Here is a 68149-nt window from a genome sequence, read left to right as displayed (position 1 = left end):
CTACTCCCCTCATCTTGGCATCATTACTTCTCGACATCATCCCATGTCCGCAGATTTGCTATGTGACTCTCAATAGCCGAGGATTCATGAATCCTTCCCCCCCCCCACTCCCTCTTTCCGTCCCCGCCTTTTTCCGGCTTTTAGCCTATTTGGACATGCATGGGACTATCGGACATCCGTATACCTCCTCTCACTTTACCTAACCCATGTCCTCTCACTTTACCTAACCCATGTACATGTTTTAGTTGTTACTTGTATTGTGCCTTACTCTTGCAGTTATTGTTATTTTTGATATTTTTGTTTTTCTCTTATAACAAAAATAAAAATCATATACATTTCATAACCTGTGATATATATCTTAACATATAAAGTTCATAGCTATAATGCAGTCCATTTCAGAAAGTGCAAATATAGATATCTCAAAATGTGTAAAAGTTGATTCTTCAGCAGTCATGTAACTGAAATAATCACTTATTTCCAAACAAAGCTTATGGTATGAACATATATAAACAAAATGGTGTATTTTTACCTCCTTGTGACACCTCTGTGCTCGAAGAACTTTCACCTTAGTACGTAATCAAATACGCTTTTTGATTACACAAAATCTCAGGGTGATATTCCACCTATCCTAGCAGTGCTCAGGGAGATATTTCACTGATCCTAGCCTGGTTCCAGGTCTATCAGATGTGTTTGAATATATTAGGATACTCCTTGGTAATGATCCCTTTAGGGCCTCATCCACCACGCACCATTCATATGTTAGGTGTGACAGGAAGTCAGGTAAATCTGGGAATGTAGTCACTGAGAGGAGACACATTCCCACCTGCTTTGAAAAGTTCACTAATTATTATAGGGTGTCGGCTGCCAAAGGCAGCAGGAAGGTGTAAGGAGGTTGAAAGGCCTTCAGCTGTTCGGAATGAGGAAATTAAGGCCTCTATAATTTGTCCAAAGAAAGTCTATGCATTGCTGCCTCCTGTCGCCGTGTGGGCTGGGAGAGGAAGGCAGACATACGTGTACCTCCCGACGCCGTGTGGGCATGGGAGAAGGACTGCTGCCGCCTGTCGCCGTGTGGGCTGGGAGAGGGGGACAGTCGGATGTGTGCCTCCCGACAAGCTGGTGAGCATGGGAGAAGACCCCCTAAAGCGATGTGAAGCTAAGGAGGGTAACCAAGAGTGAAGACGTCTCAAAGGTGAGAAGACGAAGTGTTTCTGTGTGAAAGAAAACAAAGGGACATGTTCAATGGACAATGTTTGTGCTGTGTGAAAAGCAAACAAATGGACATTTGAGTGTCTGCTGTAGGATCAGCAGTGTCGGCCCAACAGTAGGTTGGGAAGACTTCTTAGGTAGGTTCCAGCGTGAGAAGGTAGCCGCCCACAGAGGCAAGGATTTATTTTGTCTTTTATTTTATTTTGGCTGTTTTGACGCTTGCAATTGTGTGAAGTAAATTGCATGAATAAATCAGTCTTGTTTTCAACCTCTGCTCGGCTATCTCTCTGTGAAAACGCACCCCCAAAGGGGTCACCCATACGCCTACCACCGAGCTAATCCCTTACATATGGTGGAGGTATGCAGTGGGCAGAAGCGAAGATCCCTGCAAGGAAGTGCAAATGTTTGATGAACTTTGTCTGGTGCATGAGATTGCACAATCTATGTGTGCAGGAGAGAAGATCCTGACAGAAAAAAAAAAAAAAAACGTGTTTTAAAGAGACAGGGGTCTCAAAATTTTTTGATGAACTTTGTTGTGTCTGGTGCAAGGGACTGCACAAACTGTGTGTGCAGGAAAAGAGATCTTGCAAGAGAGAGAAAAACTACATGTGTTAAAGAGACAGTGGTCTGAAAATTTTTTGCTGGACTGTGAAAAATTTGTTTGTGGAGTTATTGAAGATGGGGCGATCCAAACGCCTGAAAAATGCAAAGATAGATGAAATGAGAGACCGGATTCTATGGATGGAGGGGATGCTACCGTCTGAACCAGCCCCATCCATGCCTAAAGAGAGTCTACTAAAGAGGAAGGGTGTTGTCCCTAGCAACACTGATGAAACTGCTATGGAGACGCAGTGTGCTCAGATGAAAAGTAAACCCAAAATGGGGGAGATGCTGAAACAACGGAGCTTTGCAGCTCAACAAAAGGATCACCAAGAGAGCATGGCAGGCTGGAAACAGAGACGCCAGCAGCCAATGGAGGCCATCGGTTTGGAGAAAACTGAGTATGTGTGCAGGGCTGAGTTGGATGCCTTGCAACGGAAAATGGAAGAAAAGGAACAAGCCTTGGAATTGCTTAAAATGGAGCATAGAAACTTGCAGGAAACGAATGAACTACTCAAGTCTCATGTGTCACAGTGGGAAGAATCCACTGCTCTTCTTTTGGTCGAGTTGCAAAAACGCAGAGAGACTATAATGGAGAAAGATACCATCCTCATGGAAAAGGAAAGTGAAATTCAGACTTTGCAGAAGCAAAGTATGGCTGATATGTTGGAGTTGCGTAATCAGCTGGAAAAAAGTCTTCAGTCTTTGGGAGCTACAAAAATAGACCTGCAGGAGTCGCAGGAACAGAATGTTGCTCTGAAAGCGACATTGTCTCTCAGCGACAAAGAGAAAAGTGAAAGAGAGGCTAAATTACTGAGTACTGTGTATGAGCTCACCACTTTGAGCAATGTGGTAGATGAATTACGTGCAGACTGTGAAAGTTGGAAAGGTGAAGCCCAACGTTTCCAGCAGCAGTTAAAGGAGAAAGAAGCCTGTGTGGCAGAATTACAGTCTCATTCCCAGAAGCTAGCCAATGAGGTGAAAGCTCTTATGCAGGGAAAAGGAGATTGTGAACATAAGAGGGAAAAAGTAGAGGCACAGCTTCTGGAATCGCAAGTCAAGGTGTCAGAAGGTGACCGATTGTGTGCTAAGCTGTCAGAGAAGGCAAACCGACTGCAGGTTGAGCTGGACAATGTTACAAATCAGCTTTCTCAAGCAGACAGCAAATCTAGAGAAATTGCGGAAGATTTTTCTATCTTGGAATCGCAGCTGCAAGACACGCAGGAACTCTTACAGGAAGAGAGGTGTCAAAGGCTGAGTTTTAGCACAAAGCTCAAACAAATGGAAGATGAGAAAAATGGCTTCCTGGAACAATTAAAAGAGGAGGCGGAAGCAAAGAAAAACCTATCAGAGCAAGTCGCAACATTGCAAGCTCAGATAGCGGATATGAAAAAACGCATGGAAGAAAGCGTTGGTTCATTACAGTGTGTTGAAGATGTGAAAAAGAAGTTTGATCAGATGCTTGGTGAAGAGAAGACTGTGTCTGCAAAATATGCAGAAGAACGCGCCCGTGCAGAAACGGAGGTGCGTGATAACGAGAGCAAAGTCCTGTTCTTGGCTCGCTCCTTGGAGGAAGCTCTAGAGTGTAAAGTTGAACTAGAAAGTGTTAACAAACAGCTGCGTACAGAAATGGAAGAATTGGTCAGCTCCAAGGATGATGTTGTGAAAAGAGTTCAGGAGCTAGAAAAGTCTAAGCGAGCCTTAGAACAGCAAGTAGAAGAGATGAAGATTCCGTTGCAGGAACTGGAAGAGGAATTCCAGGCAACAGAGGATCTGTCCCAAAGAGGGGATAGTGTGCCTGATGCAGTTTTTAAAAGGATCAGTGTTTTGGGGTCTGTCCTGAGTGAGCCTCAGAAATGTGATGACATGTGGCTTGAATCACCCCTTTGGAATAAACCGTTCCTTCAAAAACTTCAAGCATTGGAAAATGTATCATTAGAACTTCAGCAAACAAAGGAGCTGTGTAAGAAATGTGATGATTTCTCAGTTCAGGCTGAAAACCTAGTAGAGAAAACTAAAGCGGAGAAAACTAAAGCAAGTGATATAAATCTGGGAGAAAAAAGCAAACGCCACCTAGTGGAGAAAACTAAGTCTGTTGGTGAAAACGTGAAGCAAATGAATAAGTGCCTTTCAGGGAGTGTTTCCAAAATGGAACTGGTGAAAGACGGGTGGCAGAAGTTTGATCGTGATCTTGAGATGCATTCCATGTGGAATTTAGATAGAGAAAAGGAACTAGGTGACTTTGAGCGGTCAAATAGTTCAGCAGAAAGTACATTGAAGAAACCTGTAAAAGAATGTGTTGCAGTTCCATGCTTCTTCACTGATGCAGAGAGGAGGTCTATAATGGATACCACCCAGATCGCTGGGTTCAACTGTGTTGTTGCCTTTGACCTATATGATGATGGAAGGAAAGTTGATAAAGTACAGACAGTTCTTGGAACAAAGCTAAGTGAAGCAGAGGTTCTCAAAGTGTTGTGGAAATCATTTGTTGATTGCAGAGAGAGGCGTCTTAAGAATGTTGAAGACTTTAAGACTAGCAAAATTGAGTTACCTATGGATCACGGTCCTCCATGGTGGATTGGACAGACGGTTATGAGGGACAAGCTGTCTGACATTTATGAGAAAGCTGTCAATGAAGATGACAGAAACGAGAAGGAGCAAAATTATGCCAAAAATGCAGTTGAAGAATGTGTATATGAGATGAGAGACAAACTGTGTGGCATTTATGAGAAATCTGTCAGTGAAGATGACAGAAACAGTTTCATCCGGAAGCTTGAGGATAATAGGAGGCTTATCAGTGAGTCAGCAGTGCCTGACACATGCGTGCCTGGAAATATGTGTCCCAACCCTAGGGTTGAAACAAGAGGGGGGGGTATGTGACAGGAAGTCAGGTAAATCTGGGAATGTAGTCACTGAGAGGAGACACATTCCCACCTGCTTTGAAAAGTTCACTAATTATTATAGGGTGTCGGCTGCCAAAGGCAGCAGGAAGGTGTAAGGAGGTTGAAAGGCCTTCAGCTGTTCGGAATGAGGAAATTAAGGCCTCTATAATTTGTCCAAAGAAAGTCTATGCATTGCTGCCTCCTGTCGCCGTGTGGGCTGGGAGAGGAAGGCAGACATACGTGTACCTCCCGACGCCGTGTGGGCATGGGAGAAGGACTGCTGCCGCCTGTCGCCGTGTGGGCTGGGAGAGGGGGACAGTCGGATGTGTGCCTCCCGACAAGCTGGTGAGCATGGGAGAAGACCCCCTAAAGCGATGTGAAGCTAAGGAGGGTAACCAAGAGTGAAGACGTCTCAAAGGTGAGAAGACGAAGTGTTTCTGTGTGAAAGAAAACAAAGGGACATGTTCAATGGACAATGTTTGTGCTGTGTGAAAAGCAAACAAATGGACATTTGAGTGTCTGCTGTAGGATCAGCAGTGTCGGCCCAACAGTAGGTTGGGAAGACTTCTTAGGTAGGTTCCAGCGTGAGAAGGTAGCCGCCCACAGAGGCAAGGATTTATTTTGTCTTTTATTTTATTTTGGCTGTTTTGACGCTTGCAATTGTGTGAAGTAAATTGCATGAATAAATCAGTCTTGTTTTCAACCTCTGCTCGGCTATCTCTCTGTGAAAACGCACCCCCAAAGGGGTCACCCATACGCCTACCACCGAGCTAATCCCTTACATAGGGTAAGGCAAAGTGATTTTCTATATTGTAGTAGTTAAAATCAAAGTGTTTATTAACCAGTTCTGGACCGGAAGGATTTGCTCCCTTAATGACCAGGCCAATTTTTGCAATTCGGCACTGCGTTACTTTAATGGAAAATTGCGCGGTCGCGCGACACTGTACCGAAATGAAATTGATGTCCTTTTTTCCCACTAATAGAGCTTTCTTTTGGTGGTATTTGATCACCTGTGCATTTTTTTATTTTTTGCGCTATAAACAAAAAAAGAGTTCCAATTAAAAAAAAATATATATATATATATTTTTCACATTCTGCTATATAACATCCCCCCCCCCCTCAAAAAAAATCAAAATTTTTCATCCTTCAAGGCCAATTTGTATTCTGCTACATATTTTTGTTGAAAAAAAATTGCAATAAGCGTATTTTAATTGGTTTACGCAAAAATTATTGCGTCTACAAACTAGGGGAAAGATTTATGTCATCTTTATTTGTTTATTTTTTTACTAGTAATGGTGGCAATCTGTGATTTTTAGCGAGACTGCGACATTGCGGCGTACAGATCGGACCCCTAATTGACATTTTTTACACTTTGGGGGGGGGGGTGGGAAACCAGTGACATTACTACAGTAATCAGTGCTAAAAATATGCACTGATAATGACATTTGCAGGGAAGGGGTTAACCTAGGGGTGATCAACGGGTTAAGTGTGAGCCTAGGGGAGTGTTTTCTAACTCTATGGGGGAGGGACTTGTGAAATGATCACAGAGACCTGTCATCCTATATAGAAGGATCACAGGCGCTCTGTGAACATTCCAGAGAAAAGAACGGTCAGCTCTGTTTACAACAGTCATTGTGGTATTACTTTTTGGGCAAACAGTTCTGATAAATTACAGACCATTCTCCACTTATATGAATGACTCAGAAGGAATAAAAAAGGGTCACAATGTTGTTTCTGGCTTTGCAAGAATTTCAATTTTGTATCTAACACAGGCTAGGGATCCATCAAGGGAATTCTGATGGACTGTCACCCATTCAATGCATGTTGGCAAAATGTGATCCCTCCCACAGATCTGAGCAGAAGGGGAAAGTATATGGGATACTGGCTTGCTGGATTTGGAGCAGTTTACGTGTCACCTAGGTTTCTCACCTACACATGGTTAGGGATTCCAGGATGTGTATCTCTTACGGAGAATACAACCGCTTTGCTTTCTCAGAACAAAATAAGTTCTTGTCTGGAACCTGGAGCCAAGGGACTTTATAGAGCTTTGGGTGGGATAAAATCTTTATCCCTAGGTCCATACCTTACCTGTTGGCCAGAGCTGTGCACAGTACTTTTAATATGTGATTTGACTGAGGCTCAAGGCTCTTTTACTCTCTGCTTCAAGAGCCTTGATGCTGGATGAAAAAGGGGACACCTGATAGAACACCAAAAAGGTACATACAGCATGCTGCCTATTTGTTTTGGTTAACCCAAAAAAAGGCATCCAGGTAATCTATAATGAATATTAATGTAATTATTGCCTGGGGAAAGAAAATATGGCTTGTTTGTTTAAGTCTACAAACTTGCTGTAGAAAGTCCTGCTGCACTGAAAAACTTACAAAATAAAAATACAGGTAAAACCTGCTTAGACTGTTCCTGGGTGTTCCTATCTTATGCATGGTTACCTCTGCCAATACCAGTTAAGCCCATCCCCTTAATTCTATTTACTAGGAAAACAGAGAGAGCAGAAGAAGATACCCAACACCATCCTGAAGAAAAATGAAAAAGCATTAAGGTAAAAAGAATTCAGCACAGCCATTTGATTCTTTCCCCAAGATAAGGCAGCTAGAGGTTATCTAAGTCATTGATTGCCCACCAAAATCTACTCTGTCTCCTACCTGAAATTCTTGTGCAGAGGCTTTTGCTTTTCTAGGCTGTTAGTCATTCTTCATATTGGATTCTCGCTCCTGTGGCATTGATGTAAACTTCCCAGGGTGGTTGTTTTTCCACTATTGGTGTTACCATTCTATATATCTCTACCTTTGTTTGCCAGCAAATTATTTCTCTATCTGTCTTTAAGGAAAGCCTTATCTTTTGTATGGGTAGCAGCCTAATAATGCAATCAAATCAAGTTTTATTGTAGGTGCAAACACATGTTTTTATATTATTTAAATTGTGATTTTGGTGCACTCTGTATTTTCTGATTTTTTAGGATTATTATCTGACTCTACCCAATGATAAAAAATATATAGGATGTGCTGCGCTAACCCAAAAAAGTGCAAAGCAGCTGACACACTCAACCAACATAAGTTGCATCAAACTGATAAATACAAACAAATGTGCAGCGCTAAACAGGTGATAAGTAAAAAATCATAAAATCAACAAAGGTGATGAAATGCATAAAAAGTCCATAAAGAAAAAAGTCCCCAGTGAAAAACGTGAAAGTTTCCAAGGTGATGTGAATGATCCAAATGGACAGCAGATCCCAACACCGATAGAGGAGACAATTAATATGCACTCACCAGAAAAGATGGACCCAAATTATCGTACGATAAATGGGTAAGATAGGCTCATAGAATAACAGATGAATCTTCCGCTGGTGGCTAAAATTCCAGATGCTTGAGTTTGCAATCACCGGATGAGCGTGGTGAGGTAGTAATAAACTCATTCCCCAAGTGACATGTAAGGAAATATCCAAAACAAAGCAAACATAGTGTAATACCGCTTAAAATGTATTTAGAAACAAAAAAGGGGTACACTTACAAACGACCAGGAACTTTAGGGAGCATGTAAAAGACACACAATGCAGGCAGCCTTTGGCATGGTCCTAGCTGTCTGAGGCAAAATACTGACGCGTTTAATCAAATGTGGTTTTCTCAAAGGCAAATGCCACATTTACCTTTGAGAAAATTACATTTTATGAAACGCGTCAGTATTTTGCCTCAGACAGCTAGGACCATGCCAAAGACTGCCTGCATTGTAAAAAATAAATATAAAACAAATATAAATACATGCAGTACATCCAAATAAATAATCATTATCATGATTAGGGTTAGGTAAAACCCTAACTCTTGAAAACAGTTCTTAATCATTTGGTTTACTTTTTTCGTAAGCATATTAAACATTAAGCTTTATGTTTTTACTGAATTACTTTTTCTTTTATTTAAAAATTTTATTTAAGGATTTTAATGATATGTTCTAACACAAAATGTCTTTTTGATGCTTCCTTTGATATCCTTGTTTCTTATGCTGTAGATCATAGGATTCAGTAATGGAATTATTACTGTATATAGTATGGACACAATTCTGTCTTGTTCTGCAGAGTAACTGGATCTTGATCTTAAGTGCATAAACATGACAGTGCCGTAATAAAGAGAGACTACCGATATGTGAGAGGCACAAGTTGAAAAGGCCTTCTGCCTTTCCTTGATTGACTGGGTCTTTAGAACAGTCAAGGTAATGCAGAAATAAGATACAAATATCAACAAGCAAGAGCCAAGAGCAATTAAGACACCAGAGATATATTCTGCTACTACATTAAGCCAAATATCACTACAAGAGAGTCGTAGAAGTGGTGGCATTTCGCAGAAAAAATGGCTAATGTGGTTGGACTTGCAGTATGGCAACTGGAAGGTGAGAAAAGTCAAGATGAATGAGTTTACAAAACTGATGATCCAACAAGTAGCAGAGAGCCGTAGGCAGAGCTTTCTGTCCATAATAGTAGTGTATTGTAAAGGCTTGCAAATAGCAGTATACCTATCATAGGCCATAACAGCCAATATTAAGCACTCTGTGGCTCCTAATGCTAAATGAAAATACATCTGGGAAGCACATCCCAACAAGCTAATACTTCGGTTCCTTGATATTGTGTTAGCCAACATTTTTGGCACCACAGTTGAGCAAAAGCAAACGTCAATGAAAGCAAGGTTACATAGAAAAAAGTACATGGGTGTCTGAAGTTGGTAATAAAGCCTTACCATGAGGATCAGTAGAAGGTTTCCAGACAATATAAGCATGTACATCAGAGAAAAGAAGAGAAAAAAGAAGATTTTTAGACCAAGGGTGTTAGATAATCCAAGTAGGATGAAGTTTCTTACAAAGGTTTGATTAGTATTCTCTAAAGCATTCATCAACATGGCTTTAAGTTGCAGATATGTGTAATGATGATATTGAAGACCTAGAAAAAAATGTATGTATAATTTTTCTCCAATTGGAGAATTTTATTCATGATTTTAATATGCATAATATTTTACCATATCTTCTCTGTATATCCTTATTCCTCCCACTCCTCAGCCACCACTTATACTTACCTGAGCGCGATCAGGTAGGCCATTGGCTCCTGTTGCTGTCAATCACAGTCAGAGCGGAGAGACCAATGGCGGGGCCAAGTTGTGTTGTTTGTGTCAATAGAAAAAAAGCAGGTCTTGCATAATGAGTGCAAGGTAAGCTTTAAATTCCCTTGCAGAATAGTGCAATCAAATATTTGAGTGACACTACAATCTGGTTTTAAAAAAAAAAAGTCTATTCAAGTATGTATGCTTAATATAAAAAGGTACTTTCTTTTGCTTTCAGCCTTCTTCAAGTCTCCGCATTCCTTTGTTTTTGCTGTTGTGATCAGACTTCCTGTTAGAGGGTGGCTATGTTTGTTCTCCATAGGCCCACTGTATGTAGGAAAGTAACCATCCATGAAAATGACCACTATGGAAGAGGTCCATAAAGACATGGATGAGCGAGCTTGGGGTGGAGGAACTTGACTGGCCTGCACAGAGTCCTGAACTCAACGGGATATTACATAGTTACATAGTTACATATATAGTAGGTGAGGTTGAATAAAGACAAGTCCATCCAGTTCAACCTGTGTAGGTGTGTGTGGCTGTAATCATCTCACATAGCCCTGAATGTTCTGATCCTTGAGATGTACATCTAAGAGTCTTTTGAAAGCCACCATACTTCCCGCAGAAACCACCTCTTGTGGTAGAGAATTCCACAATCTTGTAGCCCTAGAACTCCTTTGGGATGAATTTGAGCAGAGACTGCGAGTCAAGCCTTTTGGTCCAACATCAGTGCCTGACCTCAAAAATGGCCTCCTGGAAGAATGAAAAAAGTGGTCACCGCCTCCACCTATAACTGGTCTTAGTGGTAAGGAGCACTGGGAGGGCGGACACAGATCAAAAAAACGAAGAGATTTCCATTCACAACTTACCAACCAGCCAGCGACCAACCAAATTGACCTGTCTAACAGTATGCGTTAAAAACAGGGGTTTGGTTGCACACATTTGCAAATACATGCATAAACTGCAGGCCCCAACAAGGCACCCTGTGATCTGCAGTCCCTAACTCTACAATTTAAAGAGTCTCTACAATGAGAGCACATGCATTTAATGGGATAGATGGAGGACAGGTGACTAGAGGGAGCCCACCCCTCCTTAAAGGCACAGGGTCACACTGAACACCCAGCACATCGCACAATGGCGGCAAAGGTGTCAGTGCGTTGCCTGGCTCAATATAGATATCAATAATGCAAAAAGTGGTCACTGCCTCCACCTATAACTGGTCTTAGTGGTAAGGAGCTGCAGATACAGGGTGCCTTGTCGGGGCCTGCAGCTTACGCATGTATTTACAACCAAACCCCTGTTTTTAACGCATACTGTTAGACAGGTCAATTCGGTTGGTCGCTGACTGGTTGGTAAGTTGTGACTGGAAATATCTTCAATTTTTTGATCTCCTGGAAGAATGGATGGTAAAACATTCCCATAGACACCCTCTTAAAATGTGTGGACAGCCTTCCCTGAAGAGTTAAAACTGTTATAGCTGCAAAGGGTGGGCCAACTCAATATTGAACACTACAGACTAAGACTGGGATGCCATTAAAGATCTGTGCTTGTAAAGGCAGGTGTCCCAATATTTTTGACAATATAGTGTATGTGTCAATAATATGACACATACACTATATTGTATGTGTATGTATATGTGTATATATTTGATGTTTTGGAGTGCCATTAAGGCAATAACATAGTATATGGAACATGTATGTCAACTTATTGATAAGACTTAGGCTAGAAGTGTCTTAATGTTCTATACATTTGAGCATTTAATTTGAGATATGCTTTAAAATATCAGAAGTATTTTGATATATGTGATCTAAGATCTATATAAATTGGGTGTTGTTTGTTCAAACATGTAAATAAAAGGGCTATATGTACTTTCTGATTTCTGTCAGGACACTTGTATTGCTATACTGCTGGCTACAGACAATAAAATTAGCTGAGGACACTTCTCTCTTTCCCTTTTGAATATCTTCAACACAGAGAAATATATTCTGTAGGAAAACAAAATAAAAAAATGTCAAAAAGTTTTGCAAGGGGTTTATATGCAATATAAAATAAAATATTAATATTTTATTATTAATATGATAATAATATTATATATATATATATATATATATATATATATATATATATATATATATATATATATATTTACAAAGTATATTAATATTAATATATAATAATATTTTGGACCAGATTTTTACTCTACAAAAACAAAGTCATTTTTTTTACCTTAGTACAAGGAAGACTAATAATCTTTTTTACAATACTCAAGTGTACCTTTGATAAAATAATTTTATAATAATTAAAAATTCCAGGCGTCAGTGATCCTTAGATCATTACATTTTTTTTTATCAAATCATTTCTCTAAAATGTGACTTGAACAAGCAAGTGAGTTTAGTATTTATCATGAGTCCAATTTGAAAAAACAAATGGTGTGAAAAAACAATGTGTAGAACAAAAAAGCCTAAAGCAAAAATATAAAGAAAATATTACAATTAATCCTACAGATTACACAGAAGATATGAAGTTAAATGATGTTTTTTTTTTTTTTTTTTTTTTTTTTTCACAAAACCACTGCTTCACATATAAAAAAAATGTTGGCACCCAAAAGCCCTAAAAATGCAATTTTGTTTTGATCACAAATACTGAGTGTATTAATATAATAAGGGACACAGATAAAAAAAATATATCAATACTGTGAGAGTAGTACAATTATTTTTATATATGCTTATGATCATGCATATTGGGCAAGCTACAATATAAAACAGCTTGTAATTTAAGATTAAAAAGAGTCAATGGATATAAATCATGTGTTTTCTTCTTTGGTTCTTTTTTGTTTGGTTAAAATATGTTGAAATTATATTTGTGGAATATCCACAAAGCTTTGTACACTATGAATGCTACTTAAGTAGATGAGAATATATGTATGCTGAAGTGAATTCAGCAATAACAACTGAGGCTTTAAATAGGTTTTATGATAAGCATAATCTTTCAAGATCCATGGAGTGTAAAAACATAAAAAAAAGAGAATGGGTTGGAGAGTTTAAATTCCCAACCCAATTACAATTGTGTTGTGTGTTACATAGTTACAAAGTTAGTGAGGTTGAAAAAAAACATCAGTCCATCCAGTTCAACCTATGATGTGTGTGTGTGTTTGCTGTTAACTGTTCATTGTATACCCCTGTATGTTGCGGTCTTTAAGGTGCCCATCTAAAAGTTTTTTGAAACTATAGATACTCCCTGCTGATACTACTGTTTGTGGAAGAGAATTCCACATCCTTACTGCTCTGACAGTAAAGAACCCCTTACGCAGTTTTAGGGTAAACCGTTTTTCTTCTAGTTTTAGTGAGTTCCCCCTGTGTTCTATTGAATAAGTTCAAAGTGTTCAAAGTATTATTTATAGGATTCAGCTTTAAAGATAGATTTTATTATTACTTTAATTCATAAAGGATTCTTAAATACATTTTAGTTATTTTTTACAAAATGCATGAACATATTTTATTGCAGACAGAAACCCTTTAACCACTTCCTGACCAGCCGTCATCGATATATGGCGGCAGGTTCCCATTCTCTCAGAGATTGATACAGAGCTCCTGTGTTCCTCCTATTTAGGATCACAGGTCTCTTTGTTGATTCCATAAGCCCATCCCCCTCACAGTTAGAAAACACCCCCTAGGCTTACATTCAACCCTTTGATCACCCTTGGGTTAACCCCTTCCCTGCCAGTATCAGTATTGCAGTAACAGTGCATATTTTTAGCACTGATTACTAGAGATGGCCTTGCGGTTCGCGGCAAACTTTGCTCGTTCACGGTCCGCCGATATTGCAAACATATGGCGTTGTTCACGGCAGCCATATTAGTTTACATTGGGTAGAACTTTGACTCATGACACATCCATCAGGTGGAACAAGACAGCCAATTGAGACATTTCAGCACATGGACATACCCCCTACCTTATAAATAGACCTGACCTGGCTGCCATGTTACATTCTGTTTTTTGTCAGTGTTGGGAGAGGTTTGCTGTGGGGAGCAGGGACAGATTTTCAGGGACAGATTTTCAGTGACACAGATTGCTCTGTTATAGGTCCACAAAAGTCCTTTTAAGGGCTGGTATTAGGGTATAGGTGTACTATCTATATTGTCTCTTTTGTCAGCGTAGGGAGAGGTTTGCTGTGCGGAACAGGGACAGATTATCAGTGACACATATTGCTCTGTTATAGGACCACAAAAGTCTGTTCAAGGACTGGTATTTGGTATAGGGGTACTATTCCTTGGTGTGCACTATATAGGGGTGTAATACACTTATAATATACTTTGTAATATAGAAAGCATATTATAGTGGATTTGTATTGTGCATTGTGCAGCATTGTGACTGGTGTGGTGAGCGTTTCTGCAGTGATACTACAACTACAAACAGTGACAAAAGCACTTTTAAAAAAGTATTATAACTGGTGTAATAGACCAGTGGACCCCCTAAATGACAGATTGAAGCAGGGTTTTATCTAACAATATACTTTTATAACAGTGTATTTGGGTACTGCAAAAATGTTGCCTCTTTAGCTGCGTTAACTGTACTACACACAGTGACAACAGTTACTGGTCAATTTTTTTGTAGAACTGGTGTGATAGACCAGTGGCCCCCCAATACCACAGATTGAAGCGGGGTGTTATCTAACAGTATGCTTTTATAACAGCATATTTTTGTCCTACAAAATTGTACTCTTTTGCTGCGTTAACTCTGCTACACACAGTGCCAAACTTACTGGCCAATTTTTTTGTATAACTGGTGTGATAAACCAGTGCCCCCTGAATACCACAGATTGAAGTGGGGTGTTATCTAACAGTATACTTTTCATAACAGTGTATTTGTGTCCTGCAAAAATATTGCCTCTTTTGCTGCGTTGACTCTGCTACACACAGTGCCAAACTTACTGGCCAATTTTTTGCATAACTAGTGTGATAAACCAGTGCCCTTCCCCCAATACCACAGATTGAAGTGGGGTGTTATCTAAGAGTATACTTTTATAAGTGTATTTGTGTCCTGCAAAAATATTGCCTCTTTTGCTGGGTTAACTCTGCTAAACACAGTGCCAAACTTACTGGCCACATTTTTGTATAACTGGTGTGATAGACCAGTGGCCCCCCAATACCACAGTATACTTTTATAAGTGTATTTGTGTCCTGCAAAAATTTTGCCTCTTTTGCTGCGTTAACTGTGCTATACACAGTGGCAACAGTTACTGGCCAATTTTTTGTAGAACTGGTGTAATAGACCAGTGGCCCCCCAAAACCACAGATTGAAGCAGGGTGTTATATACCTTCTTCCACATATACTGCGCTTCTCTAGAGACTTTTGTCACAGGGTCATCTAAAAATGACAGGCAGAGGAAGAGACAGGCCCTTACACAGGGGTGGTAGGGGTAGGGCAGGAGCAGTATGTCGGGGCCAAAGTGTGACATTTCAGAAGGTGTGTTTGATTACATCAAAGGATGCACCAGACTTGGTTGAGTGGCTCACTCAGCCTTCCTCTTCTGCACCCTCCTCATCCTCTCTATCTGCACCCTCTTCACTCTCTGCTGTGTGCACCCCCAAAGACACCACCACCAACACCACCACCACCACCACCATATACCCTCCGCTTGAGTCACTGGAATTATTTTCCGATCCATCACAAGACATTTGCGATGCGCAGCCATTGTTGGCATCGGATCAGGAAGAGGAGGTAGCAACAGCCGCCACTCAGCAGTATGACGACAGTACCCAGATCAGCCCAAGGAGGTTGGTCCCCGCTGTTGCTGCCTACTCCGAGATCTCAAATGATTGTGGTGGGGAAGGTGACGTCGATGATGACGTGTCTACGGATGCCACGTGGGTGCCCACAAGAGAGGAAGAGGAGGGGAGTTCAGAGGGAGAGATGGACCAGCAGATAGGGAGGAGAAGCAGGCGGAACTTACATTGCACAGGAGGGACAAAGCAGACTGCTAATGTATCAGGAGTGAGCTATCAATCAAGTACAGTCACATCTGGTGCTCCCAGGATGCCGGCACATGGCTCTGCAGTGTGAGCTTTTTTTAATGTGTCCGTTGCTGACAATACTGTTGCCATCTGCAGCCTTTGCAGTCAACGCATAAGTCGCGGTAAGCCAAACACTCACCTAGAGACGACCGTCTTAAGATGGCACCTGGACTCCCATCACCGAGCCCAGTGGGAGCAATGCCATCAGAACCCACAAAGCCCCACTCCAGGCTTTCACTGTCCAGCCTCTTCTCCTTCTCCTCTCTCCTCACAATTGCCCTCCACTCCACCTTCCATCATGCCGTCCTCACGTTGTTCTGGAAAAAGGCAGGCTTCCGTGGCCCAAATGTTGGAGCATAAAAAAATGATGACGCCGGAAAACCCTCTTGCCCAACGGTTGACTGCTGGCTTGTCGGAACTGATAGCCTGCCAACTACTGGCATATCAACTGGTGGACTCGGAGGCCTTTCGGAAATTTGTGGCCATTGGAACACCACAATGGAATATCCCAGGAAGGAAATATTTCTCACAGAAGGGCATTCCAAAACTTTATGGCCATGTTCAGCGGCAAGTGAATGTATCTCTGGCACACAGTGTCGGTGCCAAGATACATCTGACCACAGACACATGGTCTAGCAAATACTGGCAGGGAAGGTATATAACTTTTACTGCCCACTGGGTGAACCTTCTGACGGCTGTCAAGCATGTAACCTGTGGCACCCGTGTAGATTTGGTTTTACCGCCATGGATTGCATGCAGGCCTGCCTCTTCTTCTCCTCCTCCTACTCCATCCTCCCTCTCCTCCTCAGCTGACTTCTCCTTTTCTGCTACTACCGTCTCTTCCGCTGTGCCGCCCAAGATCCCCAGAACCTATTCCACATGCCAGGTAAGATATTGCCATGCTGTGCTGCGTCTGTTGTGCCTTGAAGCCAAGAGCCACGCTGGTCCTGCACTCCTTTCAGCTTTGCGTTCACAGGCAGATCAGTGGCTGACACTGCTCAATTTGACAGTTGGTAAAGTGGTGTGCGACAACGGTGCCAATCTACTGTGCGTGCTGAAACAGGGCAACATTACACACGTGCCATGCATGACACACGTCCTGAACTTGGTCGTGCAGTGATTAGTTTCCAAATACCCAGGGGTCCAGGACGTCTTGCGGCAGGCCAGGAAAATCTCGGGCCATTTCAGAAGATCTTACACAGCCATGGCTCACCTTGCTGACATTCAGCGGCAACACAATCTGCCCGTCAAACGTCTTATTTGTGACTGCCCGACGCAATGGAACTCAACCTTGTATATGCTTGATAGGCTGCTCCAGCAGAAACGTGCAATTAATGACTACCTGTATGAACTCTGCGGCGGGACAGGTTCTGGGGAGCTTGGGTTTTTTTCACAATGCCAGTGGCTGCTCATGCGCGACGCATGCATACTTCTGCGGCCATTTGATGAGATCACCAAACAGGTCAGTCACGACCAGGGCGTCATCAGTGACATCGTACATTACACCTTCTTTCTGGAGCGTGCATTGCGTCGTGTCATTGATCAAGCCATCGAGGAGCAGGAGCAGGAAAATGAGGAAGTCGCAATGTTGGATGAATTCCCAGGGGGTGCTACTCCATCTGAGACAAGTCAACAACAGGAGTCTGAAGAGAAGTCAGAGGAGAATGGTGCCGGGGCGGATGAGGAGGAGCAAGAAGATCATGCTTTAAACCTTTCTGGGATCCCTGGTGTTGTCCGTGGATGGGGGGAGGAGAACGAGGACGACATTATCCTGGATGATGAGCAGGAGCCAGGCCACTACACTGCTTCCAGTTTAGTGCAAATTAGGGCCTTCATGCTCCAGTGTTTTAAGAGGGACCCCTGTATAAAAAGCATGAAGGGCAAGGACCAGTACTGGGTGGCAACGTACTTAGACCCCCGGTACAAACAAAAAATGGCAGAAATGTTACCACCACCACCATCACAGAGGGCGGTCAGAATGCAGCACTTCCAGGCCTTGCTTCGAGAAATGCTGCATTCTGCTTTTGCGTTTGCTGGCAGAGGAATTTCCACTCACAGAGAAACAGTTGCGGGTACCAATGCAACAGCGCCTGCAAGAAGAGGGTGTTTTGAATGTGTTGGTCACTTCAGATATGAGATCATTCTTGGAGCCGACCCATCGACAGCTGTACTCCGGATCCAGCATCAGGGAACGCCTAGACTGAGAAGTGTCCAACTACATCGGGTTAATGGCCGATGTGGATGCTCTGATGTGGATGCGGATGTGGATGCTCTGAGGAGTGATGAACCCCTGGACAACTGGGTGGGCAGGCTTGACCTCTGGCCAGAGCTGGCACAATTTACAATGGAACTTTTGGCTTGCCCCCATCCAGTGTCCTGTCCTAAAGGACGTTTAGCGCAGCAGGCGGGATAAACGCACTCGCCTAGCTCATGAGAGTGTTGACTACCTCACATTTATAAAAATGAATGAGGCATGGATCTCAGAGGAATTCAACACATGTGACCAGTAGACCATGTTTGATTAAAATTCCTCATGACAGGCCACAAATATCCGCCAGACCACCATCCACCCACAACAATTCATGGTCCTTGTCTTTGGTAAATACAGCGGCATAAAAGGCATTTTATGTCCATGGAATGCCTAATTTTTGGGGCCTTTCATGGCCAACAATTATTTATCCTGTCAATGCCTAATGTACCTCCAGCCACAGAATACAACATTCTTTGCTGTCAGGTAAACGCATGTGGGCTAATTTTTGGGGCCTGTACTGCCCGACACTTACTTTATCCTGTGAATGCCTAATTATTCAGACTGGAATTGAAAAGCAATGGGTCTGTAAACGTTCCTCTAAATTGTGGAACGGATGCGGACCCATTTTACAGACCTGTAAATGGACCCTATATGTATTTGACATGTATTTACCAGCTGCTGCCAGTTCTGGCTGATTTAGAAAAAAAATAATAATTTTTTATGGCAACTTTTCCAATAGCAATACTTTTGGTATGTCAGTGTCCATGTTGTGGGACTATGTGTGCACAGCTAGTAAATATTTTGTGGCTGCAGATATGACCTGGAGGTTTTTAATGTTCGCCTGCCATTAAAGTGAATGGGGTCCGCCGAAAACTTGTAGTTCGCGAACATTTGAAAGTTTGCAGATGGCGTTCGCGAACCGCCCCGTCCAATGTTCGTCCATCACTATTCACCTGACAGCAAGAACTTGGTTTTCTGTGGCTGGAGGTAGATTAGGCATTCACAGGATACAAAAGTAAGTGTCGGCCAGTTCAGGCCCCAAAAATTAGCCCACAGGCATTCACCTGACAGCAAAGACCTTGGTTTTCTGTGGCTTGAGGTACATTAGGCCTTCACAAGATTCAGAAGTAAGTGTTGGCCAGTACAGGCCCAAAAAATTCGCCAACAGACGTTCACCTGACAGCAAAGAACTTTGTATCCTGTGGCTGGAGGTACATTAGGCATTTACAGGATACAGAAGTAAGTGTCGGCCAGTACAGGCCCCAAAAATTAGCCCACATGGGTTTACCTGACAGCTAAGAACGTTGTATTCTGTGGCTGAAGGTACATTAGGCATTTACAGGATACAGAAGTAAGTGTCGGCCAGTACAGGCCCCAAAAATTAGCCCACAGGCATCCACCTGACAGCAAAGAACTTGGTTTTCTTTGTCTGGAGGTACATTAGGCATTCACAGGATACAGATGTAAGTGTCGGCCAGTACAGGCCCCAGGTACATCAGGCATTCACAGGATAAATAAGTGTCGGCCATTACAGGCCCCAAATATTAGGCATTCAACTTATATAAAAGACCTTTTATGCCGCTGTATTTACCTAAGACAGGGACCATGAATTGTTATGGGTGGTGGTGGATATTTGTGGGCTGTCATGAGGAATTTGAATGAAACATGGTCTACTGGTCAGTGGTCACATGTGCTGAATTCCTCCGAGATCCATGCCTCATTCAGGCAAGTGCGCTTATAGGTCACGATCACCCCTGCTGCACTGAATGTCCATTCGGACAGGACACTGGGCGAGGGGCAAGCCAATAGTTCCATTGCAAATTGTGCAAGCTCTGGCCAGAGGTCAAGCCTGCCCACCCAGTAGTCCAGGGGTTCATCACTTCTCAGAGCGTCCATATCGGCCGTTAACCCGATCTAGTCGGACACCTGTCAGTCTAGGCATTCCCTGATGCTGGATCCGGAGTACAGCTGTCGATGGGTCGGCTCAAAGAAGGATCTCATATCAGAAGTGACCAACAAACCGCCCTCTGCTTGTAGGCGCTGTTGGATTGCTACCGGCAACTGTTTCTCTGTGAGTAGAAATTCCTCTGCCAGCGCACGCAAAAGCAGAATGCAGCATTTCCTGAAGCAAGGCCTGGAAGTGCTGCATTCTGGCAGCCCTCTGTGATGGTGGTAACATTTCCACCATCTTTTGTTTGTACCGGGGGTCTAAGTACGTTGCCACCCAGTACAGGTCCTTACCCTTTATGCTTTTTATACGGGGGTCCCTCTTAAAACACTGGAGCATGAAGGTCCCCATTTGCACTAAACTGGAAGTGGTGTAGTGGCCTGGCTCCTGCTCATCATCCAGGATAATGTTGTCCTCGTTCTCCTCCCCCCATCCACGGACAACACCAGGGATCCCAGAAAGGTTTAAAGCATGCTCTTCTTGCTCCTCCTCATCCGCCATGGCACCATTCTCCTCTGACTCCTCTTCAGACTCCTGTTGTTGTGTATAAAATTAAATAAGTGCGCAGGATCAATAGTGTGAATAGCTGCAACCTTCGAACCAAATGGTGATAAAATTGTGTAGAAAAGAAATCAGGTGCGCTAAAATTCACTAGTGTCACAAATCAGGAAAAGGTGTGACACTATAATGAGTGTCCCCCATATACCTGTGATGTGTTTCCAAAATTGATGTGCACTTGAACGGGTGTACAGTAAATACTATGCACCCTGGTGCATATACTTGGGTGTGTTATGGTGAATAGGTGATGATAAATGGATAATGTGATACCAACATAAGCCAACAAAGTGCACAAGTAATTCAAAGAAAAAGTGTCCAATATTTCAATGGTTGCCACCTCAGTGTATAGTCCATATACATATAAAAGTGCGTAAAGTCCCAATCGTCCCCTCACAGGCTAAAGTAAAATCCACTCTGTGGGTTCCTCTAGATCCGTGGGGTGCAGATGGGTGGATTAGCCCCTTACCATAGAGAAAAGAGGTTAAGGACGGATAATCAGCCCAGTAGTGTCTTGGGAATTCAGGGAGGTCACCGTGAAATAATCAGATAGTAAGTGTGGCCTCTTACCGGATCGCTCAAACCAAAAGGCGACTGTCTCACTGATCTTTCGGTATCTCAACCCAATCCCGGTCCACTCTTGTTCTGGGTGTTACTCTCCGCACAGGTGAGGGCTTCCACGTGTATCTCACAGAAACAGAATCAGACCATAGCGCAGTACCTTTGACAATTTATTAAAACAAAAGTATCCAGTGCACTTACAGTTAGATGTTAACTAATGGACACAGGAAACCGATACCAATATTGGAGAGGCCGTGGCCGCCTGCAGTGCGGTCCTCGGCAACTTGCAATGACGATGCGGCGCTCCTCTGTGACGCGTTTCCACTAAACAGTCGTCTACGGAAATAGGAGTCAACTCCTGTTGTTGACTTGTCTCAGATTGAGTAGCCCCCCCTGGGAATTCATCCAGCATTGTGACTTCCTCATCTTCCTGCTCCAGCTCCTCGATGGCTTGATCAATGGCACTACGCAATGCATGCTCCAGAAAGAAGGCGTAAGTAACAATGTCACTGATGGCGCCCTGGCTGTGACTGACCAGTTTGGTGATCACATCAAATGGCTGCAGAAGTCTGCATGCCTCGCGCATGAGCAGCCACTGGCGCGGTGAAAAATACCCAAGCTCCCCAGAACCTGTCCTGCCGCAGAGTTCATACAGGTAGTCATTAACTGCACGTTTTTGCTGGAGCAGCCTATCAAGCATATACAAAGTTGAGTTTCATCGCGTCGGGAAGTCACAAATAAGACGTCTGACGGTCAGGTTGTGTCGCCACTGAATGTCAGCAAAGCGAGCCATGGCTGTGTAAGATTTTCTGAAATGGCCCGAGATTTTCCTGGCCTGCCGCAAGACGTCCTGGACCCCTGGGTATTTGACAACGAATCGCTGCACGACCAAGTTCAGGATGTGTGCCATGCATGGCACGTGTGTAATTTTGCCCTGTTTCAGCACGCTCAGCAGATTGGCACCGTTGTCGCACACCACTTTACCAAATGTCAAATTGAGTGGTGTCAGCCACTGATCTGCCTGTGAATGCAAAGCTGAAATGAGTGCAGGACCAGTGTGGCTCTTGGCTTCCAGGCACAACATACGCAGCACAGCATGGCAACGTCTCACCTGGCATGTCAAATAGGTTCTGGGGATCTTTGGCGGTGCAGTGGAAGAGACGGTTGCAGCGGAAAAGTAGGAGTCAGCCGAGGAGGAGAGGGAGGATGGAGGAGTAGGAGAAGAGGCAGGCCTGCATGAAATCCGTAGCGGTAAAACCAAATCTACACGGGTGCCATGAGTTACATGCTTGATGGCCGTCAGAAGGTTCACCCAGGGGGCAGTAAAAGTCATATATCTTCCCTGCCCGTGTTTGCTAGACCACGTGTCTGTGGTCAGATGTATCTTGGCACCGACACTTTGTGCCAGAGATACATTCACTTGCCGCTGAACATGGCCATATAGTTCTGGGATGCCCTTCTGCGAGAAATATTTCCTTCCTGGGACCTTCCATTGTGGTGTTCCAATGGCCACAATTTTTCTAAAAGCCTCCGAGTCCACCAGTTTATATGGCAGTAGTTGGCGGGCTATCAGTTTCGACAAGCCAGTGGTCAACTGTTGGGCAAGAGGGTTATCCGGCGTCATCATTTTTTTACGCTCCAACATTTGGGCCACGGAAACCTGCCCTTTTCCAGAAAAACTTGAGAATGGCATGATGGAAGGTGGAGTGGAGGACAATTGTGAGGAGAGAGGAGAAGGAGAAAAAGAGGCTGGACGGTGAGAGCCTGGAGTGGGGCTTTGTGGGTTCTGACGGCGTTGATCCCACTGGGTTTGGTGATCCACTTGCCTTCTTAAGGCGGTCGTCCCTAGGTGAGTGTTGGGCTTACCGTGACTTATGCGTTGACTGCAAAGGCTGCAGATGGCAACACTATTGTCAACAGCGGACAGGTTAAAAAAAGCCCACACTGCGGAGCCATGTGCTGGTGTCCTGGGAGCGCCAGATGTGACCAAACATGGTTTATGTCTCGCTCTTGATACATTACCAGTCTGTTTTGTCCCTCCTGTGCAATGTAAGTTCGGCCTGCTTCTCCTCCCTATCTGCTGGTCCATCTCTCCCTCTGAATTCCCCTCCTCTTACTCTCTTGTGGGCACCCATGTGACATTCATAGACACGTCATCGTCGACGTCACCTTCCCCACCACTAACATTCAAGATCTCGGAGTAGGCAGCAACAGCGGGGACTAACCTCCTTGGGCTGATCTGGGTACTGTCGTCAGACTGCTGAGTGTCAGCTGTTGCTACCTACTCTTCCTGATCCAATGCCAACAATGGCTGCACATCGCAAAGGTCTTGTGATGGATCGGAAAATAATTCCTGTGACTCAAGCGGAGGGTATATGGTGGTGGTGGTGTTGGGGGTGGTGTCTTTGCGGGTGCACACAGCAGAGAGTGAAGAGGGTGCAGATAGAGAGGATGAGGAGGGTGCAGAAGAGGAAGGTCTCAGTAGTTAAAGAAAGTCAGATTCATATAGGTCTCCAGTGGATCCATTGAGATAACTCTCAACATAAACATGCTGCTTAAACAGAATTATGGCTAGAGTTCTTTTAGTCATAATTATCCTGTGGGTCACAGGAGGGCACCTAATTCTGCATTCCTGTGACCCAGGTGTCAGCTGATTTCACAAAGCCAGTCCTGTCAGGATCCACCCAGATGCGGTTAACTCTGTTGAGAATCTGAGCCAGCCGCTTCACTGGAGCACAGACAAGTGCTCCAGTGAGCTCAGGAGGGGCAGAGCACAGAGCGGTGACTGGCAGTACTACTTTGTGCTCAAAGCAGACCTGAAAACTGAGTGATCAGAGGTCTTTGATTGCTCATTTCTCCGTGTAGGGTCACAGAGGGACAGTTGCAGCATCGGATCAATGCTGTAGTCAACTAGATGACTGTATTTGTTTTTTATTTTTTTTATTTCTGCACTTCTCTTTTAGGAGTCAAAGTTTAGGATCCACATGTAAAAACTGTCTAATGAGAGCACAAGAATAAATACTGAGGAGTCCAAAATCTTTTAGCCACTTCCCAACCTCTGAGGTCCTGGGGTGTAAGTGATTATCCTGGGATGATGTCTGCAGCTACAGGCATCATCTCCGTATCAACATTTTCAGCCAGTGATTGCCTTTCATTTAGAAGTGATTTAAGTAGCTATACAGCCACTTGATCATTTCTACAGGCAACGGAAAAAGGTGGCCCCCTTTCACCACCGCCGCCACCTTTCCTGGACTCTACCATGATCTAGGGGCCCGGGACTGCTCCGACTGGTGGCATCCTGTGGACTGAGTAGAAAGAGAGGAACTGATGTTGTTTCTCCCTCTTTGTGAGATCAGAAACCGGAAGTGATGAGTCTGACGGGAGGGCCGTGGAACCCAGCTTACTTTAGAGAGGTCAGGAAACTCCTTGTTCAGCTCCCCAGGCCCCTCCTATGTGTAAACCACCCTGTGTCTATTAGAGGCGCAGGGTGACAGAGAAGCCCAGTCCGGTCTACCCTAACCAGACTCCCAGTACAACCACACCAGACTCAGCATTTTTTTTTACCCATGTTATCCTGGGTGTTATATGTGTGGTTTGATTTGAAAGTTGGAAAGGCTCCTTCACTTTGGACAGTAATATTTATGAACAATATCCCTCAAGAAATATGAAGATAAATAATTCCACCTTTCAGACTGCTAGAATATTGTAGGAGTGTCTCATAGACCATTTCTGTATAGTTTGAGGTGGAGGGGGGAAATTTTTCCTCAAGTGTCTTTCCCAGTGACAAAGTTGGTTGCGTGTCCAAATTTTTGTTTATAGGATTTGTTGAAATGTTTGAATGTACCTGTGCCTTATGTTATTGGGCGTACAATTTATCCTATGCCAACAAGAAGGAAGGATTGTCCCCAGAGATATACACTTGTTTCTGTTCTACAATAAAAGTCTTATGCTTTTTACCACCCTACACTGAGTTAGGGCTAGTGACTGGGTGGGCTAAGGGATCTTGGATTGTGCTGGTACTGGGCAAGGGAAGCTTATACGGCAATTATACTCCTCTTGAGTAGGGGGTCCATCACAATGAGAATTTTGTCACTCCCAGATTCGGTTCTTAGTTTACTGGCCTGTTACTGGTCAGTGAAGCAGCCAATCAGATCAATCTGCATTGAATGCCAGAGGAGAGATTTGAGGTCTAATAGTCGCCAGATCTCTCCATAAAGAGGACCTATCAAGGCTCATGCTATCACAAGGGATGCTGTTCACCCCTTCTGATAGCAATAAAGTTGAAAACAAAAATGAAAGGGACAGTGTTAAAAAGTTTTAAATATTTGAAAAAAAAGAGTTTTAAATAAAATAAATAATAAAATAAATATTTAAAGCGCCCCCCACCCCATCATGCTCACACGCAAATACGAACTCATACGTATGTCCCGCATGCATATGTAAGTGGTGATTTACCACATATGTGAGGTGTTGTCCCAAACATCAGAGCTGGGCTGCTGTTAAATAGTTTGAAGCCCTGAGGAGATTGACTCTCTCCCCCTTCCTCAGTCTGGATGGATCTGTGAGCTTAGAGGGAACTGATCTGCAAACTTCAGGGGGCTATCTGTCCCTGGAGCACCTCTGGATTGGCTGCTGGACTACTCTTCTATGGACAGAGCCCATGAACTTGTTCTCTACCTCCCGGATCTGTGAGTAGAGTCTAATTCCTGTGCTGCATTTATCCTTGATCTCCAGCTATGAATGCTTGAACTTTTTCTTTCTGCCTATTTTTCCTATTAATTGACTTTGTGGTCCTTAGCAGCAAGAACCTAGACTGCTTTAGTCTATCTCTACTAAATGTGCTCAACAATTTTCCTGGTCCTTAGTTGGGAGTAAAATACTGTATTGTTACTAAATAGTGGGGAGGTGCCCTCTGCTAAATATGTGCTTAATGTTTTCCTGGTCCGCAGATGGAAGTGAAAAATACTGTGTTGCTACTACCTATAAGAGTATCATCTGCAAGTTGTTCTTTGTGTTTTGGATTACCCCACACCCCTCTATCCTCTCTCGTTACATTTTTCCTCAGGCAATAAATACTCAAAGACATCCCCTAGATTGTTCAATGAGCCAGAGCCCTTTTTCAGGGCTGGAGGACAGATCCAAAAACCTGATTGGTGATTTTGGTGGATGTTCCTGCATCAGCAGTAGATGTTTTCCAGGATCATTAGATTACTGGTAAAGGGGGTAAGTGGACTGGAGCATGGCCTCAATAGAACACTGAAGTCCTGAGCAGGTAAGTCTCTTCCCTGTGTATTTATCTCCAATGTAACAATTTGGTTGGCATAGAGTGCTGATGCAAGATTAATTAGCTTTACGGATTGTTCATTGCCTTTAAATCAGGTCAGATCCCTTTTACATCTTGGGCTCGAAGAAGAAAAAAAGACAGAAAGTGAGTGTAAATTTCTGGAACAGGAATTCTACTTTAAGCTGATCACCTTCACCAGTATCTATGTGCAGAAAATAAGAGTAGAGTTCCCCTTAAAGCTCCGTCAGTACTTCCTGTGGCCCTTTGCATGGTGATGACTCACCAATGGATCATGGCTGGTGAAAAGCATTAGTAAAGCCCAAAATACTGTGCAGGTAAGCATATCAAACTGATGCGTTTCACAACAAATTGCTTCTGCAGGATTCAAACTTGATGATGACCAGCTGAAATACAGGATTGATCATATATTTCAGCTGGTTATCATCAAGTGTAAAGCCTGAAGAAGCAATTTGTTGCAAAAGTTAGTTCAATACGCTTTGCACTTTGACGCAGTGGTGGGCTTGAGCACGATATGGCTATATGGTGGAACTAAATCCCCATTTTTATTTATGGATTGTCTCCATATTTGATAGTCCTTTCTTTTGCATGGTTGCGCTATTCTTTTTTAATATACATGTTGTTTGGTCCATAGCTGCACCGGCTTTAGATATACATGTTCAGGGTTTGCTCCCCCAATTTTTTGCTTGTTTATTATGTATTCGGTCTGACCAGACTTATGGGGTTGAGCATCCCATCCCCCACACACACCTGTACTCTATTGGTGTCCTCTAACAAGTAGATATAGGAGGAGTCCCCTGCAGTGCATTAGTACACCTTCCCAGCAAGGAGTGTTGTCTCCAAGGGTAAGAGAGGCTGGATTCACCCCTTTTTTATGGATAGTGTAGGACCCACCGATAATGGGGTACTTTGACGCAGTGGTGGGCTTGAGCACGATATGGCCATATGGTGGAACTAAATCCCCATTTTTATTTATGGATTGTCTCCATATTTAATAGTCATTTCTTTTGCATGGTTGCGCTATTCTTTTTTACCTGCACAGTATTTGGTGTTTTACCTAAGCTACCTGTTTGATGTGACCAGTATATCTTGACAATTTTCTTTATTGGATACCAGTATGTTTTTAAAGAATTTAATATTAAAATCAATTTCTTATTGACTTTTTATCTGTCTTGTCTTCCCAATGTTTTGGCACATTTAAAGTCCCTTTATTTGATGCCGGGTGGAAGGGGATTTGTTTGTCTTCCCCTCCCCCCTTTTTGGGTGGTTTGGGGTTACATTATTTTCCCCTTTTTCCCTCCTCCCCCTTTTTCTTCTATATATTCTAGTAATTAATACAAAGCTTACTGTGACTGGCTGAGTCAGAGAGGCGGGCTGATGATGGCACAACCTCTGACTCAGAGGAAGCTTTGTATTCATTGTGTGTAAACTTCTAACGCTATGTCCGACAAATTATATATCACCAATATACCTTGCCAGGGTTGCCCCTTGTTGCCTCCTATATTTCCCCTTATAATGAAGCCATGGGCTGACATTATTCGTTCTGATCTATAGATACATGGTATTAAATGCGCAGATTACAGTAAAAATTGGTTTATTTGCCAATGATGTAATTCTTACTCTAATCAACCCGGCTTCTTTCCTGGAAATAGTTCAACAAGTGCTGGAACACTTTGGGTGTGTCTCATATTACAAGCTCAATGTAACTAAATCATCTATATTGTCAATATGGATTGCTGTTTCTGTTTTCAAAAATCCACAGCAGTTCCCCTATCCATTTAAAACTAAGAGTTTGCAATATTTAGATTTAGCATTGGCGTTCCCCACCTCAGCCAGCTTTGAATCTAACTACTCTAAGCTACTATCTTTAATTAAAAGCAACATGGCTAACATAGTTAGATATGAACTAAGGCCCCTTTCACACTGATATGAAAGTTGACCGACCTGAAAGTTGAGTGACTTTGCAGCAACTTCAACACAACTTGAAGAAATGCCTGTGTAACCTTGAGGTCTATGGACTTCAAGTCGAATTAAAGTTGGATCAAATTAGTAGAGGGACTACTTTGAAGTTGCTGTGACTTGCAGTCGGACAGATATGAATGGTACTCAATGGAAATTATGGGGTATGACCTGTCATGGAACATTGCATTCAAAAAGTCGCAGGACAAGTCATACAAGTATGAAAGGGGCCTAACTTGGATGGGACAGGGGCAGCCTTAAAATTGATGCTACTGCCAAAACTCAAATACTACTTTTAAATTATACCTATCTCTCTGCCCACATCTTTCTTCGATACAATATAGATTATTCAGAAGGTTCCTCTGGGGGTTAAGATTGCTAAGCTCTCTTTTCCTATCCTGACAAACCATAAATTAAAAGGAGGCAAGTAGCCCGTAAATACTACTATGCAACACTCTTAGATCAGATGAAAGCCTGGTTCGACTAGCACACTGATAAACTCTGAGTTACAATTGAAAGAGCAGTAGTCCAGTATAAAGGTCTACCCTCATTATTGTTAGCCAAGCTCACACAATACCGTCCACGCTATTTACCTTTCCACTCAATAGATGCCGCTCTCTAGGCCTGGGTAGCCTTAACCATCATCAATAATGAGGAATCTGCAGTAGCCCAGAGGGATATCCTACTGCAAACTTATAAATATCTGATTATTTCCTTTAGGGTGACCATATGGCTCCAACAAAATGTATTACCTTATAAGGATCTCCTCTTAATCTCTTCCTCAGATACCTCTTATAATATTATGTGTATACAATTATACCGTTTCCACGCTAAATTTGCCAATATTCAATAAAAAGTGGACACAGACATCTGGGAGTAACTAAGCTCAGGATATATGCAGTATCGAGACTTACATAGTTACATAGTTACATAGTAGGTGAGGTTGAATAAAGACAATAGTCCATCCAGTTCAACCTGTGTAGGTGTGTGTGACTGTAATCATCTAACATAGCCCTCAATCTCCTGATCCTTGAGATGTAAGTCTAAGAGTCTTTTGAAAGTCACCATACTACCCGCAGAAACCACATCTTGTGGTAGACAATTCCACAATCTTGTAGCCCTAACAGTAAAGAACCCCCCACGCTGCCTGAGGTTAAAACGCTTCTCCTCTAATCGCATTGTATGTCCTCGAGTCCTCATGCAATTCCTTCGAATGAACAGCTTTTCTTCTAAGCTGAGATCCCCATTAAGATATTTATAAATTGCTATCATGTCCCCTCTCAGACGTCTTTTCTCCAGGGAAAATAAATCGAGCGATTGCAGCCGCTCTTCATAGGTAAGGTCCTCCAACCCCCTAATTAGTTTAGTTGCCCTTCTCTGGACTTTCTCCAGCTCCAACACATCCCTCCTGAGGACTGGCGACCAGAACTGGACAGAATACTCCAGATGCGGTCGGACCAGAGTTTTATAAAGTGGAAGGATTATAGTCTTATCTCTGGAATACATCCCTTTCTTTATGCATGCTAATATTCTGTTGGCTTTGGAAGCTGCCGCTTGGCATTGCATGCTGTTGCCTAATCTATCATCAACTAAGACTCCCAGATCCTTCTCCATTTTTGATTCCCCCAAGGGTTCCCCTCCTAACGTGTATTGTGTTTTTATGTTTTTGGTCCCCAAGTGCAAAACCTTACACTTCTCCACATTAAACCTCATTTGCCATGTCGTTGCCCACTCCGTAATTTTGTCCAGGTCATTCTGTAGGATATCTGCTTCATGCTGTGCAGTTATTGCCCTGGCCAATTTTGTGTCATCTGCAAAAACTGATATCGAACTACTGATCCCGTCCTCAATGCTGTTTATGAATAAATTGAACAAGGTTGGTCCCAGGACTGAGCCCTGGGGCACCCCGCTTACTACCTCAGACCAGTCTGAGTATGCGCTGTTTATTACTACCCTTTGGACACGGCCTTTTAGCCAATTCCGTATCCAAGAGCAAACCCTGCTGTCGATACCTGCAGACCTTATTTTATAAATTAAGCGCTTGTGGGGAACTGTATCAAACGCCTTAGCGAAATCCAAGTACACCACATCCACTGGTCTCCCCCTATCTAGCTCACAGCTCACTTCCTCGTAGAATGCTAAGAGATTGGTTTGACAAGATCGCCCATTTGTAAACCCGTGCTGGTTACTACTGATGATGTTGTTGTCTTTAGCATACTCTACGATATAGTCCCTTATCATCCCCTCCAAAAGTTTACATATTATTGATGTCAGACTGACAGGCCAATAATTTCCCGGGATATGTCTCTGGCCCTTTTTGAATATCGGAATCACGTTAGCCTTCCTCCAATCCCCTGGTACATCTCCTGTCCTAATACTGTCAGCAAAGATCAGGAACAGTGGTCTAGATATAACCATACTGAGTTCCTTGAGCACTCTCGGATGTACGCCATCCGGGCCTGGTGATTTGTTTGTGTTAAGTTTATCCAGTCTTTCCCTGATTTCCCCCTCTGTTAGCCATAGTGGCTTGCGTGCCTAATTAGGCAAGACTTTGGAAGAACCTTCTCTTTGTCAAAATGGCAACATGCTATCTAATCGGGATTTAAATAATGCCATTGTGTAAACCATTGGAAATTAGCTTTGAAACTCTAACACAGAAGCTACTCTACCCCCCTATAGACTATCTCAGATTTACCCAGGGTAATCTGCCTTGTGTTGGAGAGATTGTGGTTCTAAAGACCATAAACTCCATATCCTATGATAGTGTAGGTGTCTCCGGAGCTTTTGGAACTCTTTATTATCCCTTATTTCCTCAGTTTTGTGTTTTATTATCTCTTAATCCCCTCACCTAGTTATTCTCAACCCGGCAATTAATAGACTTTCATTGCAATTTTTGGAACATTATCCTTCATTTTTTAATTGCTGCTCACCTCACAATTACATCCAATCGGAAAACAATCAATGTCCCAAATCTTTCAGTTGTAATACATAGAGTATGATTATAATATGTGTATGAAAAGTACTTTGTGTATACCTCCCAATCCTTCTCAAGCTTTCAGGCCAAATGGAACATGTGGGCTTCGGTGTTTCCTAAAGTTACTCCTTGAATACGGTTGGTGGTATCTCTCATGGTGCAGACGAGTAGCTATATTTTTCAGTATGGTTGGTGCTTCCTTGTTACTACTGTTATTTTTATTGTACCGTATATAATTTTTTAGTTTCTATAATCTTTATTGAATGAAAAAAGGATTACAATATGATAAACAATCGCAGAGCATAGGTTTAGTAGGCTCTGAGGAAGAGGCTAGGCCTTGAAACGCGTTAGCCTTCAAGAATCTAAGGGACTACTTATCCTCGGATACCTTTACTGAGGAAACCATCCAAATGTTAATGCACTAGGCCGGTGCGCCCTTGTGTTTGTTTGTTGTTACAGTGTTTCCAGACTTCCCTGGTCGTGTAAGGGGCAGCAAGGCCGTAGCATTTTTCCTGGGTTGTTGGGTCCACAGCTACAGAAATACTCTTAATACCTCAATAAGGTGGACTAAAGTTTACACCACTCCGAGCGCAGGTCACGGGTGCTTTGCACCAAAAAACTGTATGTACTGTATAAGAATTCTGAAGCATGAACTGAAGGAGGGGCGTCTCCTATAACAAAACTATAATAACAGCATATATATATATATATATATATATATATATATATATATATATATATATATAATGTTTTATGTACCTTTTGATAAAAGAAAAGTTCTCTGTCGAGCTATATTTAATATTTTTAGCAGACTAATGTCAACCTCAAACAAGTTGGGGTTTGTAATATAATTTTATTTGTTTTAAAAACTACTTTATACACGGTAATGGTATAGTGTATTTGTCTGTTTGCAAGCTCTAATAAAAACTATTTGAAAGAAAAAATAATAATGAATTAATTATGAAAGCTTTCTTAATTTACAGCATTTTTAAAGCATTTTTCACACCTGCCTAAAACGTTTGCTTGATTTCTCAATTGCAATCATAACCCCTTTTAAGCACCTCTTCTCCATACAAAAATAATGGAATACATTTTTTCCCAGTCATTTGTGAATAACTTTCCATGTTCTTCTGTTGTGTGCCCTTTGTTGCAAATATTTGGTTTCATTGAGTGTTGTGCACTACAGATCTCCACTTATTGAATTTAGACTTTTTGAAATTTAATGTTCTTATCATGCCAACATTCCTCTCTTTTGTGTAATTTAATACACCCAATGGATTATATTTCCTTCATTGGGCTTCCACCCTCTGTTTTGTAAAATTACCCTGCAATAAGTTTAAGAGATGACAAGCATTTGTAGAGTGGACAGTTCCATTTGCTCAATCAATATCAGGATAATTAACCACTTGCCGACCGTATAATGTATATATACAGCGGCAGAGTGGCTATCCCAGGCAAAACCACGTATGTCATTTGCCTGGAAGAAGCTAGGGGGCGAGCGCACACTCCGATTGCCGCCTGAAACCCGCGATCGTTCCCGCTGAGAGAGAAGAACGGAAGGCGGCTGTAAACACAGCTGACCGTTCTTCTCCCTGAAATGATCACAGAGTTCATGTGATCCTTCTATATAGGATCACATGTATCTATGGTCATTTCACAAGCCATGCCCCCCCCCCCCACAGTTAGAATCACTCCCCTAGGCTCACATTTAACCTCTTGATTACCCTCAGGGTAAACCCCTTTCCTGCCAGTGTCATTATTACATTAACAGTGCATATTTTTAGCACTGATTACTGTAGTAATGTCACTGGTCCCCCCCAACAGTGTCAAAAATATCAGTCAGGGGTCTGATCTGTCCGCCACAATGTCGCAGTCCCGCAAAAAATCGCAGATTGCTGCCATTACTAGTAAAAAAAAAAAAAAACAATAAAAATGACTTAACCACTTGCCGACTGCCTAACGCCGATCTACGTCGGCAGTCAGCCCCTCACAGGCAAAGTGACGTAGGGCTACGTCACTAGCTTGTGAGGGTCTAGGGAGCGAGCGCGCGCCCCCGGAGGCGCGCTCCCGCTCCCGCGTGGTCACGGACCCCCCCGCGCGTGTGACCGGCGGACCCGATGTCCGCCGGTCACTCGGCGATCGGCGGGGGAGAGGGAGAATGTCAGGCAGCTTGTGTAAACAAGCCACCTGTCATTCTCCTTGCTGTTAGGATACTGATCACTCGGATCTAGTATGTAGATCCGTTGATCAGTGTCCATACAGCTCAAGCCCCAGCCAATCACAGTAGAAAGCACGCCCCTAGGGATACACACAGCCCCTCCCTCCCAAATAAAGTTAACCCCTTCACTACCAGTGTATTTTTACAGTAACAGTGCATATATATAGCACTGATTACTGTAGAAATGTCACTGGTAACCCCAAAAGTGTCAAAAATGTCAGTCAAGGGTCCGATCTGTCCGCCCCAATGTCGCAGTACCGCAAAAAAAAATCGCAGATCACCGCCATTACACGTTAAAAAAAAAAACAACAAAAATGACAGAAATCTTTCCCTTTGTTAGTAAACGCGATAACTTTTGCGCAAACCAATCAAAATACGCTTTTTGCGATTTTTTTTACCAAACATAGGTAGCATAAAACAAATTGGCCGAAAAAGTAAAAAAATTTTGATTTTTAAATTTTTTTTTTGGGGAATTTCATATAAAAAAATGTGAAAAATATTGCTATTTTTGCAAAATTGACGCTCTTTTTTTGTTTATAGCGCGTGATCAAAAAATCGCACAGGTGATCAAATACCACCAAAAGAAAGCTCTGTTTGTGGGAAAAAAAGGACGCCAAATTCGTTTAGGTACAGCGTCGCACGACCGCGCAATTGTCCGTTAAAGTCACACAGTGCCGAATCGCAAAATACCCCCTGGTCGGAATGGGGGTAAAATCTTCCGGGGCTTAAGTGGTTAAATCTTTCCCGTAGATAGTAGCTGTGATAACTTTTGCACAAACCAATCAAAATACGCTTATTGTGATTTTTTTTACAAATTGACCTAAAATGTTAAAACATTTTGATTTTTAATTTTTTTTTTTTTGAGAATGTCATATAGCAAAATGTGAAAAATATTGTTCTTTTTTTCAAAATTGTCGCTCTTTTTTTGTTTATAGCGCAAAAAATAAAAATCGCACATGTGATCAAATACCACCAAAAGAAAGCTCTATTTGTGGGAAAAAAGGACGTAAATTTTATTTGGGTACAGCGTCGCACAACCACGCAATTGTCCGTTAAAGTAACACAGTGCCGAATCGCAAAATAGGGCCTGGTCAGGAAGGGGGCAAATCCTTCTGGTCTTAAAGTGGTTAAAGGCAAGAGTAGATGGTAATTTAACATCTTTTTCCTTTTTCCTTTTTATTATTTATTACAATCTAAATTGTAATATGCAAAACCCCAATTACTTATCCTCAGATTTTTTAATTTTTTTCGCAAACTATTGCATATGCTGGCTGTTACTGGTTACAGTAACCAAAGCTCTATTGTTTGATTCAGAGCATTTTTAATGTATGAATACTGCTGTTAACCTTTTTACCTTTTGATTTCAGCCATAACTTTTTTTTATAGAACTTTGATACTTGAATTGAAGCAATGGGAAATTTGCACCTGTATGTTTTCAGAGGCTAATGTACTCTAGCTTTTTTTGTAAGGTTAAAATTGCATCTTGGCAAAATGCATTTTTATGGTCTAAAGTTTATGTTAAGGCAAATTTTTTTTTTCACCTTACAAAAAGTGAAGAAGAATCCAGATTTGTAGGCCTCATTCACACAGGTGCTGAACTTCATACACCATGAATGCGGCTGGAGCTGCCAGGTGCTGCATGGAGGCAGCCAATGTACTGTATGTCTAATGTATGTCCAATGGTGATGCAGCAGCTCATCTGCTTCAGCATCCTTGTGAATCAGATGTTTGAGTTGTCACCACAGCAAAAGTTAAAGGTAAATAATCCACTAAGGACACATTTACCCTTTTCTGCTGGACTGAGAAAAAACCCCTGTGTACCCAATCATTTTTTGAAAAGGAATTATGGACTAGACCAAATGAGAGAAGTCAACACTTTGCCATTATTTCTTTGGTGCTAAAGCACCTTGTCTGAGCACTGTGCAGGATAATTTTTTTTCAAATATAGGTGAAACTTTCATGAATTTCTAAGAAAATTTTAGTTTACTGACTTTCTTTATAAAAATAATGTGAATATCAATATACAACAAAACATATTGTCTTTTTGATAGCTTCTTTGATATCCCTATTTCTGATACTGTATATGATGGGATTAAGCATGGGTGTCACCACAGTATAGAGAATAGTCACTACTCTGTCTTGCTCTGCAGAAGAAGATGATCTGGGATGCAAATGCATGAACATAATAGTGCCAAAGTAAAGGATCACAACAGCTATGTGTGAGCCACAGGTGGAAAACGCTTTTAGTTTTTCTTTGGTGGAACGAAATTTTAAGACAGTCAATGTGATCCAAATGTAGGACAAAAGGATTAGTGTGAAGGAACCAAGGGCAAAAATTCCTACTGAGATGTACTCTGCTAATTCATTAAACCAGATGTCTCTGCAGGAAAGACGGAGAAGAGGTGGCATCTCACAAAAGAAGTGGCTGATCAGGTTTGATTTGCAGAATGGCAACTGAAAGGTAAATGTTGTCAGGATTAGAGAGTTTGTTAAACTCACAGCCCAACATCCAGCCACTAGACATATGCAGATTTTCTTTTCCATGATAAGGTTATAGTGTAACGGTTTACAGATTGCGGTGTACCTGTCATAGGCCATGACTGCCAGCAGTAAACACTCCACACCTCCCACAGCTAAATGGAAGTACATTTGAGTTGCACATCCTGTAAAGCTAATACTGCGGTCCTGAGATATGGTGTTTACCAAAATTTTGGGAACCACTGTTGAAGAAAAGCAAATATCAATGACAGAGAGGTTACATAAGAAAAAGTACATGGGAGTCCGAAGTCGCACATTAAGTCTCACAACAATGATTAAAAGAAGGTTTCCAGATAAGATCATTACGTACATAATTGAAAACATCAAGGTGAAGATTATTTTTATACCGAAAACATCTGAAAGTCTTAAAAGAAGGAAAGTCCTTACAGGTGTTTGTGTCATGTTCTGCACACCAGTTGCCAGCATGCTGTATTTTTCCATATATGGGTTTAAAAAGTTAATGTATGTAACTCAAGAATAAAAAAACTTGCTCTAAAAATGAATAGATTTTTCTTTAATTATTTATAAAGAAAGAGCTGCTCAGTTCCACTCTTTATTAACAAAATGTGGTATCTATCCCAAAAGGTTAAATATAGAAAAAATCCCAAATTGGATTGACAATCGGGGAAGAGATGTTTCGATACCAAAGAGATATAATAGGAAGTGCTAAATCAAAGATGTATAAAAATGATTATATTTTATTGGTAAAAGATAAAAAAATCTATATGCTACAATAGCATCATAGAATCATCATAATGGTACAAAAATAAAAATACAGACAATAACAAATAGTTAAAAAAAAATCACTTGATGTACAGCATAACATATGGACTCCAAAACCCCTATGCGTTTCTACCAAAAGTCTTCTTCTGGGGGTGTGTTTGTCCAGCATTTTAACCATATCTGTATATATATAATAAAGCAGACAAAGTAGTAACAAGAAGTGACACAAATTATATGTACAATAGAAAATCAAAAGTCATAAACAGGTCCATAAGAAAAAACATCAATCTCAGTTTTAGTTTGTTATAAGTAAATCCAAAGACTTACATCATCAAGGAGTGCAAAAAGAAAAAGGAAAATCTCTTTAAAATCTGTTCTGGCTGACACTTAACGATCCATGGTTATCTCTATTTGTTATTGGCTGTATTTTTATCTTTGAGCCATTATGATGATTCTATAACGTTATTGTAGCATATAGATTTTTTATCTTGTACCAATAAAATATAATAATATTTTATACATCTTTGAATCAGCACTTCCTATTCTATCTCTCTGGTATCGTAACGTCCCTTGCCCGATTGTCAATCCCGGTTGGGATTTATTTCTATGAATTATTTATAAAATTCTGGAAAATAGTTGGTAGAAAAGTTTTTTCTCTAATAAAGTTTCATTATAAAACTAAAAGTTCTTTTTTTCTAAATTCATTTTTTAAACTGTAAAATTGCATGCAAATACATAAACACTTAGATGTAAATATCTGAAATTAAATGCTATTATTTTTAGTTTTCTTTTAATAACACACAGGAATAAGTCTATAGTCACATAGACAATCAAAGAATACCTTAAAAAAATGTAAGTCACATTGATCTTAAAATACTTTGGCTCCTTGGTGATAGTCTAGTGTATGTACATTCTTTGCACAATGGCCCACTCTTTATATAATGATCATTAATGAGTTGAGCATTTGGTCTCCATCAAACATCTTTGTATTGTGGTTACAAGCACATTGTAGGTTTGACTACTATAAATAAGAGTGATGTTGGCTAGCAATAGCAAAATAGATAATTGTAAAGTCCTATAAGAATAGACCAATTACTTATTAAAAGTGCTTAACTGGTGTTAAATCGTTTAATGACTTAAGTGTCTCCGATCAATTAAAGTGTCATACAACTAAAGTTTTAGGTCAAATCTTCTTATGAGAATGTTAACATAATAGTAAACTAATAAAATAATTATATATATATATATATATATATATATATATATATATATATATATATATATATATATATACATATATATACATATATATATATATATATATATATATATATATATATATTTACAGTGTATATACTGTGTATGTGTATATATATATATATATATATATATATATATATACACACACACACACACACACACACACACACACACACACACGTGCATCTCATTAAATTAGAATATCATCAAAAAGTTAACTTAGATCAGTCATTTAATTCAAAAAGTGGAACTCATATATTTTATATAGATGTGTTACACACAGAGTGATACATTTCAAGCATTTCTTTCTTTTAATTTTGATGATTATGGCTTACAGCCAGTGAAAACCCAAAATTCAGTATCTCATAAAATTAGAATATTACATATGACCAACAAAAAAAATAATTTTTAATAAAGAAATGTTGGCTTACTGAAAAGTATGGCCATGTACAGTATAGTATGCATTCAATACTTGGTCAAGGCTCCTTTCACATGAATTACTGCATCAATGCGGCATGGCATGGAGGCAATGGGCCTGTGGCACTGCTGAGGTGTTGTTAAAGCCCAGGTTGCTTTGATAGCGGCCCTCAGCTTGTCTGTATTGTTGGGTCTGGTGTCTCTCATCCAGACCCGGACTGGGACAAAAAAGAGGCCCAGGCTTTTTAGACTGAGAAGCCAATTTTTCCAGGAACCTGGGGGGGGGGGGGATTTGCTAAGGTGGCTGGGGATGAGATATTCATATTTTGTCCTCCACACTGTAATGTACAGGGGACACTGTGATATAAAAGTGATTTGCACTGTAAAGGGGCACTGTATTGATTACAGTGCCCCTAGCAATCATGCCCCCTCTTTTAATCTCTGTTTATTGTGTATATTTCCAGCTCCTCCCGCCCCCGCTCCCTTACATCAAAGTCTTCACAGTCCCCCTTACATCAGAGTGCACACAGTCCCCCTTACATCAGAGTGTGCACAGTCCCCCTTACATCAGAGTCCGCACAGAGCCCCCTTACATCAGAGTCCACACAGAGCCCCCTTACATCACAGTCCACAGAGCCCCCCTTACATCAGAGTCTGCACAGCCCCTTTACATCAGAGTCTGCACAAAGCCCCCCTTACTTTAGAGTCCGTACAAAGCCCCCCCTTACATCAGAGTCCACACAGACCCCCCTTACATCAGAGTCCGCACAAAGCCCCCCCCTCTTACATCAGAGTCTGCACAGAGCACCCCCCTTACATCAGAGTCTGCACAGAACCCCCCTTAGAGTCTGCAGAATTTCCACTTACACTGTAAGGGGGAGCTCTGTGGACTCTAATGTAAGTGGGGAACCATGGTTGAAGGGTAACTCTCATGTAAGGGGTATTCTGGGAACCCTGATTTAAGGGGGAATGCTGTGGACTCTGGTGTAAAGGGGAACTCTGCTGTAAGGGGGTCTCTGCTCACCAAAGCCCCCCCCCCTGCATCAGAGTCCACAGAGCCACCCTTAAATTAATTGTATATACTAAGAGGCAGGAGAGAGGGTGATCTTACTTATCCCAGGAGAGAGTCTCTGACATTGGCTGTCTGCAGCTTTTCTCTTCTGGGTTTAAACTTCCTGCCCACACAACCCTGGGGAGTGTGGGCAGGGAAGACCTAGGAGGAGAGGGGCGGAAGGAGGAGCAGAAGAGCTCTCTCTCCCCTCTCACATCTCTGCAGATAAAGGAGAGGGGGGAAATTGTCAATGGCGGCTCTGAGGCTTAGCTGGGTGTGAGAGAGATACACAGCTCAGCCCTGCAGCCATCAACCTCGTCTGTACTTCTGCCGGAGGAGACACAAGCATGGTCGCACATCAGTAGGTAAGGGGTGACTGTGGCCTGTGTTAACCCTGTCCAGGCTGCAGTCGCCGCTTACCTCCCAATGTGCAGCCTGATCATCAACCGGCCACAGAGCGGGTGGCCCGGCCCACCAGGCAAATGTCCCGTCTGCCCTATGGCCTGTCAGGGCCTGCTCTCATCTTTCTCCTGACAATACCCCACAGATTCTCTATGGGGTTTAGGTCAGGCGAGTTTACTGGTCAATCAAGCACAGTGATACCTTGATCATTAAACCAGGTATTGGTACTATTGGCAGTGTGGGCAGGGGCCAAGTCCTGCTGGAAAATGAAATCAGCATCTCCATAAAGCTGGTCAGCAGAGGGAAGCATGAAGTGCTGTAGATATTCCTGGTAGAGGGCTGCGCTGACTTTGAACTTGATAAAACACAGTGGACCAACACCCGCAGATGACATTGCTCCCCAAATCATTAAGTATTGTGGAAAATTTTGCATTTGATTTGGAAATCAAGATTCCAAAGTCTGGATTAATGATGGAGAGGCACAAAACACAAGCTGCATGAGGTCCAGTGTGAAGTTTCCACAGTCAGTGATGATGATATTTTAACAAGTCCAAAGTCTGCGCAACCCTCTACCAGGAAATTCTATAACACTTCTTGCTTCCCTCTGCTGACCAGCTTTATGGAGGTACTGATTTCATTTTCCAGCAGGACTTGGCACCTGCCCACACTGCCAAAATTACCAATACCTGATTTAATGATCATGATATCACTGTGCTTGATTTGCCAGCAAACTCGTCTGACCTAAACCCTATAGAGAATCTGTGGGGTATTGTCAAAAGGAAGATGAGAGATAGCAGACCCAACAATGCAGATGAGCTGAAAGCCACTATCAAACAAACCTGGGCTTCCATAATACCTCAGCAGTGCCGCAGCCGCAGCCGCATTGATGCAGTAATTCATGCAAAAGGAGCCCCGACCAAGTATTGGGTGCATTCTATACTGTACATGGACATACTTTTCAGTAAGCCAACATTTCTGTATTAAAAATCAATTGTTTTAATTGGTCTAATATAATCTAATTATCTGAGATAATGAATTTGGGGTTTTCACTAGCTGTAAGCCATAATCATCAAGACTAAAAGAAAGAAATGCTTAAAATATATAACTCCGTGTGTAATGCATCTATATAAAATATATGAGTTTCGTTGTTTTGAATTGAATTACTGAAATAAATAAACTTTTGATGCTATTCTAGTTTTATGAGGAGATGCACCTGTATATATTGTGTTTGTGTGTGTATATATATATATATATATATATATTTTTTTTTTTATGCAAAAGTTTTAGGCAGGTATGAAAAATGCTGTAAATTAGAAATGCTTTCAGATTTGGAAGTGTTAATAGTTTATTTTTATCAATTAACAAAATGGAAAGTAAATGAACAGAAGAGAAATCCATCTATTCTTCTAGGTACATTTGAACACAGTTTTTGAAGGAACTCGGCAAGTAGGTTGTTCCAAACATCTTGGAGAACTAATTACAGATCTTCTGTGGATTTCGGCTGCCTCAAATCCTTCCACTTTCAGGATTCCGAGTTCTTCTTTACACTGTAGATAGTGCAGAATAAATTTGGGGCCAACCACATGCCTCCCTGATTGCATGGCATGATGGATAAACATCTGCCTGTAAATCTTCAACTCCCAGTTCCTTTGTTTGCAGCGCTTTCTTATTTTTTTTCACTGTGTAGCATTCGGCGGACTTGCTGCCCATCGATCGCCACATGTCAGGTGAACTTTGCTGTAAGCATGAAGTGAAACATCATGGCCACAGCATGTAAACATCCCCGCCTGCTGCCTTTTGCAGCTTAAGGAGGTGGCGGTTGGTGGGAGGCAAAAACGCAGCTCAAGTCAAACCCAAGGCTAAACAAAGACTAACTGTTTAAATTAGTTTTAGCTATCACGTGCCTGACTGTTAGGTCATGGGACCCCTTAAACATACAGTGCCTTGCTAAAGTATTCGGCTCCCTTGAACTTTGCAACCTTTTGCCACATTTCAGGCTTCAAACATAAAGATATAAAACTGTAATTTTTTTGTGAAGAATCAACAACAAGTGGGACACAATCATGAAGTGGAATGAAATTTATTGGATATTTCAAACTTTGTTAACAAATAAAAAACTGAACAATTGGGCGTGCAAAATTATTCAGCCCCCTTTACTTTCAGTGCAGCAAACTCTCTCCAGAAGTTCAGTGAGGATCTCTGAATGATCCAATGTTGACCTAAATGACTAATGATGATAAATAGAATCCACCTGTGTGTAATCAAGTCTCCGTATAAATGCACCTGCACTGTGATAGTCTCAGAGGTCCGTTTAAAGCGCAGAGAGCATCATGAAGAGCAAGAAACACACCAGGCAGGTCCGAGATACTGTTGTGGAGAAGTTTAAAGCCGGATTTGGATACAAAAAGATTTCCCAAGCTTTAAACATCCCAAGGAGCACTGTGCAAGTGATAATATTGAAATGGAAAGAGTATCAGACCACTGCAAATCTACGAAGACCTGGCCGTCCCTCTAAACTTTCAGCTCATACAAGGAAAAGACTGATCAGAGATGCAGCCAAGAGGCCCATGATCACTCTGAATGAACTGCAGAGATCTACAGCTGAGGTGGGAGACTCTGTCTATAGGACAACAATCAGTCGTATACTGCACAAATCTGGCCTTTATGGAAGAGTGGCAAGAAGAAAGCCATTTATTAAAGATATCCATAAAAAGTGTAGTTAAAGTTTGCCACAAGCCACCTGGGAGACACTTCAAACATGTGGAAGAAAGGGCTCTGGTCAGATGAAACCAAAATCAAACTTTTTGGTAACAATGCAAAACGTTATGTTTGGCGTAAAAGCAACACAGCTCATCACCCTGAACCCACCATCCCCACTGTCAAACATGGTGGTGGCAGCATCATGGTTTGGGCCTGCTTTTCTTCAGCAGGGACAGGGAAGATGGTTAAAATTGATGGGAAGATGGATGGAGCCAAATACAGGACCATTCTGGAAGAAAACCTGATGGAGTCTGCAAAAGACCTGAGACTGGGACGGAGATTTGTCTTCCAACAAGACAATGATCCAAAACATAAAGCAAAATCTACAATGGAATGGTTCACAAATAAACATATCCAGGTGTTAGAATGGCCAAGTCAAAGTCCAGACCTGAATCCAATCGAGAATCTGTGGAAAGAACTGAAAACTGCTGTTCACAAACACTCTCCATCCAATCTCACTGAGCTCGAGCTGTTTTGCAAGGAGGAATGGGCAAAAATGTCAGTCTCTCGATGTGCAAAACTGATATAAACTGAGTCATATCCCAAGCGACTTACAGCTGTAATCGCAGCAAAAGGTGGCGCTACACAGTATTAACTTAAGGGGGCTGAATAATTTTGCACGTCCAATTTTTCAGTTTTGTATTTGTTAAAAAAGTTTGAAATATCCAATACATTTTGTTCCACTTCATGATTGTGTCCCACTTGTTGTTGATTCTTCACAAAAAATTACAGTTTTATATCTTTATGTTTGATGCCTGAAATGTGGCAAAATGTCGAAAAGTTCAAGGGGGCCGAATACTTTCGCAATGCACTGTATACAGTGACTTTTGACTTTTTTCCTATTTTGTTACATTACAGCCTTAAGTTCAATGTTTTGTTAATCTGACTTTTATGTGATGGATCAGAACACAATAGTCTAAAGCTGGATACACACTATCCAACTTTTGTGGTTAGATTTCCTTCAGATTTACCTTTTCTATGTAGTGCAAGGGCCTGCCAGATTGCATACAAATTGAAAGTGTTTAGGTTTGACCTCATATTATATGGTTTTGGCAAGTCTAAAGGAAAAAGTCTTCAGAAAATCTTATAGTGTGTATGGCACATAAGTTGGTGAAGTGAAATGAGAAAAATATATACATAAAACTATTTTTTAGAAACAGAAAATTGGCATGCACATATGTATTCACCCCCTTTGTTATGAAGCCCATAAAAAGCTCTGGTGCAACCAATTACCTTCAGAAGTCACATAATTAGTGAAATGATGTCCACCTGTGTGCAATCTAAGTGTCACATGAGCTGTCATTACATACACACACCTTTTTTGAAAGGCCCCAGAGGCTGCAACACCTAAGCAAGAGGCACCACTAACCAAACACGGTCATGAAGACCAAGGAATTCTCCAAACAAGTTAGGGACAATGTTGTTGAGAAGTACAAGTCAGAGTTAGGTTATGAAAAAATATCCAAATCTTTAATGATCCCCAGGAGCACCATCAAATCTATCATAACCAAATGGAAAGAACATTTCACAGCAGCAAACCTGCCAAGAGACGGCTGCCCACCAAAACTCACGGACCGGGCAAGGAGGGCATTAATCAGAGAGGCAGCACAGAGACCTAAGGTAACCCTGGAGGAGCTGCAGAGTTCCACAGCAGAGACTTAAGTATCTGTACATAGGACGGCAATAAGCCGTACGCTCCATAGAGTTGGGCTTTATGGCAGAGTGGCCAGAAGAAAGCCATTACTTTCAGCAAAAAACAAAATGGCACGTTTTGAGTTTGCGAAAAGGCATGTGGGAGACTCCCAAAATGTATGGAGGAAGGTGCTCTGGTCTGATGAGACTAAAATTTAACTTTTCGGCCATCAAAGAAAACGTTTTGTCTGGCCCAAACCCAACACATCACCCAAAGAACAGCATCCCCACAGTGAAACATGGTGGTGGCAGCATCATGCTGTGTGGATGTTTTTCAGCAGCTGGGACTGGGAAACTGGTCAGAGTTGAGGGAAAGATGGATGGTGCCAAATACAGGGATATTCTTGAACAAAACCTGTACCACTCTGTGTGTGATTTGAGCCTAGGACGGAGGTTCACCTTCCAGCAGGACAATCACTCCAAACACACTTCTAAAGCAACACTTGAGTGGTTTAAGGGGAAACATGTAAATGTGTTTGAATGGCCTAGTCAAAGCCCAGACATCAATCCAATAGAAAATCTATGGTCAGACTTTTTTGCTGTTCACAAGCTTTTCACAAGCTCAAACCATCCAACTTGAAGTAGCTGGAGCAGTTTTCAAGGAGGGATGGGCACAAATCCCAGTGGTAAGATGTGGCAAGCTCATAGAGACTTATCCAAAGCGACTTGGAGCTGTGATTGCCGCAAAAGGTGGCTCTACAAAGTATTGACTTTAGAGGGGTGAATAGTTATGCACATTGACTTGTTCTGTTATTTTGTCCTATTTGTTGTTTGCTTCACAATGAAAAAAAAACATCTTTAAAGTTGTGGCCATGTTCTGTAAATTAAATGATGCAAGTCCTCAAACAATCCATGTTAATTCCAGGTTGTGAGGCAACAAAACATGAAAAATGCCAAGGGGGATGCATTCTTTTGCAAGGCACTGTATATAACATTTTGTTTAAGTCTGAAGATAAAAAAAAATAAAAAATCCATGTCTCAAGGATCTCCACTCTGATCTGTCTCAGCACCTCCCCTGTTCATTCTTCAACTCTTTTTAGAGTAGTAGCAGTAGTACCTTCCACCATCTACTCATCTCTTACGTGTTTTTATGCATTACGGAGTTATTGCATTGACAGTGTATATTTTTCAGGAAGAATTTTTCTGAACTTTAAGGCATAACATATTTGAAAATAAAAAGTCAATGGACCTAAAATGGTCCCACAAGTAACATGTTTTAGGACATCCAAAGATCGAAAAGCAAAGTTTTCCATTCATAATAGTAGTATATTTAATTGGTTCATAGATCGTATTGTGCTTATCATGAGCTGTCACAGCCAATATGCTCTGTGGGCTCCATTCATGTATTCAAGCTGTATATACTGCTTTAAGAACTGCGGTAAAATACCTCTTAGCATTTTTCAAAAATGTTTTTTGCAATTCATGGAAAAACGCTTCTAAAACACTGCATGTGTTATTTCATCAAAATTTGCCATTTTTATCTCATGAAAGTGTTTGGTATCTTATCTCTGATGTGATATCCAGTGGGATGGATAGAGTGGAGAGAGATTAGAACACCTGTCAGTTTTTATTGTTGTCTGTGTCCCCATTATGGAGATTCACCCTCTCTATGTTACTGTTTCTCCTTATCACTGTAAGTGAAAGGAAAAGAATATCCCACATTTTGAGTTGACATCGAACAATTGTAGTGGGGAAATCTCGCTAATGGGACACAGATGGGGAAAAAAAAACTGGCAGGGGTTATAAACCTCCATTACTCTATCAAAAATAAAAATAACATTTTGTCTTTAGGTTCACCATTGTAAAAAAAATAATAAATGCACATATTTTTGCTAGTAAAAAAATGTTAATTTATTATTTTTATTACTAGGAGCCTGCAATGCATTGCATTTGCAATCAGCTGATTGCAGGTGCAATGCAGGACTGTCTGTGTAAGCTGTCTGCTTGTACCTCGTACGAGTAGGCAGTTACACACTGACTGACAGGAAGACTCAATGAACTACCTAGAGCGCCCAACGGTACCTTGGCAGTTCAACCAGGGCTACAGGCCAACAGCCACAAAGCCGCATTGGTTACTATTAGGGATGAGCTTCGAGTTCGAGTCGAAGGTAAGTTCGACTCGAACATCGCTAATTCGATCGTTCGTTGAATGATGAGCAAATGTGCTTCTTTGCGGGAAATTCGAGCGGCGCGTGCAGCGCGTTATGTGATTGGCCAAAGCATGCACCCTGACCTCATACTTTGGCCAATCAAATGGGCTAAAGGCAGGCTGCCAACCATGGCTCAGGGGCCAAGTACACGCCCCAGCTGCAGCATGTAGTGTCATTGTGTGGGCGTTCAGACAGGGACAAGCGCATGATTCAGGCAGGGAGAGAGTAGTTTTTTTTTTAGTCAGACAGTGCAGAGAGACATTGCTAGCAGTGTAGGGAGAGATTGATTTCATATCAGACAGTATATTGCCAGTGAGTGATTAGCAGTGTAGGGAGGGCCAAGGTTCCTGTGTGAGGTAGGGAGAGCTGTCTTTCTTTACATCAGATACCAATCACAGTATTGTTCATCGGTCAGTTTCTGCAACATTATATAATATTCACAGACCTATAGGAATAGAGATCACTTCAGATATCAGCCAGAGTAACCATTGCTCAGTTTGTGATCTTTCTATAGGGATCACAGACCTCTAGGAATAGAGATCACTTCAGATATCAGCCACAGTAACCTTTGCTCAGTTTTGGAACTTTCTAAAGGGATTACAGACCATCCATCTATAGGATTATAGATTACATCAGATATCAGTGAGAGTATTGATAATCGGTCACTTGTGTACATCTATAATCACCACAGCTCATCTATAGGGCTATCAATTACATCATATCAGGTCATTGAGTATCTATTGGTCAGTTGCGTATACCCTATATTGATCCGTATCAACATCATGTCTGAAAGGCCGACAAAGAGAGGCTGAGACTCACAGGCCACGAAAAGAGGGCAAGCAGCCTCTGTGTCCATTGTGAAAAGTGGTGGTCACAGTCGACATAGTGCATCCTCTGCAGGCGAGGCCCGCCCGCCCTTTATTTCCAGTGCTGCCCGTGCTATTCATCCACAACATGTGGAAGAGTTGGTGGAGTGGATCAATAAGCCATCCTCATCCTCCTCTTCCTCTGACACCCACACTCCCAGTAGTTTGCCTTCCACCGCAGCTGCCAAAGTGGCCCGTTTCACAGGCTCCTTCTCCACAGCTACTCCTTCAGTTGCCCCACCATCATGCACAGAGGAGTCACCTGAACTATTTGATCATAGTGTCAGTGGCATGCTCCTGGAGGATGCGCAGCAATTTGAAAGCTGTGATGTTGGTTCCTAGGTTGATGAAGGGAATAACGTAAGCCTAGAGAGAGGGGGTGACAATGACAGACAAGAAACCAGCAGTCATGTTGCCACAGCTGAAGCATATTGCCAAGTTTGCTCCAGTGATGAGGAGGGAGGGGATGATGAGGTCACTGACTGTACTGGGTGCCTGACAGGATAGAGGAGAAGAAGGAGGGGGAGGATGAGGAGGATGCACTCCAGGGGCCGCCATAGCAGTAGCCAACCTATTGCGTCACTTTTTTCAGCATCTGTGCAGTAGACCACAGCTTTGCTGTTTGAAACATCTGTCTAAAGCGGATCAAGCGTGGCCAGCACACCAGCCACTTGGGCACCACAAGGCATATGACGACCTGCCATGCAGTCCATTGGCAACAGCACCTGAAAGAGGCACCATATCAAAACAAGTATACATCACCTTGCTCCTCATTTATGATCTCTAACGCTACTATACTTCATGCCTTCTCAAATACCAGCATTGAGAGGGATGATGGTATAGCAATGAGTGCCACAGAGACTTGCACCCAATCTGCTAGCAGCAGGCAAATTTCACTACCCCAGTATTTGAACCGTAGAAAGAAACACAGTCCCAGCCATCCACATGCTCAGCGTCCTAATGCTAGCTTGGCCAAATTGCTAACATTACAGTTGCTGCCTTTTCAGCTTCTAGACGTGGCTCCCTTTTGTGAATTTGTGGAATGTGCTGCACCACAGTGGCAGGTCCCAAAAAGGCATTTCTTTTCGCGTAAGGCCATTCCTGCTCTCTACTGTCATGTGGAAGGTTGTGTTTTGGCCTTGTTAGAAAAAAGGGGCAGCAGGAAGGTGCACATTACTGTTGACTCTTGGTCCAGCAGGCATGGACAGGGACGTTACATTTCTTTCACGGCGCACTGGGTAACTCTGCTGGCAGCTGGGAAGGATGCAGGACAGGGTTCAGTGTTGCAGCTTGTTTTGCCACCACGCCTCCAAAAAGCTGGTGCTGGTTCTGCCACATCTGGCTACTCCACTACCTTCTCCTCTTCCTCCATGTCCTCTTCTGCTCAAATCTCCTCTGCAGCAGCAGTGCTCCCTAAGCGTTCAATGGGCTACGCAAGCAGTCAGGCTAAAATATGCCATGCTGTGCTTCTGTTGGCCTGTTTAAGAGATAGGAGTCACACCGGCACAGAGATTCTGTCAGCTCTGCAGGGGCAGGCTCAGAGATGGTTGACGTCATGACAGCTTGAGCCAGGAATGGTTGTATGCGACAATGGCACCAACCTTCTCTCCGCCCTCCAACAGGGACACTTGACACATGTTCCATGCTTGGCATATGTTCTGGATCTTGTGGTGCAGCGTTTCTTGACAAGATACCCGGGCTTCCAAGATCTTCTGAGGCAGGCCAGAAAAGTCTGTGGCCATTTACGCCGTTCGTTCAATGCCAGTGCTCGCTCATCTGTTATTCAAGGGGAATTCAACCTGCCCACCAACATTTGTGACATGCCCACCAGGTGGAACTCTACATTGGCAATGCTCCAGCGGCTTCACGTGCAGCAGAAGGCCATCAATGAGTACCTGTGTGAGTATAGGGTCATGGGAGCTTGGCTTTTTTTCGCCAGTGGCTTTTGATTAAGGACGCATGCATCGTCCTGTCACCATTTGAGGAGGCCACAAGGATGGTGAGCCGGGACCATGCATGCATCAGTGACACTATCCCGCTAGTCTACATGCTGGAGCACACGCTGTGTGGAATCATGGACAGGGCACTTGAGGAAGAACAGCGGCAGGAAGAGGAGGACTTCCTTTCCTAACAAGGCCCCCTTTATGCAGATATCATTCCTGCAGGGCCACAAAACACACAGGAGAAAGAGGAGGATGAGGATGAGGATTTCAGAAGCATGGATGTAGAGGAAGAGGATACTGCAGTCTTCGAGGAATGGTTTCATTTCCCCAGAAACCCCAGGAGTTGTATGTGGTTGGGTAGAGGTTGCTCCTGCTGACAATGTCATCCTTAGTTACCCAGAGGACTCAGAAGTTCATGCCTCCTCCTACTTAAATTGCATGGGCTTCCTGATTCTGCAAAGCCTGCGAAAGGACCCAAGGATTCGTGAGATGATAGGGATAATTAGAGGGGGATAATTACTGGTTGGCAACCCTTCTTGATCCACGTTACAAGGGGAAAGTTGCAGAGCTCATTCTGCCTTCGCAGAGGGAGCAGATGATCAAACATTTTGAGGAAGCCTTGAAAAAAAATTGTGTACCGCCTTTCCAGACACTGGGAGGTCAACATTCTCCAGACATGTTTCTGAGACATCGTTCAGACAAAGGAGGAAAGGTGGAGAAGGCGGCCGGCTGACTGATACCTTTAAACAGTTCTTTTGTCCTCAGCAGCATCCAGGGCTCTTAGGTTTAAGCAACCATCGCCAGCGTCTCCATCATATGGTGCATGATTATCTAGGCGCAAGAGCAGACTTGGAGACCTTTCCAGCTGCGCATCCACTGACTTACTGGGTCTTGAGGATGGACCACTGGCCAGAACTTGCTCAATATGCAATGGAGCTACTGGCCTGTCCTGCTTCCAGCGTGCTTTCCGAAAGGACATTCAGTACTGCTGGAGGTTTTGTGACGGACAAAAGAGTGCGTCTGTCCACAGATTCTTTTGACCAGCTGACTTTTATCAAAATGAACCGATCCTGGATCAACAAGAGCTATCAGGCCCCTGATGCTGATGTAACTGATTGAATTTGCTAGGGGTCTGCCATCCCTTGAAGACTGCATATGCTGCCTTTCCTATTCCTCTACCTTTATTCTGCTAGCTTCCAACAATGTTTTTGGTTTAGGTCACTACCCAAGGCCTAATTTTTCTGCACTTTTATGACAGGTGCATACAATTGAAATGTCGTATGTCATTTTTAAAAGCAGGCCCTGTCCCTGTACCCTGAGGGGTTACGGTGTTCAGGCACCACCAACACCAAAGGGCCAATTTTTGGCAAATGTGTAGCACATGCGATTTCAAATTTGCATGGAATTCTTACCAGCAGGTCCCGTTCCTGCACCCAGCAAGAGTAACTGTGAGGCCTTGGTTACAGTGTTCAGGCACCACCTACCATAAAGGCCCAATTTTTGGCACTTGTATAGTACATGTGATTTCAAATTTGCATGGAATTCTTACCAGCAGGTCCGTTCCTGCACCCAGCAAGAGTAACTGGGAGGGGTGTTCAGGCACCAGCAACACCAAAGGCCCAGTTTTTGGCACCTGTATGACAAGTACATACGATTTCAAATTTGTATGGATTTTTTAGCAGCAGGGCTTGTTCCTGCACCCAGCTAAAGTAATTGCGAGGGGTTATGGTGTTCAGGCACCGTCAACAACCAAGGCTCAATTTTTCTGCACCTGTATGACAAGTAAATGTGATTTTAAATTTGTATGTATATTTGTATATGACATTTATGCTTTAGAAATGTCAGTATAGCTGCAGCAGGCTACATACATCGTAGAGATGCACTACTTTACAGGCACATTCAGGGGTCCTCCCAGGCACGATATTTGAAGGAATTTTTCATTTTTTTAGTTTCACTTTAAGCCTCATTAAAATCAGTAAATCAGTGCTCCTTTAAAAATGATCGTTTTTTAAAAACTTTTTTTTCATTGCTACATGTTCACCAGGTCAGTACCCACTTTTTGGGGCAATAACTTACATTTAAGCCTTCAAAATGAGGCCCATTGATTTTGGTGGTTCGAGTCACATAGACTTCAATGGGGTCTGTTTGTTTGAACAAACTTTTCCTCTGTTTGCGGTGTTCTGGTCCGAAACGGGGGGGGGGGGGGGGTGTTTGGCTCATCATTAATAATGATAGGGGTATCTACCTGCAATATGAGGCTATTGAGAAAGAGGTGCATTACCTCAATTTTCTTTGACTTCTACCTTTTTTAAGGAGACAGATAGAAACAGCTCTATAGATACTTATAGCTGCCACCATCCGTCTTGGCTCAAGTTTGTGCCCAAAAGTCAGTTTTTCAGATTGCGGAGAAACCGTACTCACTATAATGACTTCCTTAATGAGTCAGAGATCCTAAAATCATGATTTCACAAAAAGGGTTATGATCCACGGGAGGTTGACTGAGCCTTGATGGATGCGGGCCGCAGTGATCGCGAGGAACTATTGGTCCCCAAGAACAGGGGAACTAATAGAAATTTTGAATTCTCTTTTCTCACTACATATTCTAGTAAGCATTTTGCGGTAAAGAGACTATTGCGCAAACACTGGAAAGTGTTGCGCAATGATGTTATCTTGGGGCCACAGCTTCCTGGTAACCCTGTGGTTTTTCATAAGGGAGTACCCCCTTTGAGGCTGCAGGTTGCCCTAAATGTGGTTAATCCACCACGAAAACCTTCATTCTTTTTCCAGAATTTGGTTGGATTTTTCCATGTCAGAAATGCCCTATTTGTGTGTTGAGTGCACATCGCCCAAGGAAGGTCACCTCTTTTGAGTCCTTTTCTACACATGAAAATGTTGCTATTAAGCAATTTATTACATGTACGACCAAGTATGTAGTATACGTTATCTGTTGCCCTTGTGGCTTGCAATACATTGGTCGTACCAAGCAGATGCTGGTGACAAGACTCAATGAGCATGTTGCCAACATCCTTAAGGGCTTTCCTGGCCATAGTCTCTCTAAACACTATGCCCTTTGCCACATTAGGGAACCAAAGGGAGCGGTGTTCATTGGGATTGAACATTTTGTGGCAAATTGGCATGGGAATAATATGGTCAGAGAGATTTCAAAGCTAGAGGCACAGTGGATTTATAAGGCCAGGACATATGCTCCACATGGTTTGAATGTGGAGTGGGATGTCAATGCCTTTATAGCCAATAGTTAATTGTCTCTGATTTTCTATATTTTTGTATCCTCATTTTTATTTGTATTTTATGTGGATTTTGAGGTAAACCTTTTTATTTGCACATATGTTATATTAATTGATGTCAGTGATGTTTATGGATTTGTTTTTGTGTCACAATTTCTTTTAATGTTTGTGCATGTGTTTCCGTTTTTGTCCACGAGATGGAGCTGTAATATTTATTTGTATCCCTTAAAGTAGTATTTGATTTATTTCAGTGCAAAAATAATTAACCTTGGATTCTTGTGGGAAACACTCTTGTTTTTCCTGTAGTATTCCTTATTTTTTAATTTTTTCCCCATTGGTTTGATTGCTGAGGCTGAGCGCTGTGTCTTCCTTCCGGTCTGATAGCTGATTATATCCGCCGGATGTTGCACCCTTTGGCTAATTGAGCAGCTCACTTCCACCACTGTATTTAAGTAGGTGTTAGGTAAAGTTCTCCACTTCAGACTCCCCTTCAGACCTTTATGTACAGGAAAACGCCGGCACTAAAAAATACACTGGCCCCAGGGGTGATAAATGCCCCTAAACCTAACAAAGGCATGAACCTTCTCTCTTCAATTACAGTTTTTCTACGTGTGGGAAATGTAAACCATATAAGACCTCTAAATGTAATGTTAGAAAGGAAAAAAAGTTTTTTGCTACAGCCACTGGTAAATCATATAATATCAGATAATTTATCATGTGCTCCACCAAGGGAGTGCAATTGTGGCATCCAATATGTGGGATGCACCTCCAGGAAACTACAAGTGAGGGTGAAGGAGCATGTGGCCAATATTAATATAGGTAAAAATGAATACAGTGTTCCGCAATGGTACATAATAAAGATCCCTCCAGGATAAGAGATTAGTAAGTCAGTTGTGGTCGTGTTTTAAGAGATATGGTGGCAGATGTATTTTGAGTGTATCATTTTTTTATAAAATGGTACTATTGCTTTTTTAGTTGAATGTGAATTTAGTATGGAAAGTACAGCTATTGTTTTATTTTAGTATTTATTTTTAATTGCGGTAGATGTTTTGAGATCCCTGGGAGTGTGTACATCTGGGTGACCAAGCTGGAAGTAGAGAGATTTCATATTAATAGGGATGTTATTGTAAAAAAAAAAAAAAAATAGCAGAGTATATGAAGTAGATAGAATCAAGGGGAATACAGCTGGGATCATGTTAAGTGGTCATTTGTTCTATGACAGATTGTGTCCTGGTCCGTTATAGTTATCCCTTTTTTCCTAAATGTAATAGGAGATTGGGCGGAAGTGGGTCGGGCATTAGAGTTCCAGGGATGGGCGGAAGACAGCTGATTCAGCATTTGAACAGCGTTCCACACGTCATTTCCGGTAACATTTCCGGCTACTTCTTTCCTACACGATCAGCCGAGACGTCATTACTGGCTGACAGGGAGAGGGCGGAAATGCCCATAGTATACATGCAGAGGGAAGAACAAAGATGCGGTGACTCAAGTGCATGTAGTGACATGATTCAATCCCCATCCCCCAGGTATGGCACCCAGATGTTCATTCTTACAGGTTAAAGAGTGACTATATGACAAGGCTATATAATGGATGTATCATTAATGGCTCCCTACTTGCTGAAGAAGCCCAGCAGATGGTGTAACACGTACAGGTGGGAAGAGTCATTATTCTGGATGTCTGATTCTTTGTATCAGCTTCATGAGCTATAGATATGCATGTTTTTTATGTATGGCTGTGAGTATTTTTAATTCCTGTGATACATTTTAATAAATAATAGAAGCAGAGAGCACTATTGTTTTCTTTTAGTATTTTTTATGACCACACATGAACAAGTGAGACCCTGAGAGGAGGTCAACTTAAAGATTCCTTGTGGAGAAACATTGTTGTGGCACCCTAAGATATATCTCAATCAGTGATGGTGACTTTGTTGTGGGGTCAGTATCCGGAGGCTGCATACTTAAGACTGAGATCTTAAGAGGAGGTCAACTCTCAGATACCCTGTGAAAGACTCCCCCTGAGGCTTCTTGTGGGATATCTTAACAGGCAATAGCGACCCTGTAGTGGGGTCATCATCTGGAGGTGAGCAGGCATTTCAGCTGAGGGTGGTGGTCACCAAAGTCACTGGATTATTATTTCTTTGACCTGTCACTTGAAGCTACTTAGTGGTGGATTATATATACTGAGATTTTCAGTTATGTTTATTATGGATTGTATAGTTTACCCAATATAATTCCTCTACACTAATTATGTTATATGGTGTTTAAATACCGTTAGGAATGGTTTCATTTCAGTCGGCAGCTGGCAATGTGCATCATGGCTGCTGGCAGTTCCCAAGAGCCAGTTCCTACGGTTAAGGCACAACTGCAGATATTAGGATTATCTCCTTCAAGCGCAGAATTTAAAATTTGCTCTTTTTAGAAAAATGTATGGGTATGATGGAGACAGTTTGGAACAGAGGATCAGGGATGTTGCCTCCCCTGATAGAAATAGGTTATTAGAAGGAGCAGATAGAGCTAATAGACAAGATATGCCTTTGGTTGGTTCTTAGTGACCTCCTATTTAACACAACATTATGCTTTAAAAAAAACAAAAAAAAACACTGGACAATTTTAAAAAGTGATGGAATATTAGGTCCAAGCTAATAGCACAAGAACACGTGTGTATACAGACTTTTGTATTATTTGATTTTGTCACTTTATTTGGGTTATTATTAAAAAATGTTGGGCTTGTCGAATTTAGGTCACTGTTTTTGTAGATTGTTTTATTTTATTTTTATTTTTATGTTGATAGTGCTGTTATATGATAGAATTGTACAAGTTCTTAAGGCATAATGTTAGGGCTGTGAAGCTGATCACACAATTAAAGTTATTCATATTATTGGTCATAAAAGTAGAGTTTTAATTCTTGAACTGTAGAATGTCAACACAGTGCACTCTGCTGTAGAATCAAAGCATTATAAACATACTGCACTCTCTCAATACTAAATATTTTAATCAAAATGATCTGGTTAAAAATACATTATGCTGTGCTTTGTCTTCCACACCACTCCTATTATATCTTTGTTTCTAACACTATAAATTATGGGATTTAACATAGGAGTCACTACTGTATACAAGATAGAGACCACACGGTCACGATCTGGGAAGTAACTGGACTGAGGACGCAGATACATAAATATGATGGTTCCGTAGTAAAGAGTGACAACAGTGAGATGGGAAGTGCATGTAGAAAAAGCTTTATGGCGTCCACTGGTACGATGGATATTGATGATGGCGGAGAGAATGCGAATGTAGGACAACAAAGTGAGCATAAATGAGCAAAGAGCAATTAAGCCACCAGATATATACACCACAACTTCATTAAACCAAGTGTCTTTGCAGGAGAGCCGGAACAATGGTGGCATCTCACAAAAAAAGTGGTTGATCTCATTGGATTTGCAATATGGTAGCTGGAATGTAAAAACTGCATGGATCACAGAGTTTAAAAAACTCACAACCCAACATCCAGCTGCCAGATAAAAGCACAGTGTTTGATTCATTATAGTGGTGTATTTTAAGGGTTTACAAATAGCAGTGTACCTATCATAGGCCATTACAGCTAAAATCAAACACTCTGTAGCTCCTAGAGCAAGATGGAAATACATCTGGGCTGCACATCCCAGCAAGGAAATAGTTTTATCATGAGATAAGGTATTGCTAAGAATTTTGGGAACTATGGTTGTCGAGAAGCAAATGTCAATGACTGCAAGGTTACTTAGGAAAAAGTACATGGGATTCTGAAGTCGGAAATTAAGTCTCACAGCAATGATCACGAGAAGGTTTCCTGATAATGTCACCATATACATCAGGAGAAAGAGCAAGAAGAAGGCAATCTGCAACCTGGGGATGCTGGAAAGACCAAGCAAGGTGAATCTACTTGCTGTTGTTTGGTTACAGTTTTCCATCTCCTCTCAATTATCTTGGGGACACATTAGAGTATGGATCAAGACTTTAAAAAATGTAATTAATTTTTTTCACTATCTGTTTCAATGTTGGCACATACAGGCTTTTCAAGGAACTTCTGTAAAGAAAAATAAAAAACTCCCTTTTTATTCATTAAAGTTATTAAAGGGTATATAAACCCTAACCATGAAAATCTACCTTTTAGTCTGGTACAGTGCCTTGCGAAAGTATTCGGCCCCCTTGAACTTTTCGACCTTTTGCCACATTTCAGGCTTTAAACATAAAGATATAAAACTGTAATTTTTTGTGAAGAATCAACAACAAGTGGGACACAATCATGAAGTGGAATGACATTTATTGGATATTTCAAACTTTGTTAACAAATAAAAAACTGAAAAATTGGGCGTGCAAAATTATTCAGCCCCTTTACTTTCAGTGCAGCAAACTCTCTCCAGAAGTTCAGTGAGGATCTCTGAATGATCCAATGTTGACCTAAATGACTAATGATGATAAATAGAATCCACCTGTGTGTAATCAAGTCTCTGTATAAATGCACCTGCATTGTGATAGTCTCAGAGGTCTGTTTAATGCGCAGAGAGCATCATGAAGAACCAGACCTGGACAACAAGTCCAGACCTGAATCCAATCGAGAATCTGTGGAAAGAACTGAAAACTGCTGTTCACAAACGCTCTCCATCCAAGTTCACTGAGCTTGAGCTGTTTTGCAAGGAGGAATGGGCAAAACTTTCAGTCTCTCGATGTGCAAAACTGATAGAGACATACCCCAAGTGACTTACAGCTGTAATCGCAGCAAAAGGTGGCGCTACAAAGTATTAACTTAAGGGGGCTGAATAATTTTGCACGCCCAATTTTTCAGTTTTTTATTTGTTAAAAAAGTTTGAAATATCCAATAAATTTCATTCCACTTCATGATTGTGTCCCACTTGTTGTTGATTCTTCACAAAAAATTACAGTTTTATATCTTTATGTTTGAAGCCTGAAATGTGGCAAAAGGTCGAAAAGTTCAAGGGGGCCGAATACTTTTGCAAGGCACTGTAAATATACTGTTCAAAGCAATTTTTTATATCTGTTTAACAAGTGCCAAAAAATACCTGTTGCTTAAGTCAGAAATTCATAGTTGTCTTATGTCCTGTGGACATTTCCTGTTTAATCAAGGATTCTAGGTTTGCTGGTTCTTCTACTGGAATACAAAATAATGCATTTGATGTCACAGAGATTAGGAGAGCGGGGAGAATTGAGTAGTGTAGCAAAAGACAACTGGGCAGGGGGGCACCACCCATGCCATAAAAATGTTTTGTGTTGTCAGACCACAAGACGTAGGAACTATGTGCAATTCTGGCAGAGCAATGGATATTTTTCTGTACCTTCAGGTGCTTTACTGGATTAACCTCCCTGGCGGTCTGATTATGTCTAGATTTCTGTGCTAAAAGCAGTTCATTCTTTTGCATGGAAATCTGTTGTTTTACTTTTTAAAACTCACCTTCCCCTGCGATTCCCCTGCTGTCCTCCCGCTGTCCTACCCATGTCTGCTGCCGGCACCTCTCTTCCGGTTCCCTTCCCTGCAAGCGTTGCGACGCAGGGGGGTCGAACCGGCGGCAATTAAAAAAATGTAAATACACTAAATGACATGATACAAAGTTGTGATCCTAATGGATTACACTGTATCATTCCATTTCACCACAGGATTTCACCTGGTGGCTTTTCCAGTGCCCTGCCTGTGCTTTTCCAGTTGTTTGTGCCTGGAAACTTGAGAACGACCATGGCGTCCAAAAAGCGTTCTTCTTGCGCAAAAGCGCTTTTAGACAAACTGGAAAACAGCAACAGCGAAACTGAGTTACTTGAAGAACTGAGAGATAGCGATTCGTGGGAAAATTTGTCATCAGGTACGGAAAGTGACGACAGTGACGATTCTGATGACTCTTTCTGGTACATCGCTCCATTGGAAATTCTGAAGAATCATTAGATATACTTCCCAAATTCCACAAGCTATGTGCCAGAAAGCGACATCAGAATCGTCGCTGTCGTGACTTTCCGTACCTGATGACGAATTTTCCCAAGAAGCGCTATCGCTCAGTTCTTCAAGTAACTCAGTTTTGCTGTCGCTGTTTTCCAGTTCATCTTAAAGCGCTTTTGCGCAAAAAGAACGCTTTTTGTACGCCATGGTCAAAGCACTGGAAAAGCACGGGCAGGGCACTGTATTTACATTTTTGAATTTGCTTCGCAACGCTCGCAGGGAAGGGAACCGGAAGGCAAGTGCCGGCAATCGGCCTTTCACAGAGCGGGGAGAGAGTGTGAGGATGCCGGGGAGAATGGCGGGGGATCGCAGGGAAGGTGAGTAACCTTCTGGGGTAATCCCGAGTGTGGCTCTGGGTTACCGCTTTTGGTACTGAAAGTTAACCCGAGCCCCGGGAATACTGCCAGGGGGGTTAAAACACGTAGAAATGTGCACATATTGCAAGGATGTACTGCATACAGTATGTTTTGTTGCCCTGACATTCACAATAAAATACATGTAAAGCCATAATATGTTTTCCTACTTTTGGATAGAATAGGAAAAAATTGGGTTAAAACCGCTGTCAGTTATTTTTTTCTGTGTACTTTTTTGAAGATTTCCCTTACATATGTATCTGGAACAAGTGATACTGGTCTGTGATGATGGTCACAAGAACAAACAGAGTGAGTGACTCTACCCAATTAGTAGACAGCAATAAAAACTTGATAGGGTTTTTTTTTATCATTAGAATACTCATAAATGAAAAAACAAAATTTTGTCTTTTGAGGTACACACATATCAATAGTTGGTGGTCTCTCAATAATTCATAATTTTAAAGATATAATTTTAAACATATAAACATATACTTTTAGATAAAAAGATTTATCAGACCACAAGCTTTTGACATCTGGGGTCCTCCAAATGTCCAGCATTTTGGTTTATTTTTTTATAATTGTTCTATGAATTTAGGATGTTGGTATGAGTTGAACAGTGGAGAACATGTTTATCTATACAGGATTTTTCATCCTTTCCCCTACAAAAAAAAGTGTTTTGTTTAGATAAGCTTTTTTTAATTTTTAATTTTTTTTCAGTTCAGAGCTTTTTTCATATGCTTCAAATTGATACAGGAGTAGAGGGAAAATGCATTGATTTAGACAGTTTTTTTTCAATTAACATTTCTTGTATATAGATTCCAATTGTAACATTAGTTGAAAAGGCATTTAAATATGACAATAAAAAATAAAAATTTGAATTTTAAGTTTTAAAAGTGCCTGGCATTTTTCTACACCTTGATGTACATGTGCAGATTGTTAAATAGGTACACATTATTTATTTTTTTCCCCTTAGCTCTAGGGACCCCATTGCAATTTCACTACAGGACCCCATAATCTTCATTCATTCCGAAAAGCCCCACTTGATTATGCAGTTAGAAAGTAATTCAGGGATGACACATCAACTTACAGTTAGGATGATCTTTTACTCCGAATTGCCAATCACTCCATAAATAATAGATGCACCATAAATCTCTAAACCATATACAAAGTATTCCAGCATATATAAAACCTAAATAAATGACATTTATTTTGCCAAAGCACTGGGTATTAAACATACAGAACATGGCTATCGATAAATAAAAAAATAGTTTTCATCCTTTTTTTCATTGTTTGATGAATCTCATTCATTGCAGCCATTTCTTACCATGCATACAACAGCTAAGGCTCCACATTGTTGCTTATGGAAGGTTTCCCGATGGTGACAACTTTACCCACCTATAGTGTGTTTAACCACTTAAGCCCTGGAAGATTTTACCCCCTTCCTGACCAGGGCCTATTTTGCGATTCGGCACTGCGTGATTTTAACGGACAATTGCGCGGTCGTGCGACGCTGTACCTAAACGAATTTGACGTCCTTTTTTCCCCACAAACAGAGCTTTCTTTTGGTGGTATTTTATCACCTGTGCGATTTTTACTTTTTGCGCTATAAACAAAAAAAGAGCGTCAATTTTGCAAAAATAACAATATTTTCACATTTTTTTATTTGAAATTCCCCCAAAAAAATGTAAAAATCAAAATTTTTTAACATTTTAGGCCAATTTGTTTTATGCTACATATGTTTGGTAAAAAAAATCGCAAAACGCGTATTTTGATTGGTTTGCGCAAAAGTTATTACGTTTACTAACTAAGGGAAAGATTTTTGTCATTTTTGTTGTTTTTTTTTTAACGCGTAATGGCGGCAATCTGCGATTTTTTTGCGGTACTGCGACATTGCGGTGGACAGATAGGACCCTTGACTGACATTTTTGACACTTTTGGGGTTACCATTGACATTACTACAGTAATCAGTGCTATACATATGCACTGTTACTGTAAAATGACACTGGCAGTGAAAGGGTTAACTTTTTTTTGAGAGGGAGGGGTTAAGTGTGTCCCTAGGGGCGTGCTTCTAACTGTGATTGGCTGTGGCTTGAGGTGTAGGAACAGTGATCAACAGTCCTACATAGTAGAACCGTATGATCACTATTCATACACAGGGGAGAATGACAGGCGGCTTGTTTACATTAGCCGCCTGCCTTTCTCCTGCTCTAACGGATGATTGCGAGTGACCGGTGGATATCGGGTCTGCCGGGCACACGCACGGGGGGGCCCGTGACCACGCGGGAGCGGGAGCGTGCCTCCGGCGGCACGCGCTCGCTCCCTAGACCCTCACAGGCTAGCGACGTTCCCCTACAACGCTTTGCCTGTGAGGGGCTGACTGCCGACGTAAATAGTCGTGCGGCGGTTGGCAAGTGGTTAAATGGCCATCACTAGCTTAATTTGGAAGTCCATGTACCAGGATGACAATACCAAAGCACTATTAGGAGACAGGGACAGAACATTCTCACCCTATAACAAGACGTGCCTAAAAGGATATTCATGGCAGGATTGTTTTAATGAAAGTGGCAGATTTCAAAATACTTAAAATGCATTTTGAAATTACATTAACATGAAAAAGTCTATATTACATTTTTGTGATTGGGTTGACATATACTGTATATCCTACACTGACAATTGGGCAGTCACGCAAGACCCTTACCTGTTGAGTTCATCACCTCCAAAAATGTACATGTAATTCATATTACATGAGATGGTCAAGCAAATCAACATCAGAAAGAATAGATTACAACAACTCAAAAAATATGTTTAAATTAAAAATATATTATATATATTTTTCCAAAACATTTATAAGCTAAGGATGAAAATCTATCACAGTGATTAAAACATTCACGGGATGTAATTAATAGCTTATAAGAGTTTGTCAAAAACGATTTATACCTGAGCTACAATGTATAGTGAAACAAAGCATAATATCAAACAAAACATAGTAATAAACCAGTATTCTCTTTATCAACATGTTTTTGGGTGAAGCATGTTTCTTCGGGACATAGGAACCCAAGTATCTAGATGTTAAAATTCAACACAGGTCCTGATGTTATAGTTAAACAAAGAGTGGATAGACAAACATTCCAGAGATCAAAGATATCACACAGTAATAGATTTGAATACCATATGCACACTTCTCAATTTTCCATCCAGGCACAAAAAAAAAAAAAGGAAAAGGACCTCCAGTTGAAGGACCTGATGGAAAGGGAATACCTTTTTTTTAGTTATTGCAATTTTTTTTCGTTTGATGTTGATTTGCTTGACCACCTCAACATTTTGCTAATATAAGTTATATAGGTTTACAAATACTTTAATGTACACACATTTGTTACAGAATGTTAGTTAAATCGTAGAAATTGATGGTCAAGTTAGGTGAGCGCAGTTTAAATTCTATGCTGCTTGTTCCCTTCTTCTTTTAAAATAGAGCTAATGATAAAAAATTGAGACATACATTAATAGGTTACAAAATATGTTTATGCAAGGTATGGCAATATTCACATCTTCTTGATAATCTGTATCATGCTTGGCTCACAGAAGTTATCGGTATGATAAACTGTGATCTTACTAAGTACTGTATATAAAACTATCTGTAGGCTCCCAATGAGACTTGTAATTTTCATTAATGTAAAGCAAGAAGGTTGCTTTGGAACTACAATTCTCTTGGTGTAAATACTGTATTTTAAATGTTTTGGGATATGAATTTTATTACCTTTAGGACATATGAATAAACAAGTAGTTCATAATTATGAGCTATTATACTTAACTTTATTTTGTAAAACCATTCTTATTAGTAGGATAAACTTTATTTAAAGGAGTGATAAGGATAGCTATATTCGTTATGATAGGGGCGATAAGGTGAGTGTAAGTGATGACAGGGGTAAAAGTGTCTTTCTGAGGGGGCGTTCTGTACACATTTTGGCTAAGGTCAGTGTCACTACTGGTAGCATGAGGCAGTACCTGGACCTTATAGAGTTTGCACAGGCATTCCAACTCCTCCAGGATGGACCATCAATACGTGCAACTGCCAGAAGGTTTTCTATGTCTCCCAGCACAGTCTCAGGGGCTCAGGAGCCCAGTAATGCCCTGGTCCAGATTTGGGAAGAAATACCAAAGGACACCATCCTTTGTCCCAAAAAGAGCATGCCTGGATGTTGTCAGGTATGCTTACAAGCACACGGGGGCCATACAAACAAAAGTACTATTTTGAGTTGCTGCAATAAAATTTCAGAAAAATGGAATAGCCTGCTGCATCATTTTTTCACTTTGATTTTCGGGGTGTCTTTGAATTCAGCCCTCTGTATGTTGATAATTTTCATTTCCATCAAACAATGTGGCATCCTTTCCTTCCTAACACACTACCCAGTCCATATCAGTATAGATATCCAGCATGAGATTTTTCCCCATTGACATTTGATGTGTTTTCAAAGTATTCCTTATATTTTTTTGAGCAGTGTATATATACATAACATTCTCCACCCTTTCATGTCTGTCCCATGTGCTCAGAGTGAACATGCTCTCATCTGTGAAAAGCACAGGGCGCCAGTGGTGGACCTGCCAATTCTGGTGTTCAATGGCAAATGCCAATCAAGCTCCATGGTACCAGGCATTGAGCACAGGGCCCACTAGAGGACGTGGGCCCTCAGGCCACTCTCATTAAGTCTGTTCCTAATTTTTTGGTCAGAGACCTTCACACCAATGGTCTGCTGGAGATCATGCTGTAGGGCTCTGGCTCATCCTGTTCCTCCCTGCTCAAAGGAGCAGATACCGGCCCTGCTGATGGGTTAAGGACCTTCTTTGGCCCTGTCCTGAACTGATAGAGTAACTGCCTGTCTCCTGGGATCTCCCCCTTGCTCTTGAGACTGTGGTGGGAGACACAGCAAACCTTCTGGCAATAGCATGTATTGATGTACCATCCTAGAGGAGTTGGAATGCCTGTACAAACTCTATAGGGTCTAGGTATTGCCTCATGCCACCAGCTGTGACACTGACCATAGCCAAATACAAAACTAGTGAAAAACAGAAAAGATGAGTAGAAAAAAAATTATGTGGTATCCACCTGTAAAACCATTCTGTTTTGGAGGTTGTCTCATTGTTGCCCATCTAGTGCCCCTGTTGTTAAGTTCATTAATACCAAAGCAGCTGAAACTGATTAACAACCCCCTCTGCTACTTAACTGACCAGATCAATATCCCAGGAGTTTAATTGACGTGATGCTATATATACACACCAATCATTCCTACCCCGCCCGTGCCCCCCTCCATGAATTTTCCATCAAAACTAGTTATGCAACCATCAATCCCTCCCTTCATGCCAGGGTACTAGGTGTAATCCTAGACTCTGACCTGTCCTTTCAGCCCCAAATCCAATCATTGTCAAAAACTTGTAGACTTCACCTCCGCAACATCTCAAAAATTCGCCCCTTTTTAACAACTGAAACCACCAAGCTACTCATTCACTCCCTTTTTTTTCTCGCCTCGACTACTGCAACTCCCTTCTCATAGGCATACCACTTCATAGGCTATCCCCTCTTCAGTCCATCATGAACGCTGCTGCCAGGCTTATCCACCTTACCAACCGCTCAGTGTCTGCCTCCCCTCTCTGCCAATCCCTACACTGGCTCCCGATTGCCCAGCAAATTAAATTCAAAATACTAACCATAACATACAAAGCCATTCACAACTCTGCCCCGAGCTACATCACCAATCTTGTCTCCAAATATCACCCAAACCGTCCTCTCCGCTCCTCTCAAGACCTCCTACTTTCAAGCTCCCTTGTCTCCTCCTCCCATGCTCGTCTCCAGGATTTCTCCAGGGCCTCTCCCATCCTCTGTAATGCTCTACCTCAACCTGTACGGCGATCTCCTACTCTAGCTGCTTTCAGGCGATCCCTGAAACTCATCTCTTCAGGGAAGCCTATCACACCGCCAACTAATCTTCCATCAGCTCATTCCCTACTGTTACAACCTCTTGTACCACCTGCCCCACCCATTAGATTGTAAGCTCTTCTGAGCAGGGCCCTCTTAATCCTCTTGTATTTTATTGTATTGTAACTGTTTTGTCTCCCTCTAACATTGTAAAGCGCTGTGTAAACTGCTGGCGCTATAGAAATCCTGAATAATAATAATAATAATTTGAGCAGCAGGGTCCTAGTGCCTGCCATGTGTGGTAGAGGCACCTGAGCTAGCAGGGTCCTAGTGCCTGCCATGTATGGTGAAATATAGAGCCAGGTATTACATAATTGGGGCAGCATTTACAATAAGGATTATGGTGGGAGAATGATAGAACCTTATACCCAAAAAAGCGATTATAACATAATATGATTGGGCAAAAATTACTAAAAACGAAATCTAAAAACTAAATATCAATCGAAAAAAGATAGGGTGGGCATAAAAGGAACATGGGATAAATGTATAGTTAAAATATGCATACATGTAGAGTAAATATAACAAACATGATCTCAAGAGGGTGGGCCCATGCAAGAACTTGCATAACAATAAAAATAACAATAAAATAAGAATACAAAGAATGTCATGATAGAAAACAAATAAAAGTAATGCCATTATCATGGTTTATTGTGGCATAGTGTGAACAGGCAGGAAACCACATCATGGACTGAGGAGGAATGACAATTATGGCTATGGGGAATAATACCATATGGGTTATGACGGGAATTAATGCATCATCTGAGGGTAGCATGAGATGGTGTATGATGTGATAAAAAATGAAATGAGGATCAATATATAACTGTGGTGTCCCAGGGGCCAAAGGGGAGAAAGTATCAAGGCTGTATATTCAAATAGTCTCCCTCTGTAGAGCCTATGAAAGTGCTTTGCCTTGGGGAGATCCCTGGGGACACCCTCAATGGCCCATACTGTTAGACCAGACGTGGATTTTTGGATGGTGCTCCAGAAAGTGTCGGGAATGCTATGTTCATCATTCCCTTTCTTGATGAACCAGCGGTGTTTTCCGAAACCTCTTACAAAGTGGTCTAATAGTCTGGCTTATATACAACATACCACAAGGACACCTAAGGCAATAAACAACATAGTCAGAGGAGCAACAGTAAAACTCTATAATTGGGAACATTTTACCCTTAGCTGTAAATTCCTTTTGTTTATGTGTAACACGGGGGCATGTTTTGCATAAAGACTTTTTGCACTGGTACATACCCTTTATAGCAAAGAAAGTGGGTATACTAATGGACCGGTAGGAAGCAAGAGGCCTAAGTTCGCTGGGAGAAATTTTGTTCCCTTCTGTACATCACCTTGGGTTTGCTTTGGATGAGGGAGTGTAGGAATGGATCTTGTTGCAGGATGCGCCAATGTCTGTCTAGGATGTGTTCCATTTGTTAATGTTTACCATGATATCTGGTGGTAAACCTGGGCTGATGCCCCTCCTCTGTGCTGTACTTGGTGGGAGGGTGGTTATCCCTATAGAGTAGGAAGGCTTGTTCTAACAGAAGTTAAGGGTAACCTTTTTCCAAAAATGTGTGGGGTAATGAGACACTTTGGGCGATGTAATCTTCTTCTCATGTGCTGTTGTGCCTAAGGCGACAGAACTGACCTTTGGGGATGTTGTTGATCCACTGTGGTAGATGGCAACTTTGGTAGTGTAGAAAATAATTACCCGCTATTGGTTTGGCATAGTTTTTGGCATAAATGGTATGGTTTTCATGACACAGCTCTAGGTCTAGGAAGGCTGGACTCTGTGGATTTTGTACTAAAGTAAATGAGTAGCCAAAGGTGTTGTTGTTACAGTAGATGACAAATTCACTTATCAGGGAGCTAGGGCTGTCCCAAATGACGAGTTTATCATTATGTATATCATTATGTACCAGCCATAAAAATGAGATGGGCTAGAAAGGGGTTGTTATTCCAAATTTAAGTAGACTCCCAGTGGCCCCTAGTAAAGTTGGCAGATGATGGTGCCAAGTTGGCACCTATTGCAGTACCCTGAATTTGGAGGTAGTAGTCACCATTGAATGTGAAATAATTATGAGTTAAACAGAAGAAGGTGGGTTCTAGAATGAAGTGTGTCTGTCGGGGATTGAGCAATTGATCAGCAAAGAAAACATTTTCAAGGGCAGACAGGTTGAAAAAAGACACAGGTCCATCTAGCTCAACCAATTAAAAAAAAGCAAAAAAAAAAACACACAACCATACAATCCCATATACACAATCCTATACCCACAGTTGATCCAGAGGAAGGCAAAAAACCCCAGCAAAGCATGATCCAATTTTCTACAGTAGGGAAAAAAAATTCTTCCTGACCCCCCCCCCCCCCCCGAGAGGCAATCAGATATTCCCTGGATAAACTTTACTTGTAAATCTTAGTACCCAGTTATGTTATGTACACCTAGGAAAGAATCCAGGACTTTTTAAAAGCAATCTACTGAGCTGGCCAGAGCCACCTCTGAAGGGAGTATATTCTACATTATTACAGTTCTTACTGTGAAGAAACTTTTCTGTATTTGGAGGCAAAATATGTTTTCCTCTAGATGTAAAGAGTGCTCCCTTATTCTCTGTGATAACCTTACAGTGAATAACTCAACACCAAGTTCACTATATGGACCCCTTATGTGTTTATACATGAGAATAAATTCAGCTCCTCTATTCTTTCCTAATAGCTGAACTCCTCCATGCCTCTTATCAGTTTGGTTGCCCTTCTCTGCACTTTCTCCAGTTCTCCGAAATCCTTTTTGAGAACTGGTGTCCAAAACCTAACTGCATATTCCAGATGAGGTCTTACTAATGATTTGTACAGGGGCAAAATTATATCTCTCTCTCTGGAGTCCGTATCTCGCTTAATACAAGAATGGACTTAGCTTGCTTTGGAAACCACAGCTTGTCATTACATGCTATTATTAAGCTTAGGATCTACGCTATGGATTCCCCAGTTCTACTTCTAGTGTGTATGCTGCATGCATATTCTTAGCCCCCAAGTGCATAACTTTACGTTTATCAATATTAAACCTAATTTTCCACATAGTCCCCAAGTTAAACAGTGCATTGAGGTTGACTTGTAAGTTGGAGACATCCTGTAAGGAAGTTATTCCACTGCATAGATTGGTGTTATCTGCAAATACTGAAATAGTACTTTAAATCCCAGACCCTATTTAATTTATAAAGATATTAAAAAGTAAGGGTCCTAACACTGAACCTTG

The 68149-nt window shown here is 41.7% G+C and overlaps 1 protein-coding gene across 1 annotated transcript; it reads right to left on the bottom strand.

Annotated features, from left to right (window-relative positions):
* Positions 1-8635: 8635 nt before the first annotated feature.
* Positions 8636-56556, bottom strand: LOC309569171 (uncharacterized protein; the record flags this gene model as incomplete). The annotated part of the gene is made up of 3 exons (XM_082274931.1): positions 8636-9627; positions 11690-11769; positions 55631-56556. 3 exons carry the CDS (start codon positions 56554-56556, stop codon positions 8636-8638), a joined length of 1998 nt encoding a protein of 665 aa, XP_082131057.1.
* Positions 56557-68149: the final 11593 nt, after the last annotated feature.

Source organism: Pelophylax lessonae (genome assembly GCF_965119305.1).
Source record: "Pelophylax lessonae genome assembly, chromosome: 13".
Lineage (NCBI taxonomy): Eukaryota > Metazoa > Chordata > Amphibia > Anura > Ranidae > Pelophylax > Pelophylax lessonae.
This window is presented reverse-complemented; position numbering and strand designations above follow the sequence as displayed.